Genomic DNA, 62,261 nt, shown 5'->3' with positions numbered 1-62,261 from the left:
GAGAGATACAGGTGACAGAGAGAGAGAGACAGAGGCAAAGATCCTCTAGTCTCTTTGGACAGAGGGAGAGACAGACAGAGAGGGAGAGGGAGCGACAGAGAGACGAGAGGGAGAGGAAAGAGTCGGAGAAAGGGAGAGAAGGGAGGGAGGGGGAGGAAGAGGGAGGAGGAGAGAGGGCGGAGAGAGGGAGGGGAGAGAGGGAGGGGGAGAGAGGGAGGGGGGAGAGAGGAAGAGGAAGGAGGGGAGAGGAAGGGAGAGAGAGGAAGGAGGGGGACAGACATAGGAGAGGGAGGGAGAGAGGGAGAGGGAGAGAGGAAGGGGAGAGAGGAAGGAGGAGAGGGAGAGGGAGGGGGAGAGAGAGGGAGAGGGAGAGGGAGAGAGAGGGAGAGGAACGGGGGAGAGGGAGAGTGAGGATGCGACAACACTGCCCCCCACGGATCGCCACCGCACTTACAGCTGGGCCAAACACTGCAGCTGCTGCAAAACCCGAGACAAAGAAAGAGACCCACAACTGGGTATGGGGAAGGAGGGAGAGGGAGATGCAGAGGGAGACGGAGAGGAAGGGAGGTTAGTAAAATCATCAGAACTGGTTAGGGTATGGAACCCATTTAAATTATTATGGGGAACAAGGAAATGGCAGAAGCGTTGACCAGGTACTTCGGTTCTGTCTTCACTAAGGAAGACACAAACAATCTCTCAGAAGTACTGGAGGACAGAGGATCTAAGGGGGTCGAGGAACTGAAATATTTTTTCATTAGGCGAGAAATAGTATTGGGTAGGCTAATGGGACTGAAGGATCATAAATCCCCTTGGCCTGACGGTCTGCATCCCAGGGTCCTTAGGGAGGTGGCTCTAGAAATAGTGGACGCATTGGTGATTATTTTCCAATGTTCAATGGATTCAAGATCAGTTCCTGTGGATTGGACGATAGCTAATGTTATCCCACTTTTCAAGAAAGGAGCAAGAGAGAAAATGGGAATTACAGACCAGTTAGCCTGACTTTGGTGGTGGGAAAGATGTTGGAGTCAATTATTAAAGAGGTAATAATGGGGCATTTGGATAGCAGTAAAAGGATTAGTCCAAGTCAACATGGATTTATGAAAGGAAAATCATGCTTGATTAATCATCTGAAATTTTTTGAGGATGTGACAAGTAAAATGGATGAAGGGGAGCCAGTGGATGTAGTGTATCTAGACTTTCAGAAAGCCTTTGATAAGGTCCCGCACGGGAGACTGGTGATAAAATTAGAGCACATGGTATTGGGGGTAGGGTGTTGATGTGGATAGAAAATTGGTTGGCAGACAGGAAGCAAAGAGTAGGAGTGAACCGGTCCTTTTTAGGAATGGCAGGCATTGGCGAGTGGAGTGCCGCAAGGCTCAGTGTTGGGGAAACAACTCTTTAGCGTATATATTAATGATTTGGAAGAGGGAATTAGGAGCAACACTGGCAAGTTTGCGGATGATACAAAGTTGGTTGGCAGTGTGAACTGTGAAGAGGATGTTAAGAGGTTGCAGGGTCACCTGGACAGGTTGACTGAGTGGGCAGATGTGTGGCAGATGCAGTATAATATAGATAAATGTGAGGTTATCCACTTTGGTGGCAAGCACAAGAGGGCAGATTATTATCTCAATGGGGTTAGGTTAGGTAAGGGGGAGCTACAGCGAGACCTGGGTGTCCTTGTACACCAGTCACTGACAGTTGGCGTGCAGGTACAGCAGGCAGTGAAGAAAGCTAATGGAATGTTGGCCTTTATAACAAGAGGATTTCAGCATAGTAGAGAGGTTCTTCTGCAGTTGTATAGGGCTCTGGTGAGACCACATCTGGAGTATTACGTACAGTTTTGGTCTCCTAATTTAAGGAAGGATATCCTTGTGATTGAGGCAGTGCAGCCTAGGTTCACGGGATGGATCCTTGGGATGGCGGGACTGTCATATGAGGAAAGATTGAAAAGACTAGGCTTGTATTCACTGGAGTTTAGTAGGATGAGGGGGAGTCTTACAGAAACATATAAAATTATAAAAGGACTGGACAAGCTAGATGCAGGAAAAATGTTCCCAATGTTGGGCGAGTCCAGAACCAGGGCCAGTCTTAGAATAAAGGGGAGGCCATTTAAGACTGAGGTGAGAAAAAACTTTTTCACCCAGAGTTGTGAATTTGTGGAATTCCCTGTCACAGAGCGCAATGGAGGCCAAGTCACTGGATGGATTTAAGAGAGAGTTAGATCTAGCTCTGGGGGCTAGTTGAATCGGGGGATATGGGGAGAAGGCACGCACGGGTTATTGATTGGGGATGATCAGCCATGATTACAGTGAACGGCAGTGCTGTCTCGAATGGCCAAATGGCTTCCTCCTGCACCTATTCTATGTTTCTAACACACAATAGAATTTACCATGAACATCCCCACACAGCGGAATCAACGTTTCCCACCGTGAGGCGATAAAGTTCAGTCATCTTCCTCTTTGTTTACCCGTGGTCGGGGCCTTTGAGCCTCCTAACCTCCAATAGCCGCTACAGGCCCTCTCGCAGGGATGATCGGAACTCCGACGTCGGAACGGAAGAACATTTCTCAGCGGCTTGGAGTTTCCGAATCGGCCACTTCTACCGGAGGACCGCGGCCCCCGAAGTCCACAGGCCGAGCTGGGCGGAGATTCAACACGGGCGGCCCTCGGCAAAAGGATCCCAGGACTTTGCGATGTTCAAATCAGCGCCGCCCGCGGCTAGAAGCTCCACAACCACAGCTCCACGATGTTAATGCAGGATGTGTGTAGGATGGAGCTAGTGTACAGGGTGATCACTGGTCGGCGAGGACTCGGTGGGCAGAAGGGTCTGTTTCCGTGCAGTATCTCTAAAATCTAAACAATACCGGTGACTTGGCCTCCACCTTTTTTTAATTTAAAATATACTTTATTCGAGAAATAATTATATACAAGATCCATATAAACTCCATCCGACATTTTCGGAGGCTTTACATACATTCAATAGTTTCCCCAAACCACAATTTTACCCCACACCCTTGCCACTCATGTGGCCCAATGGCGTGGAATCCCTTCCCTTATTTTGAGCGGCATCTCCACCACACCCTGCCCCCCATGTCCAGCAGCGGAAGGACCCCAGACTGCGGTCCTCCCCCACCGAGCCTTGGCGTTGGCTGCACCAAGTTTCAGTGCGTCCCTCAGCACGTACTCCTGCAGTCTACAGCTGGCCAGTTGGCAACATTCCCTGAAGGACATCTCGCTCCGCTGGGTGGTGAACAACGCTCAGGCAGACCAAAGAGCGTCTTTCACCGAGTTGATGACCTTCCAGCAGCCCTCAATGTCAGTCTCTGAATGTGTCCCTGGGAACAGTCCGTAAATCACAGAGCCCTCTGTGATGGAGCTGTTCGGAATAAACCGTGACAGGGACCCCTGCAGACCTCTCCACACTCTCTTTGCCAATCCACACTCTACAAAGAGGTGGGCAACCGTCTACTCTCCATAGCAGTCGTCCTGAGGGCAGCGTGCGCTGGTAGTGAGGTTCCGACGGTGCAGGAAGGATCTGACTGGGGGGACTCCCCTCACTGCCAGCCAAGCAAGGTCTCGGTGCTTGTTGGTGAGTTGAGGCGATGAGACATTTTGCCAGACAAGCTGGGCAGTCTGCTCTGGGAACCACGCCACAGGATCCAGGGAGTCATTTCCCTGCAGTGCCTGCAGGACGTTCCGTGCTGGCAACTGCCCGATGGACATGTGGTCAAAGGTGTTGGTCCGGAAAAACCTTTCCACAAACGACAGATGGTGCGGCAATGCCCACACAGATGGTGCGGCAACACACTAGCCCCAGATGCACACACTAACGCCACCACACACACTAACCCTCCCACCACACACACTAACCCTCCCACCACACACACTAACTTCCCCCCCACACACACGAACCCCTCCCCCACACACACTAACTCCCCCCCCACACACGAACCCCTCCCCCACACTAATCCCCCACACACACACACTAACCCCTCCCCCACACTAACCACCCCCCACTCAATTATCCCACCCACACACTACCCCCCCCCCACACAATAACCCCCCCACACACACTAACCCCTCCCACAAGCACTAACCCCACAACCCACACGAGCCCCCCCACACCACAAAACCCCCCCCCACACACGAAGCCCCCCACACGAACCCCCGCCCCCACACGAAGCCCCACAACCACGAACGCACACAACACACGAAGACCCCACACACACACGAACCGCCCGCCACACACACGAAACCCCCCACACACACGAACCCGCCACACGAAACCCGCCACACACAAGCCCCACACACACGAACCCGCCCCCCACGAACCACCCCCCCACGCAAGGAGCCCCACCCACGACCCCCACACAACAAAACCCCCCACACACACACGAACCGCCCACACACACAAACCCCCACCCACACACAAAAACCCCCCCAACACACAACCCCCCACACACCACCCCCACACTACCCCCCCCCACACACGAATCCCCCACACACTAACCCCCCACACACACACACACACACACACACACACTAACCCCCTCCACACACACACTACCCCCTCCCCACACACACTCCCCCATGCACACACACTAATCCCCCCACACACACTAAACCCTCCCACACACACTAACCACCCCATACACACTAACCCTTCCCACACACTAGCCCCCCCACACACACACACACACTAACCATCCCACTTGATATTATATTAATATTATTCATGGGCTCCTTTTAACCCATCCCCGCCCTGTCCACTGACACATAGCACCCGCAGGCACGTCTTGAGCGAGGGGGGGTAGAGCGCGGGAAGCGACAGAGAGAGGGGGAAGAGAGAGAGGGAGAGGGGGAAGAGAGAGAGGGAGGGGGAGGAGGGGTAGAGGTGGGGGAGGGGGGAGAGGAAGGGGGTAGAGAAGGGGGGGGAGAGTGTGGGGTAGGGGGAGAGAGGAGGGGCTTTGGAGTGAAGAAGGGGAGAGGAGAGGGGAGAGCAGGAGGGGGATAGGGGAGAGGAAGAGGGGGAAGGGATAGGGGAGAGGAGGAGGGGGAGAGAGGGGGAGATGAGAGGAGGAGAGGAGGAGGACGTCACTTGCAGCGCGTGGAACAGCGCAGGCCGTGCGCAGCAGACCTATTGTGACATCATCAGTGAGACCATCTTGTTTATTTTCAAAGTTTTATCGGATCTGTAAACATCTTCATAAATAACACGAGAAATAAAGCATGAATTTTTCAGATAAGGCGGGTTTCGACTCCAGGAGGAAAATCTCTACTGGAATCTCTACTCGGATAAGGGGGAGAATGAGGGCTAGGGCAGTTTACTGTTCTGGATGTCAGATGTGGGAGGTCATGGAGTCTGAGTGCCCTCCAGACGTCCACATCTGCGCCAGGTGCGTCGAGATGGGGCTCCTAAGGGACCGTGTTAGGAACCTGGAGGAGCAACTCGATGACCTCTGTCTGCTCAGGGAGAGCGAGGAGGTCATAGAAAGGAGTTACAGGGAGGTGGTCACTCCAAGACCACGGGAGACAGAAAACTGGGTCAGTTAGGAAGGGCAACGGGCAGAGGCAGGGACTGGTGAGTACCCTGGTGGCTGTACACCTTGAAAATAAGTACTCATGTTTGAGTAAGGGTGGGGGAGACAGCCTACCTGGGGGGCAGCGACAGCGGCTGGGCCTCTGGCACAAAGACCGGTCCTGTTGCTCAGAAGGGTAAGGAAAAGAAGAAAAGGGCAATTGTAATAGGGGACTATAGTCAGGGGGTCGGATAGGCGATTCTGTGGACGCAGACAGGAGACCCGGATGGTAGTTTGCCTCCCTGGTGCCAGGATCAGGGATGTGTCTGAACGTGTCCAAGAAATCCTGAAATGGGAGGGAGAGGAGCCTGAGGTTGTGGTACATATAGGTACCAACGACATAGGTAAAAAAAGAGAAGAGGTCCTGAAAGAAGAATTTAGGGAGTTAAGGAGAGGGACTGCAAAGGTAACAATCTCAGGATTACTGCCTGTGCCACGCGACAGTGAGAGTAGGAATGGAGCGAGGTGGAGGATAAATGAGTGGATGAGGGACTGGTGCAGTGGGTATGGATTCAAGTTTCTGGATGATTGGGACCTCTTTTGGGGAAGGTGCGACCTGTACAGAAAGGACGGGTTGCACTTGAACTCGAGGGGGACCAATATCCTGGCGGGAAGATTTGCAAAGGCTACTGGGGAGACTTTAAACTAGTATGGTTGGGGGGAGGGACTCAAATTGGGAAAGCTAGCAGTCAGTGTGTGAGGCAGGAGGCAGAGAATGGTAGCACTCTGACCCAAAATGTAGGGGAGAGTTAAGAAAAAGACAATAAACAGAGAATAAGAGAGGGTGGGTTTCTTAAATGTGTATATTTTAATGCTAGGAGCATTGTAAGAAAGGTGGATGAACTTAGAGCCTGGATTGACACCTGGAAGTATGATGTTGTGGCGATCAGTGAAACATGGTTGCAGGAGGGCTGTGATTGGAAACTAAATATTCCAGGATTTTGTTGCTTCAAGTGTGATATAATTGGAGGGGCAAGAGGTGGAGGAGTTGCATTGCTTATCAGGGAAGATATTACAGCAGTGCTTTGGCAGGATAGATTAGAGGGCTCGTCTAGGGAGGCTATTTGGGTGGAACTGAGAAATGGGAAAGGGGTAGCAACACTTATAGGGGTGTATTATAGACCGCCAAATGTGGAGCGAGAATTGGAAGAGCAAATATGTAAGGAGATTGCAGATATTAGTAGTAAGGACAAGGTAGTGATTGTGGGAGATTTCAATTTTCCACACATAGACAGGGAAACACATTCTGTAAATGGGCTGGATGGGTTGGAGTTTGTAAAATGTGTGCAGGATAGTTTTTTGCAGCAATACATAGAAGTACCTACTAGAGAAGGGGCGGTGCTGGACCTCCTGTTAGGAAATGAGACGGGTCAGGTGGCAGAGGTATGCATTGGGGAACAGTTCGGGACCAGTGATCACAATACCATTAGTTTCAATATAATTATGGAGAGGGTCAGAACTGGACCTAGGGTGGAGATTTTTGATTGGGGAATGGCTAACTTTTAGGAGATGCGAAAGGATTTAAAAGGAGTAAATTGGGACAGTTTGTTTTATGGGAAAGATGTGGAAGGGAAATGGAGGACATTTAAATGTGAAATTTTAAGAGTACAGAATCTTTATGTCCCTGTTCGGTTGAAAGGAAATAGTAAAAATTGGAAAGAGCCATGGTTTTCAAGGGAAATTGGACACTTGGTTCGGAAAAAGAGAGAGATCTACAATAATTATAGGCAGCATGGAGTAAATGAGGTGCTTGAGGAATATAAAGAATGTAAAAAGAATCTTAAGAAAGAAATTAGAAAAGTTAAAAGAAGATATGAGGTTGCTTTGGCAAGTAAGGTGAAAGTAAATCCAAAGGGTTTCTACAGCTATATTAATAGCAAAGGGATAACGAGGGATAACATTGGTCTATTAGAGAGTCAGAGTGGACAGCTATCTGCAGAGCCAATAGAGATGGGGGAGATATTGAACAATTTCTTTTCTTCGGTATTCACCAAGGAGAAGGATATTGAATTATGTGAGATAAGGGAAACAAGTAGAGTAGCTATGGAAACTATGAGATTCAAAGAAGAGGAAGTACTGACACTTTTGAAAAATATAAAAGTGGATAAGTCTCCTGGTCCGGACAGGATATTCCCTAGGACATTGAGGGAAGTTAGTGTAGAAATAACAGGGGCTATGACAGAAATATTTCAAATGTCATTAGAAACGGGAATAGTACCGGAGGATTGGCGTACTGCGCATGTTGTTCCATTGTTTAAAAAGGGGTCTAAGAGTAAACCTAGCAATTTTAGACCTGTTAGTTTGACGTCAGTGGTGGGCAAATTAATGGAAAGGATACTTAGAGATAATATATATAAACATCTGGATAAACAGGGTCTGATTTTTTGAAGAGGTTACTCGGGAAATTGATGAGGGTAAAGCAGTGGATGTTGTATATATATATATGGACTTCAGTAAGGCCTTTGACAAGGTTCCTCATGGAAGGTTGGTTAAGAAGGTCCAATTGTTGGGTATTAATGGTGGAGTAGCAAGATGGATTCAACAGTGGCTGAATGGGAGATGCCAGAGAGTAATGGTGGATGGCTGTTTTTCAGGTTGGAGGCCAGTGACTAGTGGGGTGCCGCAGGGATCTGTGTTGGGTCCACTGTTGTTTGTCATGTACATCAATGATCTGGATGATGGTGTGGTAAATTGGATTAGTAAGTATGCAGGTGATACTAAGATAGGTGGTGTTGTGGATAATGAAATAGATATTTAAAGTCTACAGAGAGATTTATGCCATTTGGAAGAGTGGGCTGAAAGATGGCATATGGAGTTTAATGCTGATAAGTGTGAGGTGCTACATCTTGGCAGGACAAATCAAAATAGGACGTACATGGTAAATGGTAGGGGATTGAAAAATGCAAGTGAACAGAGGGATCTGGGAATAACTGCACAGTTAACTGAAAGTGGAATCTATTGTAGATAGGGTGGTAAAGAAAGCTTTTGGTGTGCTGGCCTTTATAAATCAGAGCATTGAGTATAGAAGTTGGGATGTAATGTTAAAATTGTACAGGGCATTGGTGAGGCCAAATCTGGAGTATGGTGTACAATTTTGGTCGCCTAATTATAGGAAGGATGTCGACAAAATAGAGAGAGTACAGAGGCGATTTACTAGAATGTTGCCTGGGTTTCAGCAACTAAGTTACAGAGAAAGGTTGAACAAGTTAGGGCTTTATTCTTTGGAGCGCAGAAGGTTAAGGGGGGACTTGATAGAGGTCTTTAAAATGATGAGAGGGATAGACAGAGTTGACGTGGATAAGCTTTTCCCACTGAGAGTAGGGAAGATTCAAACAAGGGGACATGACTTGAGAATTAAGGGACTGAAGTTTAGGGGTAACATGAGGGGGAACTTCTTTACTCAGAGAGTGGTGGCTGTGTGGAATGAGCTTCCAGTGAAGGTGGTGGAGGCAGGTTCGTTTTTATAATTTAAAAATAAATTGTATAGTTATATGGACGGGAAAGGAATGAGAGTTATGGTCTGAGCGCAGGTAAATGGGACTAGGGGAGAATACGTGTTCGGCACGGACTAGAAGGGTCGAGATGGCTTGTTTCCGTGCTGTAATTGTTATATGGTTATAATATGTAAAAAGTTTACCGTTACCGTGTTGTTTTTTCGAGAAGATGTGATTACACACAAACATCACACACACAAATAAATACCCATCCAAGATTAGTTTTATAATTATAGAGACATGGAGGAAAGCTTATCAAGTTCAAGTTGGAATTTATTGTCACATAGATCAATTAAGGTATAGTGATATTTGAGTTACAATGCAGCCATACTAAGTAAAAAGCAACAGGACACACAGCCGCATAAAATAAAATTTAACATAAACATTCACCACAGCGGAATCCACATTCCTCACTGTGATGGAAGGTAATAAAGTTCAATCATCTTCCCCTTTTGTTCACCCGTGGTCGGGGCTGTTGAACCCTCCGCAGTCGCCGCTCCCTGCCAACACACTACAAAAAAGTCCCTTTAAACTTCCATGATCCAAAGACATCCTCATGAAGGCCTCTGCTTGTAGTTATCCAGCCAGAAGATGCGAAAGCATTGTGGGAGTTTGTGATATTTCTTAGAAATATGAAAGAAATGACTACCCTCTTAGACCACTTGCAAGAAATGAATGTTGTTAGCAATATGAAAATGATCACTCTAAAATTGCCCTATAGACTTAGAGAAAAGATAAAGCTGGTCTGATCGAGGAAAATGAGAATTGAAAGGCCATGATCTGGTGAACTTCATACAAAAGGAAGTACGGTTCAGGTCAAATTTATGCTACAGGAGTATTCAACATCTTAAACCAATCGCAACTGTCAAAGGTTCTAACTTTACTAAAACAAAAAGGAAGATCAGGTCCTAAGGGAAGTAGTTTGATTCCACTGTAATAACTGCTGAAACGAGAGCCAAGATGGTGCTGCTTGTCATTGAGACGAAGACAGAGTAATGACGAAGAGATGACCCACGAGGGGAGGGGGGGGCTGTCGATGACTGGTCAGCTCGGACCTTGCATCCCATCCCAAGAATGGACACCGCATTCTCGACAGGACAAAGGAGGGCTTGTAATAGGAACGCTTCTCCATCCGTTTCCCACCAGGGATGGCTGACCTCCTGAGTTCTACCGGCACTTTGGAGGGGAATGGACAGGCGAAGTGTCGGGTCTGGACTCTTCTTTGGACTTATGGGGTCGGGCCTGACTCCAGGACTTGATTAGGAGGGGGAAGTCTCCTTAATTTGGAGAATTCAATGTTCATGTCATTGGGCTGTAAGCTATGAGGTGCTGTTCCTCCAGTTTGCATGTCAACCCACTCTGGCAATGGAGGAGGCCCGGGACAGAAAGACCAGTGTGGGAGTGCGAAGGGGAATTAAATGGTTGGCAACCGGGAGATCCAGCAGCCCTTGGCGGACCGAGCACAGGTGAATGGTGGAATGCACACCTAATCCTGATACATTAGACAAGAGACAATACGTGCAGGAGTAGGCCATTCGGCCCTTCGAACCAGCACCGCCATTCAATGCGATCATGGCTGATCATCCACAATCAGTACCCCGTTCCTGCCTTCTCCCCATATCCCCTGACTCCGCTATCTTTAAAAGCCCCAACTAGCTCTCTCTTTAAAGTATTCAGAGATATTGTTATATTGTTAACATTGTTATATGGTTATATGTGGAAGGGACTTCAATGTGGTCATGAATCATAATTTGGATACAAGACTTAAAAAAAAAGATGCATCTGACCAAGTTTATTAACACATCAGTGCAGGAAATGGGCCTAATTGATGTTTGGAGAAAACTTCACCCTTTAGAAAGGGACTACACACACTATTCAGTCTACTCCAGGTTTGACTATTTTTTAATGAATCCGGGTGAAAGGATCACAGAGTGTAAAATCGGGTTGGCAGATGTATCTGATCACAGTGCGATCAGCTTGACAGTACACCTGAATAGTAGAAAAATACTGTTTGGAGGCTCAATGTGGGTATTTTGAATAATAAGGCAAATATGGAACAAATAAGGGAAGAGATAAAAGATACATAGAAGAAAATGATAATGGGGATGTGGATCATGTAATACTGTGGGATGCTATGAATGCAGTTATACGTGGAAAGCTGATCGCCCTGACATCATCACAAAAAAAGGCCCGGCTAGCTATGTATGAACATAAAGTAGAAAAATTGAAAGAATTGGAGAAAAAACATAAACACATACAGGACCAGTTGGTACTAAAACAGATTAAGGAAATAAAGGGGGAGATAGATGAGATCCTCAGGGGAGATAGGGGAAAAAAGGACAAATTTGCAAAGCAGACCTATTATGAAGCAGGTCCAAAAGCAACTAGACTCCTGGCCAGACGCCTGCGTAAACAGCAGGCCTCTAATACAATTCATAAAATAAGAGATCCTAAAACCAATCAATTATCACATGAGCCAGATGAGATAGAAAGAATATTTGAAGAGTACTACAGAAACTCTATTCTAAACCATCATCAGCTGACGAAAGGACAATTAGAAGTTTTCTTAACTCACTCGACCTGCCATCCATTGGTGAGACACAAAATAATACCATTATGTCACAATTTACGGTTAAGGAGCTGGAAGCTGCAATCAGGCTAGTAAATCACCAGGCAGCGATGGGTTTCCACCAGAATGGTACAAGGCCTTTAAGAAAGAGCTAACACCTCTGCTCCTGTCTTGCTTTAACTGGACCCTTAAAGAGGGCAGGGCTCCTCCATCATGCAAGGAAGCAATTATTACCATTTTACCCAAGGAAGGCAAAGACAAAGAGCAATGTAAACATTTCAGGCCAATCTCAATTTTAAATGTAGACTACAAACTATTTACCTCAATCATTTGCAAAAGACTCGAGACTTTTGTACCAGATCTGATTAATGAAGACCAAACTGGATTTATCAAGGGGCGTCAATCACAGGACAATATTAGAAGAACCCTCTACATTGTGGATAATGGTAAAAAAAAGGATACAAATATGGTCCTGGTCAGTTTAGATGCAGAAAAAGCCTTTGATAGTGTTAGTTGGATATTTTTATAAGAAGTACTGAGGAGATTTGGTTTCAATAAAGATGCAATTCGGTGTATTAAAACAATATATCAGGAGCCTACAGCTAGGATTAAGGTAAATGGAAACCTATCAAAGAGGATCCAGAGGGGCACAAGACAAGGATGCTGTCTTTCTCCTACTCTCTTCGTTTTGTATATTGAACCCTTAGCACAAGCAATAACCAGAGAGAAGACCTGCAGGGAGTCAAAATAGGGGGGAAAGAACATATCATTGTTTTTTTCACTGATGATGTCATTATTTTTCTTGAACGACCAGATATATGTTTCCCAAATCTAATGAACCTATTTGAAATATATGGATACTACTCAGGGTATAAACTGAATGTAACAAAAACACAAATTATTTAATTCAATTATTCTCTATCCCAACATATCAGACACATATAATCTGATGCAGTATCTTGGTGTAACTATAACCAAAACACTTTCCAACATGTTTGAAACCAATTATAACAAAATTGAAGAAAACATCAAAAAGGATGTTGAAAGGTGGTCGACCCTTCCTCTAGACTTCAGTGCCAGAATACAAACGGTAAAAATGAATATCCTACCTAAACTACTATATTTATTCCAATCTCTGCCAATTAATGTTCCCCGAGACAAATTCATAGCCTCACCACACGGAGGTCGCTCCTCCCTCACCAACGGCTCCTGGGCCTCTGTTGAAACAAGCCCCGCGATGGTTTTTTTAACTCACCACACGGAGGTCGCTCCTCCCTCACCAACAGCTCCTGGGCCTCTGTTGAAACAAGCCCCGCGATGGGTTTTTTTAACTCACCACACGGAGGTCGCTCCTCCCTCTGTAACGGCTCCTGGGCCTTTGTTGAAACAAGCCCCGCGATGGGGTTTTTAACTCACCACACGGAGGTCGCTCCTCCCTCTGTAACGGCTCCTGGGCCTCTGTTGTAACAAGCCCCGCGATGGGTTTTTTAACTCACCACACGGAGGTCGCTCCTCCCTCTGTAACGGCTCCTGGGCCTCTGTTGTAACAAGCCCCGCGATGGGTTTTTTAACTCGCCACACGGAGGTCACTCCTCCCTCTGTAACGACTCCTGGGCCTCTGTTGAAACAAGCCCCGCGATGGTTTTTTTAACTCACCACACGGAGGTCGCTCCTCCCTCTGTAACGGCTCCTGGGCCTCTTTGTTTTGATACTATCCCTGATTTCCCTTGTTACCCACGGATGCACTACCTTCCCTGATTATTTTTTTTTGCCAAACTGGGATGAACAATTGTTGTAGTTCATCCATGCAGTCTTTAAATGCCTTCCATTGCATATCCACCGTCAACCCTTTAAGAATCAATTGCCAGTCTATCTTGGCCAATTCACATCTCATACCCTCAGTCACCTTTCTTTAAGTTCAGGACCCTTGTTTCTGAATTAACAATGTCACTCTCCATCCTAATGAAGAACTCAACCATATTATGGCCACTCTTGCCCAAGGGGCCACGCACAAGACTGCTAACTAATCCTTCCTCATTACTCAATACCCAGTCTAGAATAGCCTGCTCTCTCGTTGGTTCCTCTACATGTTGGTTTAGAAAACTATCCCGCATACATTCCAAGAAATCTTTTCCCTCAGCACCCCTGCCAATTAGATTCACCCAATCTATATGTAGATTGAAGTCACCCATTATAACTGTTTTACCTTGGTTACCAAAGATACTTGGTTTGTTTGGATTCACCAAGGGTGGCACCAAGTATATTGTAAGATGTTTCGCCTGGATTCCTCTTTCTGGTGACACGCATGGTTTCACATTTGGAATAATTGAACTGCATGCCCCATTGTTGTGACCACTCAACCATTGTATCGAGATCCTTTTGGAGAGGGGGAGGGAGGTGGATGTGGAGGGGGGAGGGGTGAGGTGGAGGGAGGGTGGGGGAGAGAGGGGGGAGAGAGGAGGGGGGTAAGAAGGGGGAGTGGGGGAAGGGGGATTCCATAGAAAGGGAGGGGGCAGAGAGGGAGGGTGGGAGAGAGGAAGGGGGGCAGGGAGGGATAGAAACATAGAAAATAGGTGCAGGAGTAGGCCATTCGGCCCTTCGAGCCTGCACCGCCATTCAATATGATCATGGCTGATCATCCAACTCAGTATCCCGTACCTGCCTTCTCTCCATACCCCCTGATCCCTTTAGCCACAAGGGCCACATCTAACTCCCTCTTAAATATAGCCAATGAACTGGCCTCAACTAACCTCTGTGTGAAAATGTTTTTCTCATCTCGGTCCTAAAGGATTTCCACCTTATCCTTAAGCTGTGACCCCTTGTCCTGGACTTCCCCAACATCGGGAACAAGCTTCCTACATCTAGCCTGTCCAACCCCTTAAGAATTTTGTAAGTTTCTATAAGATCCCCCTTGAATCTACTAAATTCTCGCGAGTATAAGCCGAGTCTATCCAGTCTTTCTTCATATGAAAGTCCTGACATCCCAGGAATCAGTCTGGTGAACATTCTCTGCACTCCCTCTATGGCAATAATGTCCTTCCTCAGATTTGGAGACCAAAACTGTACGCAATACTCCAGGTGAGGTCTCACCAAGATCTTGTACAACTGCAGTAGAACCTCCCTGCTCCTATACTCAAATCCTTTTGCTATGAAAGCTAACATACCATTCGCTTTCTTCACTGCCTGCTGCACCTGCATGCCTACTTTCAATGACTGGTGTACCATGACACCCAGGTCTCGTTGCATCTCCCCTTTTCCTAATCGGCCACCATTTAGATAATAGTCTGCTTTCCTTGTTTTTGCCACCAAAGTGGATAACCTCACATTTATCCACATTATACTGCATCTGCCAAACATTTGCCCACTCACCCAGCCTATCCAAGCCACCTTGCAGCCTCCTAGCATCCTCCTCACAGCTAACACTGCCCCCCAGCTTAGTGTCATCCGCAAACTTGGAGATGTTGCCTTCAATTCCCTCATCCAGATCATTAATATATATTGTAAATAGCTGGGGTCCCAGCACTGAGCCTTGCGGTACCTCACTAGTCACTGCCTGCCATTGTGAAAAGGACCCGTTTACTCCTACTCTTTGCTTCCTGTTTGCCAGCGAGTTCTCTATCCACATCAATACTGAACCCCCAATACCGTGTGCTGTAAGTTTGTATACTAATCTCTTATGTGGGACCTTGTTGAAAGCCTTCTGAAAGTCCAGATACAACACATCCACTGGTTCTTCCCTATCCACTCTACTAGTTACATCCTCGAAAAATTCTACAGGATTCGTCAGACATGATTTACCTTTTGTAAATCCATACTGACTTTGTCCAATGATTTCACCACTTTCCAAATGTGCTGCTATCCCATCTTTAATAACTGACTCTAGCAGTTTCCCCACTACCGATGTTAGACTAACTGGTCTGTCATTGCCTGTTTTCTCTCTCCCTCCCTTCTTAAAAGTGGGGTTACGTTAGCTACCCTCCAATCCTCAGGAACTACTCCAGAATCTAAAGAGTTTTGAAAAATTATCACTAATGCATCCACTATTTCTGGAGCTACTTCCTTAAGTACTCTGGGATGCAGCCTATCTGGCCCTGGGGATTTATCGGCCTTTAATCCATTCAATTTACCCAACACCACTTACCGACTAACCTGGATTTCACTCAGTTCCTCCATCCCCTGCTATTTCCGGCAGATTATTTATGTCTTCTTAGTGAAGACAAACCAAAGTAGTTATTCAATTGGTCCGCCATATCTTTGGTCTCCATGATCAATTCACCTGTTTCTGACTGCAAGGGACCTACATTTGTTTTAACTAAACTCTTTCTCTTCACATATCTATAAAAACTTTTGCAGTCAGTTTTTACGTTCCCTGCCAGTTTTCTTTCATAATCTATTTTCCCTTTCCTAATTAAGCCCTTTGTTCTCCTCTGCTGGTCTCTGAATTTCTCCCAGTCCTCTGGTATGCTGCTTTTTCTGGCTAATTTGTACGCTTCATCTTTTGCTTTGATACTATCTCTGATTTCCCTTGTTATCCACGGATGCACTACCTTCCCCGATTTATTATTTTGACAAACTGGGATGAACAATTTTTGTAGTTCATCCATGCAGTCTTTAAATGCCTTCCATTGCATATCCACCGTCAACCCATTAAGAATCAATTGCCAGTCTATCTTGGAGAATTCACGTCTCATACCATCAAAGTTACCTTTCATTAAGTTCAGGACCCTTGTTTCTGAATTAACAATGTCACTCTCCATCCTAATGAAGAACTCAACCATATTATGGTCACTCTTGCCCAAGGGGCCACGCACAACAAGACTGCTAACTCACCCTTCCTCATTACTCAATACCCAATCTAGAATAGCCTGCTCTCTCGTTGGTTCCTCTACATGTTGGTTTAGAAAACTATCCCGCATACATTCCAAGAAATCCTCTCCCTCAGCACCCTTGCCAATTTGATTCACCCAATCTATATGTAGATTGAAGTCACCCATTTTAACTGTTTTACCTTTGTTGCACGCATTTCTAATTCCCTGTTTGATGCCATCCCCAACTCCACTACTACTGTTAGGTGGCCTGTACACAACTCCCACTAGCGTTTTCTGCCCCTTGCAAAGCCTACCTGAAGCGTCGTTGAAAATCTGCCGCTGCGGTGTGCGCGATTTTGGCGCTGTTTAGAGGGGGGCGGGTTTAAAACGCGATTTTCTCTAGGCTGTTCAAATCGAAGATGTTCAGCCTAGTTAATTATTAACGAAAAATCGCTGGAAGACCCCGTCGCAAAAGCTATTATTAGTTTTAAAGGCCTCGTATAATAGTTATAGTAGTTTAAAAATCCATCTCTAAACCCGCGACCGCCAGCAAACGCAAGGTCTCATAAAGCAAATAATTGAAGTTAGACTGTATATTTTTACATTAAAAAGGGCTTCTAAAGTTCCCTTTATACAAAGTTTAATATTGCGAGTAGCTCAATTGGGCCTATTATATCCCGCAGTATTTTTCTGGGCATTTGGGGCACAAATCTACCGCAATGTGAACGTTCTAAACCAGCGCGTTCCACAGGGACCCACTGGAAAGCTGATTTAAATGGGCATTTATTTACAGCAATTGAACACTAAATTCCTTCCATTTGGTCTATAAATTAATGTAAATGAGATTTAAAAATCATGTTTTATTGTGAATTATTGTGAATATTATTTGGACATTTAGGCTATATAAAAATGTTAATCATTTATTAAGAAATGGATAGATGTTTAGATCTAGTAATTGAAGTCTGAAATTAGCTACAATTAGGTAACTAACTAATTATATGCTTTAATTTCAGGTCATCCAAGTAAGATTATTTTAGTTTGTTTCAGAATGGTTCAATCTATGATAACTGAAAATTTCATTCAGTTCTCTTAATTTTTAAGAAAGTTATGGGCTTTTGATGTTCACGATCACAGCTTTTTTGTTATGTCATAGAAAATCAATAGGGAACAAGATGCTCATTCCGAGTATGAAAATGGCCATAACTTTTTAAATACTTGAGATATGAACGTGAATTAGGTGTCAAATTAAACTTATTTTTATGCTTTATCTGATGGGATAAATTACAGATTTGATTTTTAAAATCTCAAATTTTGTAACATTGCTACTAACTTAGTGTTTCGCTGCTCTACCCATATCGATTCCACATCCTCCAAGCTAATGTCCTTCCTTTCTATTGCGTTAATCTGCTCTCTAACAGCAACACTACCCCACCCCCTTTCCCTTTATGTCTATCCCTCCTGAATATTGAATATCCCTGGAGGTTCAGCTCCCAGTCTTGGTCACCCTGGAGCCATGTCTCCGTGATCCCAACTATATCATAGTCATTAATAGCTATCTGCACATTCAACTCATCCACCTTATTACGAATGCTCCTCGCAACGGCTGGAGATGTTGCGTCATTTTCGGGCAGAGGGCCCTGCGGGGCAAAGATTATAGAGGAAAAGATTATCTATAATCTTTGCTGCGGGGGTGGGGACCAGTCCTCCTGCCAGGCCGCGGCCCTCGCACCCGGGAGACAGGGCCTGGGCCTTGGCAACAATACTAGAGGAGCCTAGATTTAGCTCCTCTAGTATTTTTGTTGGCAACCGTTGCTAGGGCGAGATGAGCGGCTCCGATTGGCGGAGGGCGCTGCCTGTCAGAGGGGCGGGGCTAATACCTGACCTATAGGACGCGGTCACCTGCGGCGGGGACGCGTCTCTGATTGGTCGGACGCAAGGAGGGGGAGGGACGTGGTCCTCTGTGACGTTGGGGACGGGAGAAGCGGAACCTGCTCCCATTGGCCGCTGGCGCTGCCCGTCCTGGCGGCGGGAGGCCGCGTTGCAGCGTCTCTGGTCCTCTGGCTGCAGCTCCCCCTGTCGGTTGAAGGCCGCGTTGCAAGGATACAAGAATGGATTTAAAGGGAAAGAGTTAAAGTTAAGAAATACACCAGAATTAACAGGGCAGAAAGTGCAGGAACGGATAGTTGAGCAAGGAAAAGGGAAATAGGAATTTGTGGAGTGCCTCCGAGGTGGATTCTTAGAGCAGCTTGTATTGGAACCTACCAGGGAGAAGGCAAGTCTGGATTTTTAGTGTTGTGCAATGAACCTGATTTGATAAGGGAACTCGAGGTAAAGGAGCCATTCGGAGGTAGTGACCATAATATGATCAGTTTTATTTGAGACGGAGAAGGGAAAATCGGAAGCGTCAGTATTAGCCATGAGATAGGAGCAGGCCAGAGTTGACTGGAAAGATACCCCAGCAGGGATGGCAGTGAACAACAATGGCAGGTATTTCTGGGAATAATACAGAAGGTGCAGGATCCGTTCAATCCAAAGAGGTAGAAAGATTCTAAGAGGAGTAAGAGGTGACCGGGGCTGACAAGGGAAGTCAAGGACAGTATAAAAATAAAAGATAAGTATAACATAGCAAAAATGAGCGGGAAGCCAGAGGATTGGGGAACATTTAAAGAGCAACAGAAAATAACTAAAAAGGCAACACGGGGAGAAAAGATGAGGTACAAAGGTAAGCTGACCAAGAATATAAAGGAGGATAGTAAAAGCTTCTTTAGGTATGTGAAGAGGAACAATTTAGTTAAGACAAATGTAGGTCCCTTGATGACAGAAACATGTGAATTTATTATGGGGAACAAGGAAATGGCAGATGAGTTGAACAGGTACTTTGGATCTGTCTTTACTAAGGAAAACACAACAATCTCCCAGGTGTACTAGTGGCCAGAGGATCTGGGTGACAGAGGAACTAAAGGAAATTCACATTAAGTAGGTAATGGTGTCGGATAGACAGACGGGCTGATAAATCCCCAGGGCCTGATGGTCTAAATCCCAGGGTACTTAAGGAAGTGGCTCTAGGAATCGTGGATGCATTGGTGATAATTTTCCAATGTTCTCTAAATTCAGGATCAGTTCCTGTGGATTGGAGGGTAGCTAATGTTATCCACTGTGGGTCGCTATTGGCACCAGGCAACCGCTAATTTGAGCCCTCGGGAGTCCAGAACTAGGGGCCACATTTTAAGGGGCAACAGGTTCTGGCCCCGTTCCACTTCACCCTGTATACTGCAGTCTTTAATTATAAGTCTGACACATGCTACGAACAGAAATATTCAGATGACACAGCGATTGTGACATGTGTAAGAACGGGAATGAGGAGGAATACAGGAACTTGACCAGTGCCTCTGTGCCTGGAGTAAAGAGAACTGTCTCATCCTGAACACAGCTAAGACTAAAGAGATGGTGGTTAACTTTGGCAGGTCCAAGCTCCCCCTTCAGCTGGTCAACGCTGCAGAGGGCTGACATTGAGGTGGTGCGGACATATAAATACCTTGGAGTGCACCTGGATAACAAACTGGAATGGTCTGTCGTCCTCTGACGTCCTCTACAAAGAAGCCCAAGAGCAGACTCTTTTTCCTCAGAAGGCTCACTTCCTGCAATGTGCGGGGAGAGGGAGAGGGAGTGTGCGGCCCGGGGGAGAGGGAGGAGGGAGTTGTGCGGCCTGGGGAGAGGAGAGGGAGTGTGGGGCCCGGGGAGAGGGAGAGGTGAGTGTGCGGCTGGGGAGAGGGAGAGGGACGTGCGCGGCCGGGGCAGCGGGAGAGGGGGTGCGCGGCTCGGGGAGGGAGAGCGCGGCCGGGGCAGCGGGAGAGGGGGTGCGCGGCCCGGGGAGAGGAGAGGAGTGTGCTGCGGCCCGGGGAGAGGGAGAGGAGTGTGCGGCCCGGAGAGAGGGAGAGGGAGAGGGAGTGTGTGGCCCGGGTCAGCGGGGAGAGGGAGTGCGCGGCCCGGGGAGAGGGAGTGCGCGGCCCGGGGCAGCGGGAGAGGGACTGTGGGGCCCGGGGCAGCGGGGGGAGGGAGGTGCGCGGCCCGGGGAGAAGGAGTGCGCGGCCGGGGCAGCGGGAGAGGGGGTGCGCGGCCCGGGGAGAGGGAGTGCGCGGCCCGGGGCAGCGGGAGAGGGAGTGTGGGGCCGGGGCACAGGAGAGGGAGTGTGGGTCAGTGGGGGAGAGGGGCATAGGAGGGGGAGAGACATTGTAGTGTGGGGGCAGGCGAGGGAGTGGCGGGGGGGGGGGGGGGGGGGGGGGAGTGGTAAGGCGTGTGTGAAGTTGCGGGGAGCTTTACACTGTTTGTTATTTAATTACGTAAGAATGCTGTTCATCGATTACAGCTCAGCATTCAACACCATTATACCATCAAAACTGATCACCAAACTCGGTAACCTGGGCATCGACCCCTCCCTCTGCAACTGGATACTGGACTTTCTAACCAACAGACCCCCAGTCTGTTAGGTTAGACAAGCACACCTCTTCAACCCTCACCCTGAACACCGGCGTTCCACAGGGCTGTGTGCTGAGCCCCCTCCTCTACTCCCTCTTCACCTATGACTGCACACCTGTACATGGTACTAACACCATCATCAAGTATGCAGATGATACAACGGTGATTGGCCTCATCAGCAACAACGATGAGTCGGCCTACAGGGAGGAGGTCCAGCACTTAGCAGCATGGTGCGCTGACAACAACCTGGCCCTTAACTCCAAGAAGACCAAGGAGCTCATTGTAGACTTCAGGAAGTCCAGGGGCGGCATGCACACCCCCACCCACATTAACGGGGCGGAGGTGGAACGTGTTTCTAGCTTCAGGTTCCTGGGAGTCAACATTTCCGATGACCTCTCTTGGACCCACAATACCTCAACTCTGATCAAGAAGGCTCACCAGCGTCTCTTCTTCCTGAGGAGACTGAAGAAGGTCCATCTGTCTCCTCAGATCCTGGTGAACTTCTACCGCTGCACCATCGAGAGCATCATAGAAACATAGAAACATAGAAATTAGGTGCAGGAGTAGGCCATTCGGCCCTTCGAGCCTGCACCGCCTTTCAATATGATCATGGCTGATCATCCAACTCAGTATCCCGTACCTGCCTTCTCTCCATACCCTCTGATCCCCCTAGCCACAAGGGCCACATCTAACTCCCTCTTAAATATAGCCAATGAACTGGCCTCGACTACCCTCTGTGGCAGGGAGTTCCAGAGATTCACCACTCTCTGTGTGAAAAAAGTTCTTCTCATCTCGGTTTTAAAGGATTTCCCCCTTATCCTTAAGCTATGACCCCTTGTCCTGGACTTCCCCAACATCGGGAGCAATCTTCCTGCATCTAGCCTGTCCAACCCCTTAAGAATTTTGTAAGTTTCTATAAGATCCCCTCTCAATCTCCTAAATTCTAGAGAGTATAAACCAAGTCTATCCAGTCTTTCTTCATAAGACAGTCCTGACATCCCAGGAATCAGTCTGGTGAACCTTCTCTGCACTCCCTCTGTGGCAATAATGTCCTTCCTCAGATTTGGAGACCAAATCTGTACGCAATACTCCAGGTGTGGTCTCACCAAGACCCTGTACAACTGCAGTAGAACCTCCCTGCTCCTATACTCAAATCCTTTTGCTATGAAAGCTAACATACCATTCGCTTTCTTCACTGCCTGCTGCACCTGCATGCCCACTTTCAAAGACTGGTGTACCATGACACCCAGGTCTCGCTGCATCTCCCCTTTTCCTAGTCGGCCACCATTTAGATAATAGTCTGCTTTCCTGTTTTTGCCACCAAAATGAATAACCTCACATTTATCCACATTATACTGCATCTGCCAAACATTTGCCCACTCACCCAGCCTATCCAAGTCACCTTGCAGTCTCCTAGCATCCTCCTCACAGCTAACACTGCCCCCCAGCTTAGTGTCATCCGCAAACTTGGAAATATTGCCTTCAATTCCCTCATCCAGATCATTAATATATATTGTAAATAGCTGGGGTCCCAGCACTGAGCCTTGCGGTACCCCACTAGTCACTGCCTGCCATTGTGAAAAGGACCCGTTTACTCCTACTCTTTGCTCCTTACCAACTGCATCACAGTATGGTATGGCAACTGCTCTGTCTCCGACCGGAAGGCATTGCAGAGGGTGGTGAAAATTGCCCAACGCATCACCGGTTCCTCGCTCCCCTCCATTGAGTCTGTCCAAAGCAAGCGTTGTCTGCGGAGGGCGCTCAGCATCGCCAAGGACTGCTCTCACCCCAACCATGGACTGTTTACCCTCCTACCATCCGGGAGGCGCTACAGGTCTCTCCGTTGCCGAACCAGCAGGTCCAGGAACAGTTTCTTCCCGGCGGCTGTCACTCTACTCAACAACGTACCTCGGTGACTGCCAATCACCCCCCCCCCCACCCCCCGGACACTTATTATCACTTATTATTATTTATTCAAATCATTTGCTATGTCGCTCTTCCAGGGAGATGCTAAATGCATTTCGTTGTCTCTGTACTGTACACTGACAATGACAATTAAAATTAAAATTGAATCTGAATCTGAATCTGAATTAATGTCCCTTGTCTAGTCTGAAATAAAGTTCATTATTGGATCAGAAGAAATATAATTGTGTGTGTTATATGATTATATACATTTATATCACATTCATGTATGTGTGTTTATAAACATTTTATTCTTTAACAAGAATTAACAGAATTATGAACTAACAGAATTATGAATCTAACCCTATATCACACACAAAAACTTCCCCCGCAATGTTAATTACCCTGCGAGTCGGGTCGGTTCCGGTTACTACAAAATCAACTCAAACACTGCTTGTGAGCCATTTAAAAAGAAATTATATAAAAAACATTAAAAAAGACAATTACCAGAGTCAAATTTTATTCTTGACAAGAAGTATGAACTGACAGAATTATGAATCTAACCCTATAATCACACACACAAACTGTTGCCCCGCAACATTGATTACACTGCGAGTCGGGTCGGGTCATGTAGGCTCCGGTTACTAAAATGGGCGGCGAAAAATGCCCAGGATCCCCTCCTTAGCGTACTACACGTCAGCCCATTGTATTTCGCAGGAGTAGCCCATCTTGCTCCGCTATATGACTTTGATGATCACATTGAATGGCGGTGCTGGATCGGAGGGACAAATGGCCTATTGTCTATGGTGTTTTGGGGCCAAAACCCAGCAATAAGACGATGAAATGCAATAATAAAAGCAAAATGACGTATGATTCCCCCACTCTCTCTCTCTCCCCCCTCGTGGGGCGGCCGCGGGGCCGACCGTCGCAAAGGGCGACTACGATTGGCGGAGGACGCTGTCCGTCAGGCGCGGGGCTACCGCTCGACCTATAGGACGCGACCACCTGCGGCGGGGACGCGGCTGTGATTGGTCGGACGCAAGGAGGAGGTGGTACCTGGTCTTTTGTGACGTCGGGGCCGGGGGGGGGGGGGGGGGGGGGGGCGGAAAAACCGATTGGCCCCCGGTCACGTGGGGTGGGTCCGACTGCAGCCCAGCTGCGGGGCCGCGGCCGACGGGACGAGGACGGTCAGCGACAGGAGTTCAGGTGGGAACAGCCTCCGCCACCGCTCGGCCCCGCGGACCCCCACTCCTCCCCTGCCCTCCTTCCCCCCTCATCCCCTCTCTTCTTCCCCTCCCCTCGCTTCCACCGTCCTCCTTTCCCACTTCCCCTCCTCACCATCTCTCCCCTCTTTCCAGCCAAACGTCTCCCCCTCCCTGACACCTCATCTCCCCCGCTCACTCCCCCCGCTCCCCTCACACACCGCCCGCCCTTCTTCACCCCCCCTTCAAGCACTAGTAATGTTCACGCATTAGTAATGTCCTGTTTGCCAGTTTGTTGACGCTCTGTGTTCCCCTCCTGCAGGGTTTAGGATCCGTTGCTGTGGACGGAGAGACGAGGACGTGAATGGCCATTGAGGGCGGCCAGGGTGCCGGTGAGCCCCCCCCCCCCCCCCCACTCTGCTCGGTGTGCGGGCTGAGCTCCGAAGGGCTGTGGACCACATGACAGGGCACAACAAGGTGAAGCGTTATGAGTGCGATGTGTGTGGCAAGGCCTGGCAGCACCCGAGACAGATGGAGATCCACCGGCGGGTTCACACGCGAGAACGCCCCTTCGACTGCACGGAGTGCGACAAGAGCTTCAAGACAGCGAATGTCCTGAAGAGCTACCGACGGGTGCACACGGGCGAGAAGCACTGTGGCTGCTCCACCTGTGGCAAGAGCTTTGCCCAGTTGTCGGGGATGCGGGAGCACCAGCGGGTGCACAGCAGAGAGCGGCCCTTCACCTGCTCCGACTGTGGCAAAGGCTTCAAGTCGTCGCCGGAACTGAAGGTGCAGAGACGGCTGCACCCAGGGGAGCGGCCCTACACCTGCAGAGACTGCGGCAAGGGCTTCACCCAATCCTGCAAGCTGCTGGAGCACCAACGCACCCACACCGGCGAGCGACCCTTCACCTGCACCCAGTGCGGCAAGGGCTTCACCTGCTCCACGGGGCTGCTGTCCCACCAGCTGCTGCACACCGGCGACCATTCCTTCGGCTGCTCCGACTGCGGCAAGGACTTCAAGAGGGCACAGGACCTGAAGATCCACCGGCAATTTCACACGGGCAAGTGGCTCTTCAGCTGCTCCACCTGTGGCAAGCGCTTTGCCCAATCGTCGGGGCTACTGCGTCACCGGCGGGTGCACACGGGCGAGAGGCCTTATGGCTGCCCCACCTGTGGCAATAGCTTTACCCAGTTGTCGGGGCTGCAGGTGCACCAGCTAGTGCACAGTACTGAGCGACCCTTCACCTGCTCCGTCTGCGGCAAAGGCTTCAAGTCGTCATCGGAACTGAAGGTGCACAGGCGCCTACACACCCGGGTGCGGCCCTACACCTGCAGCGACTGCGGCAAGGGCTTCACCCAGTCCTCCAACCTGCTGTCCCATCAGCGGGTGCACTCCGGTGACCATCCCGTCCCCAGCACAGTGTGTGGAGAACGCTTTGCCATGGCCTCCCACGCCCTGTCTCACCAGCGCGTGCACACCAGTGGCCAGCCCTACGACTGCCCGTACTGCGGTGAGGCGTTTGACAGCTCACCGCGGTATGCAGCGAGCCACTGTGGCAAACGGGGGCTGCGGGAGCACCAGCGGATACACAGACCCGTGATGGAGAAGGTGAGGACAGACTCTACGATGGCAGTATAAAATAAAATAAGATTGGCGGTGACGTCAGGGCGGCGGGCGTACGTGCTGCCAATGCGTGCAGCTGACATGGCGCAGAGGCGGGCAGATGTGCGGGCGGCTCGACGTGGTTCCCGGATGCTCGGCGCCCCCCTCACACCCTGCCTAACTTCGCCCCTTACACCCTCACCACCACCCGCCCCACTCCCTCACCGCTCCGTCACCTCTTCCTCCCCCGACCTCCCTTGACCCCCATACCCACTTCCTCCCCCCTTCAAGCACTAGTAATGTTCACATGTTAGTAAGGTCCTGTTTGCGAGCTTGTTTCCCATTTGTGTTCACGTCCTGCAGGATTTAAGACGGAGACACGGGGACGTGAGCGGCCATTGAGGACGGCCAGAGTGCCGGTGAGCAACACCCGCTCCCCCCACGCAATCCACACGAGCTGTCAAGTGCCTCACCACGGTACGGGCAGTCGTAGGGCTGGCCATTGGTATGCACCTGCTGGTGAAACAGAGCGTGGGAGGCCATGGCAAAGCGCTATCCACACACCGGGCTGGGGACGGAACGGTCGCCGGCGTGCACCCGCTGGTGGGACAGCAGACTGGTGGACCGAGTGAAGCCCTTGCCGCACTGGGCACAGGTATAAGGCCGCTCTCCGGTGTGGGTGTGCTGGTGTTCCAGCAGCCTAGTGGGGCGGATGAAGCCCTTGCCGCACTGGGCACAGGTGTAGGACCGACCCCGGTGTGGGTGTGCTCGTGCTCCAGAAGCCTAGTGGAGCGGATGAAGCCCTTGCCGCACTGGGCACAGGTGTAGGGACGCTCGCCAGTGTGGGTGCGCTGGTGCTCCACCAGGCTGCCGGAGTTGGTGAAGCCCTTGCCGCACTTGGTGCAGGTGTAGGGGCGCTCGATGGTGTGGGTGCGCTGCAAGCTTTCGGAGCGGGATAAGCCCTTGCCGCAATCACTGCAGGTGTATGGCCGCTACGCGTGGTGCAGGCGCCCATGCACCTTCAGTTCTGTCGACGACTTGAAGCCTTTGCCGTAGTCAGAGCAGGCGAAGCGCAGCTCACTGCTGCGCACCCACTGGTGCTCCCGCAGCCCCCACAGCCCCCACAACTGGGTAAAGGTCTTGCCACAAGTGGAACATACATAGGGCTTCTCGCCCATGTGAATCCACCGGTGGATCTTCAGGACATTCGCCGTCTTGAAGCTCTTGCCGCACTCCGAGCAGTTGAAGGGGCGTTCTCCCATGTGAACCCGCCGGTGGGTCTCTAGCTCGCTCGGGCTCCGGCAGGCCTTGCTACACATGTTGCACTCATAACCCTTCTCCTTGTTGTGCCCCGTCATGAGGTCCACCGAAGCTCAGTCCGTCGCAGCTCAGCCCGCACACCGAGGAGATGGGGAGAGGGGGGGGGGGGGGGGGGGGGGGCTCACCGGCACCCTCGCCGCCCTCAATGGCCGCTCAAGTCTCCGCCTCTCCGTCCGCAGCCACAGCTCCTAAACTCTGCAGGAGGGGAACACAGAGGGTCAACAAGCCGGCAAACAGGACATTACTAACGTGTGAACATTACTAGTGCTTGAATGTGTGGGGGGGGGGGGGGGGGGGGAGGTCAGGGGAGGGTGAGAGGGAAATGGGGGGAGTGAGGGGAGCGGGAGGAGATGACGGCGTGAGGGTAAGGACGGGGGGAGAAGGGTGGGGGGAAGAAGGGGAGAGATGGTGAGGAGGCAAGTGGGGAAGGGGGATGAGGACGGTGGAAGTGAGGGGAGGGGGAGAATAATAATAATAATAATAGATGGGATTTATATACCGCCTTTCTAATACTCAAGGCGCTTTACATCGCATTATTCATTCACTCCTCAGTCACACTCGGTGGTGGTAAGCTACTTCTGTAGCCACAGCTGCCCTGGGGCAGACTAACGGAAGCGTGGCTGCCAATCTGCGCCTACGGCCCCTCCGACCACCACCAATCACTCACACACATTCACACACATTCACACACAGGCAAAGTTGGGTGAAGTGTCTTGCCCAAGGACACAACGACAGTATGCACTCCAAGCAGGATTCGAACCGGCTACCTTCCGGTTGCCAGCCGAACACTTAGCCCATTGCGCCATCTGTCGTCCCTATAAGAGGGACGACAGATGGAGAAGAGGGGGTGGAAGTGAGGGGAGGAGGAGAAGTGGCGGCTCCACATCCACCTGGGGGTGCCGAGCATCCGGGCACCACGTTGAGCCCCCGTCCACCAACCAGCACAACCGGGGCCCTGACGTCACCCCCAATCCGAGGGGGACCGCCGGTGATTGGAGCTGAGTTACCTGGGGGGGGGGGCGACATGCATCATGGGAAGAAGGTCACAGAGTGCTGCAGTAACTCAGCGGGTGGGGCAGCGTCTGTGGGGAACGTGGAATGGTGCATAGTGGCCTCCCGCGGCCAGGCGGCGTTGCAGGTGTAGGACCAAACAAGCTGCGCCGCGGCCTCCCGCCAACAGGGGACGTTGCACCGCGGCCTCCCACCGACAGGGGGCTCTGCCGTCGGAGGACCAGAAATGCTGCGCCGCGGCCTTCAATAATCAAGGGGCGCTGCAGTCGGAGGACCAGAGGGCGCCAATACCTCCTTCTTTTCATCAGTCACTGACATCCCCGGCCGCCTCGGGCTCCGGTTCCCCTGGTGACCAGCCGCAGGGACCGGGAGTGGAGAATAACTCTGGAAGCAGACTGTGGAAGAGGGGTCGGTGCAGCTCCCGTGTGGAAGGGAGAGATGGACTAGGAGTTGGCGGTTGGCATAAACTGGTTTGTGACTGGATCAAATGGCAACTCAGGTAGGATTAGAGGATGACGAAGATCAAGATGATAGCGTTTTTGGTGACTGGACGTCAGTGTCTAGTCAGAGCTCAGGGAGGAATCAAGGAGAAGGAGGAGTCAGGCAAAACGTGCTCAGCCAAAGCAGCAAAAGGAGTTTTGAAGGGAACAGTTCAGAAGAGGATAGGAGAACGGTTCGGAAAAAAGGTTGAAAGGAAGGTTAAAATAATACTGAAATTTAGAAAGGAAGATGAGCATGTCAATTTAAGTCCGATAGCTTTATCCAGGGAGCTAAAGAAGGAGGTAGGAGAGGTGGAAACAGCTAAGATTTTGAGAGACGGGAACTTGTTAATAATATGTAAGACGGAGGTTCAGAAAAATAAGGCTCTGAAGATTGAAAGTGTTTGCAAGAAGATGGTCAGTGAAAGAAAGACTCTGGGTGAGAGTAGAGTGACAAGGGGAGTAATAACAGGTATTCCTGTAGATGAAGACGTGGAGAAACTCAAACGGAGTATTTTTGGTGGCCAGGTGAGTGTAGCTAAGAGATTGTTAAGGACAGTGGAGGGTAAGAGGGTAGAGAGCTTGTCTGTGCTTCTGGAGTTTCAGCAGTCTGAACTACCAGAAAAAATGAGAATCGGATGCATGAGCTTTCCAGTGAGGCCTTATATCCCTCCACCGCTCCGATGTTATAAATGGCCAGAGGTATGGACATATAGCAGCGGTGTGTAAGGGGAAGCAGAGGTGTCCCAAGTGTGGAGGAGAGCATAGATTTGAAGAGTGCAGAGAAAATATGCAGGATAAATGCTGCAATAGCGGAGGACCGCACAGGGTAACGTATGGGGGATGTGAAGTCAGGAAGAGGGCTGTGGAGATTCAGCAAGTGAAAACAGTAAGTAACATAAGCTACTCAGAGGCAGTGAATAAGGTGCAAGGACAAAGGTGAAGAGTGGATATTAATGGGAGAGAGAATCATCCGTTTTTGAGATCAGAGGAAAGTCAAGCAGTCAAAACTCACACAGAACTGACAGCTGATAAGCTTATTGTTTTCATTGCATATGTAATCAACTGTACTGATCAGGTTAAACACAAAACAGAAAAAATAAAAATCATTGTTAAGGGAGCAGAGAAGTTTTTGGGTTTAAAAGAAGTATCATGGGAGAGTATCAATAAAAAGCTTGAAGCAGATGGAACGCAGGGAGGTTCTGGTGATAGGTCAAATTGATTATATTACAATGGAACGCAAGGAGCATAATAGCAAATGGACAAGAGTTTAAATGATTCATTAAAGAGTTAAAGAAGAAACCAGAAGACATATGTATTCAAGAAACCTGGCTTAAGCCTTCATTAGACTTTGTCATCAAAGGTTATGATAGTATCCGTAGAGATAAGGGGAGGGGAGTGGAGGGGGGTGTATAATATTTATAAAGCAAGGAATACAGTATAGATTGTTGGTGAAAGGAACAGAATTAGAATATTTAGTGGTTGAAATTTGGACAAGAGAAGGTAAGGTTAAAATTGTTAATTTTTATAATCCGTGTAAAAGGCTTTCAATGGAGTTGATGGATGAACCTGCTGGGCATTTAGGGGGGAAAGTTATATGTTGTGGAGATTTTAATGCTCATAGCACCTTGTGGGATGATTCTAATGATGAAAATGGGATGGTGATTGAGGATTTAATGGAGAATACAAACCTGTGTGTCTTAATGATGGAAGTGGGACACGAATCACCATCATAACAGGGTCAGAATCAGCCATAGACCTCACACTAGTGTCAGACTCATTGGCAGGTGTTTGTTCATGGGAAGTAATTCGAAGAATAACGGTAGGAAGTGACCACTACCCGATAGAAATTGTAGTAGGAGTGAGTTTAGAGGAGTATAATACAGAGATAATACAGAAGTGGTCTTTTAGTTGTGCTGATTGGGAGAAGTTTAAGATTATTAGTGATCAAGAAATGGAGAAAATTGATATTTATGAAGATGTGGATAATTTAAATATTTCTGTTTGTGAAGCCATTTTAGAGTCAGCAACGAAGTCCATTAAGAAGAAAGGAGGTAAGCACAACAAGAAGAGTGTACCATGGTGGACTAAGGAGAGTGACAAAGCAATTAAGTGTCGAAATAAAGCTTTTAAAATTTTGAAAAGAAATCACAATTTTCAGAATCTTATTGAATACAAAAGGTTGCAAGCAAGTGTAAGAAGAGTAATATAAAATGCAAAGAGGGAATTTTGGATGACATTTTGTAACTCAGTGGGAAGAGAGACAAAAGTAGGTCAAGTTTGGGGAATGATAAGGAGAATGAAAGGAATTAAAAGAGAATACAAATATCCAATCCAAACTGACGGTGAAATTACAGCAGTGAAAGATGAAGAGAAAGCAGAGATGATGGCAAAATCTTTTGCTAAAATTCACAGTTCAGACAATGTTAGTGAAGAAGGAAGAAAAGGAAAAGAAAATACCATGGCAGAGAATATACAGTTAATACGACACGAGGAAGATGTTCTTAACAAACCATTCACAAAGACAGAATTCAACCGAGCTCTTAGAAAAACCAAGATGTCAGCACCAGGTAAAGATCAGATTTGTTACACCATGTTAAACCATCTCAGTGAAACATCCAAGGATTTTTTGATAGCATTTTATAATAAAGTGTGGGAGGGTGGGAAATTACCGCAAAGCTGGAAGGAAACAGTATTAATCCCAATAGGAAAGCCAGGTAAAGATCTGACAAACCCAGGGAATTATAGGCCTATTGCATTAACATCCAACATATGTAAAGTAATGGAAAAAATGGTAAATGAAAGGTTAACATATTATGTAGAAAATAAAGGATATTTATCCAATTACCAGAGTGGTTTTAGGAAGGGGAGAAACTCCATGGATCCAGCTATATGTTTAGAACATGAAATTAGGAGAGCACAAATTAACAGAGAAAGTGTAGTAGCTGTATTTTTTTATATTGAGAAAGCATATGATATGATATGATGTGGAGAGAAGGGTTATTAGTGAAACTAGGTAAATTGGGGATTAAAGGTCGTATATTTAAATGGATTAAGGATTTTTTATTTGGGAGGTCAATACAAGTACGAGTTGGAAATCAATACTCAGGAACATTAGATATTGAAAATTGAACACCTCAAGGGAGCATAATAAGTCCTTTACTATTTTTAGTAATGATAAATGATGTATTTGAAGAAATTGTAAATGAAATGGGAGTTTCACTGTTTGCGGATGATGGGGCAATCTGGATAAGGGGGAGAAATGTGAAGTTTATTGTGCAGAAACTAGAGAGGGCTATAATAAAGGTACAAGAGTGGTCATATAAATGGGGATTCAAATTTTCTGTGGAAAGACAAAGATAATGTTTTTTACTAGGAAGAAAATTGGTAGTGAGGTTAAACTAAAATTATATAACCAGGAATTGGAGAGAGTAAAATACTATACATTTTTAGGTTTATAGTTTGATGAGAGGATTACATGGATGGTTCATATTCAGAAAGTAGTGGACAAATGTAAGAAGATACTTAATGTAATGAGATGTTTAGTTGGATGTGGAGGGAGGGAGGGAGGACGAGGGAGGAAGGACGGAGCCGCGACTCGAGAGGCTAACAGAGGCTAAGAGGTTTGCCACGCACTGCAAGGGAGCAGTGGACCAGACAGGAAGAGCGGACGGAATTACCACTAGACAGCCAAACCAGTAGGTAATTTACGGCTGGGGTGAGTACTTTCCCATTTATAGGAGGTCGAAATATATAAATAAGGGGTGTATCAATACAGTAATCCGGGTAGGGGATTCTTAAATAGGACCAGTTAATTACTTATATAAGATGGGCGGCCAGGAGATGTGCCAATACTGTGAGATGTGGGAATTTGTCGACACCATTGATGTAGATGATCCCTACAGCTGCAGTAAGTGTTTGAGGCTAGCGGAACTCGAGCTCCGCATTGATGAGCTGGAGACCCAACTTCATACGCTGCGGTACATCAGGGAGGGGGAGTGTTACCTGGATGTTTTGTGCCAGGGGATGGTCACACCGACTAGTTTAATTAATTCAGTAGTTAGTGAGCAAGGAAAGGAAGGTGTGGCCATAAGCGAGGCAGGTAGGGGGAACCAGGAGGAGTTGCGGCAGGAGCCACAGCCCTTGTCCCTGACAAGCATGACCGAGGCTCTTACTCGATGTGAGGACGGGATCAGGGGCTGTGGGAGGGATGAGCAACCTGGCTGCAGCACCGTGGATCAGGGGGCCATTCAAGAGGGGGAGTTAGAAATGCCGTTGTAATAGGGGATAGTATTATTCGGGGGGTAGATAAGGTTCTCTGCGGCCAGCAGAACATGTCCCGAAGGCTGTGTTGCCTACCCGGTGCTAGGGTTAAGGATATCTCTGCGATGCTGGAGAGAAATTTGCAGAGGGAGGGGGAGGATCCAGTGGTCGTGGTCCATGTGGGGACCAATGACATAGGAAGGACGAGGAAGGAGGATCTGCTAAAGGAGTTTGAGCAGTTAGGGAATAAATTAAAAAGCAGAACCTCGAGGGTACTGATCTCCGGATTGCTACCTGAGCCACGGGCCAAATCGGCGAGGGTACGTAAAATTAAAAAGCTAAATGCGTGGCTCAAAGACTGGTGTGGGAAAAATGGGTTTGGTTTCTTGGGCCACTGGCACCAGTACTGGGACAGGGGGGATCTGTTCTGTAAGGACGGACTTCACCTGAACGGTGCTGGGACTGGGGTCCTGGCAAATCATATAACTAGGGCAGTAGAGAGGTCTTTAAACTAAGTAGCGGGGGGGGAGGTATCAAGGGGGGTAATAACGGCAGGGGTAGAGGAAATAGAGCAGGGTATCAGTGGGGAAACGGAAAATCAAAATATGACAGGAGGATCCAGAATGTGTGAAGATAAAGCTCTAGATGTAAAAGGGGCAAAAACAGAAAGGAAGGGTAGTAAAAATCATCTGAAAGTGCTTTATCTAAATGTACGGAGTATTCGAAATAAGATAAATGAATTAACGGTGCAATTAAATATATATAGTTATGATATCGTGGCCATTACGGAGACATGGCTGCAAGGGGATCAGGACTGGGAGTTAAATATAGAGGGGTACTCGACAATTAGAAAAGATAGACAGGAAAGAAAGGGAGGAGGGTGGCCCTTTTAATAAGGGAGGGAATAACGGCAATAGAGAGGAAGGATATTGCGTTGAAGGATCAGGATAGTGAAACAGCTTGGGTACAGATAGAGAATAACAAGGGGAAAAAACACTAGTGGGTGTAATTTATAGACCTCCAAATAGTTGTGACGCTGTTAGTCAGAACATAAATCTGCAAATAGTTGACGCATGTAAAAAGGGAACTGCTGTAATCATGGGGGACTTCAATTTTCATATTAATTGGGCAAACCAAACTGGGCAGGGTAGACTAGAGGAAGAGTTTATAGAATGTATTAGAGACGGGTTCCTAGAACAGTATGTCACAGAACCGACAAGGGGGGAGGCAATCTTGGATCTGGTCCTGTGTAATGAAGTAGGATTAATTAAAAATGTCATAGTTAGGGACTCGTTGGGAACAAGTGACCACAATATGGTCGAATTCCATATTCAAATAGAAGGGGAGCAGGTTGAAACTCAGGCTGGGGTACTTAGTCTAAATAAGGGGGATTATGAAGGTATGAGGACTGAGCTGATCAAAGTTGACTGGGATAGCAGACTCAAGAATAAGACGGTACATGAGCAGTGGTGTACGTTTAAGGATCTACTGTATAACCTTCAAGAAAAATTTATTCCTATGAAGAAAAAAAGGGGTAAGGGTAAGAACAGTCAGCCATGGCTCAGTAAAACTATAAAGGATAGTATTCGGCTGAAGGCAAGGGCATATAAGGTAGCCAGAGATAGTGGGAGGGTAGAGGATTGGGAAGCATTTAAAGGTCAGCAAAAAATAACTAAGAGATTAATTAAGACGGGGAAAATAGACTATGAAAGGAATTTAGCGAACAACATAAAAACTAATAGTAAGAGTTTTTATAGCTATATAAAAAGAAAAAGGGTGGCTAAGGTGAACGTTGGTCCATTGGAGGGTGAGACTGGAGAGTTGTTGGTGGGGAACATGGAAATGGCAAAGGCATTAAATGAGTATTTTGTATCAGTCTTCACCATAGAAGGCACAAAAAATATTCCAACGCTGGATAAACAGGGGGCGGTAGGAATGGAGGAGCTAAATACTATTAAGATCACCAAGGAGGTGGTATTAGGGAAATTAATGAGACTGAAGGAGGATAAATCCCCTGGGCCTGATGGATTACATCCAAGGGTCTTGAGGGAGATAGCGGTGGGGATTGTGGATGCATTGGTGATAATTTTCCAAAACTCCCTGGAGACAGGTACGGTCCCAGTGGATTGGAAAATGGCCAATGTAACACCTATATTTAAAAAAGGAAGTAAACAGAAGGCGGGTAACTATAGACCGGTTAGTCTAACATCGGTGGTGGGTAAAATGTTAGAGACAATTATTAAAGAAACACTAACGGGGCACTTGGATAAACATGACTTCATCGGACAGAACCAGCATGGTTTTGTGAAGGGGAAGTCCTGTTTAACGAATCTGCTCGAATTCTTTGAGGAAGTAACAACCCGGGTGGATAAAGGGGAACCGGTGGATGTGGTATACTTGGACTTCCAAAAGGCTTTTGACAAGGTGCCACATAAGAGACTATTGCTAAAAATAAAAAAGTATGGGATTGGGGGTAATATATTAGCATGGGTAGAGGATTGGCTAACAAATAGGAAGCAGAGAGTGGGGATAAATGGTTCATACTCGGGATGGCAACCGGTAACTAGCGGGGTTCCGCAAGGGTCGGTGCTCGGACCCCAGTTGTTCACAATTTATATAAATGATTTGGAGGAGGGAACCAAGTGTAATATATCAAAATTTGCGGACGATACAAAAATGGGAGGAAAAGTAGGGGATGAGGAGGATAGGAAGAGTCTGCAAAAGGATATAGATAAGTTAGGTGAGTGGGCAACAACTTGGCAGATGAAATTTAATACTAATAAATGTGAAGTCATTCACTTTGGGGAAAAAAATGATAGGGCAAGTTATTTTCTAAATGAGGAGGAGCTGCGTTGTAATGCAACGCAAAGGGATCTAGGGGTAGTAGTACATGAATCACTAAAAGTTAGTATGCAGGTGCAGCAAGCAATCAGGAAGGCCAATGGAGTTTTGGCCTTTATTGCTAGGGGGATTGAGTATAAAAACACGGAGGTCTTGCTGCAGCTGTACACAGTATTAGTGAGACCACATTTGGAATACTGTGTACAGTTCTGGGGTCCATACTTAAGAAAGGATGTACTAGCCCTGGAGGCAGTGCAGCGAAGGTTTACAAGATTAATTCCTGCAATGAGGGGATTGACATATGAGGAAAGGTTAAGTAGGCTGGAACTCTACTCTTTGGAGTTTAGAAGAATGAGAGGCGATCTCATTGAAACGTATAAGATCGTGAGGGGCCTTGATCGGGTGGATGCAACGAGGATGTTCCCAATGATCGGGGAAACTAGAAATAGGGGACATAGTTGCAGAATAAGGGGGGGCTCTTTTAAAACTGAGATGAGGAAGAACTTCTTCACCCAGAGGGTGGTTAATTTATGGAATTCACTGCCCCAGGGAGCAGTGGAAGCAGAAACATTAAATATATTTAAATCTAAAATAGATGGTTTTTTAGCTGCCAAGGGGATAAGGGGCTACGGGGAGAGGGCAGGGATATGGACCTAGGTATGGTTAGTATAGTAAGACCTGAGTGATCTCCTGGACAAGTGTCGATCGCCTGGATTGGGGTCGGAGAGGAATTTCCCGGATTTTTTTCCCGAATTGGACCTGGGTTTTTATCCGGTTTTTTGCCTCCCCCAGGAGATCACGCGGTTCTTGGGGTGGAGAGGGGAGATAGCGGTATAAAGGGGAGGGTAGTGTCTTGTGTTCTGTGTCTTGTGTCTACTGTTTGTGGGTAAGGGTGTCTGTTTAGTGTTCAGCCATGAGCGAATGGCGGTGCGGGCTCGACGGACCTGGTGGTCTACTCTCGCACCTACTTTCTATGATTCTATGATTCTATGTGATTGGGGGGGCAGATAGAACAGCTTTGAAGGCTATATACACTGGGTTAATTAGATCGGTGTTAGATTATGGTTGTGTGGTGTATGGGTCCGCATCAAGTACTTCTCTTATGAAAATAGACAACATTCAATATCGGGCATTGAGAATATGTACAGGTGCAATAAAAATAAACTCCAACAGCAGCATTACAGGTTGAAATGGGGGAGATGCCTCTAGAGATGAGAAGGATACAGCTTTCATTGAATTACTGGATTAACCTACAGGGCCACAGTCAAGAACACCCAGCACAAGTTACTGTCAAACCATGCTGGGAAAAGGAGAGAAGGGAAACACAAAGTTTTGGATGGACAGTGACCCAGAGAGCATTACAAATCAGCATAGCACAATTAAATGTGGTTCCAACGGTTCCATTACCTTCAATTCCACCTTGGATACTTCCAGATGCAACAGTAGACTTTACAATATTAGAACAGAATAACAAACAACGTATGTATAATTCAGTCATCATACGGGAATACATTGACAGATACTACAGTTTTGTCCAAATTTATACAGATGCATCAAAAGATTCAGTAGATAAAGTAGGAGTAGCATTTATTGTACCATAATTTCACATCAAAGTAGGGAAGAGGATCAATAATGAGGTCTCAGTATACGCAGGTGAAATGATTGCAATATTGTTAGCGGTACAGTGGGTCGAGGATACTAGGCCTTTAAGGACAGTTATTTGTTCAGATTCAAGTTTAGCAATAAAGAGTTTACAGCACAGCCATTCAGACAGTAGACCAGACATTTTGATTGAAATACAACAAACACTATTCAGAATTCAAATGATGGGGCTTACAGTCATATTTTTATGGGTACCAGCACACATTGGCATTAGAGGAAACGAAATGGCAGATAAGGTAGCAAAAGTGGTAACAGAAAGAAGTAAGATTGATTTAAGTATTAACATAGGTAAAACTGAAATCAAAGACATTATTAAGCAAAGACTGAAGGAAAGATGGCAAAAGCAATGGGAGGAAGAGCGGAAAGGACGGCGGTTCTACAGAGTCCAGAGGAAAGTGGGAGAAATGAGATGTGCAGGAAAAAACAGAAAAGAGGTGACAGTAATTTCAAGAATCAGATTTGGACACACTGGTCTGAAATTTTTATAATAGGCAAGCATAATACAGGCAGATGTGAATTCTGTGGGCAAAAAGAGACAATAGAGCATTTCATTATACATTGTGAGAGGTATGAGGAAGAAAGAAGACAGATGAGTGAACAATTCAGAAAAGAAAAAGTACAATTTGATTTAATAGATATTTTACAACATAATTCATATAAGTGCTATCAAATCCTATTGCTTTTTCTCAGGGTAACCAATTTGTTCGGAAAGATATAGGCTATTAGTATATGTAATACAGTTATTTGATCCAAACTCCATACCAGTTGGTGGCGGTAATGCACTAAAAAGTTGTTTGCCAACCGCCAAAAAACACTACATAGAAGAAGACCGGCCGCAGGAAGGGAGGGGTTGGACGGGGTGGGGAGAGGACGCTGGGCCGAGCGACGGCGGCGGCAGTTCCCACCTGAGCTCCTGTCGCTGAGCGTCCTCGTCCCGTCGGCCGCGGCTCCGCACCAGGGCTGCAGTCGGACCCAAAGATCCTATCGCGGAGCAAGATAGGCTACTCCTGCGAAATGCAATGGGCTGACGTGCAGTGCGCTACGGAGGGGATCCTGGGCATTTCCCCCCGCCCATTTTAGTAACCGGAACCTACCCGACCCGACCCGACTCGCAGTGTAATCCAAAGAATTTATAGCAGAGCTAAGGATCTTTGGTGTAAGTCTGTTAGTTCACACTTCTGTTAATTCTTGTCAAGAATAAAATTTGACTCTGGTAATTGTCTTTTTTAATGTTTTTCAAATCATTTCTTTTTAAATGGTTCATAGGCTGTATTTGAGTTGATTTTGTATTAACCGGAACCTACCCGACCCGACTCGCAGGGTAATCAACGTTGCGGGGGAACAGCTTTTGTGTGTGATATAGGGTTAGATTCATAATTCTGTTCATTCTTGTTAATGAATAAAATGTTTATAAATTTTGCTTCTGGTAATTTTCTTTTTTAATGTTTTTAAAATCATTTCTTTTTAAATGGCTCACATGCTGTGTTTGAGTTGATTTTGTATTACACTTGCACTCTGTAATTCATTCATCTAATCACATTAATGTAATCACACTGTTCACATCTGCAGTATTTGGGAAAATAATAGCAATATGAAGATTCCAGCTGCTCTAGCCCTGGAATGTTACTTAATGTTTTTGTGCTTATTTTCTATTTTCTATGGATTTGTTTCTCCACAAATAAAAAGGGGTCTGGTATTCCCAATAGACAGAGAGTGGAATGAGATCTGCCTGTGGGGTTATCTAATTCAAGAATTTCTCAAAATTAACTTTGTTTTGAGCAAGATTTACAAAAGATGTATAACTTAAGGATGGTTTTATTCCATGAGCATACAACTGACTAGATTGTGCTGGAAAGTTCTGCTGTAGGATCTTTGGTCGGACCCACCTCACGCGACCAGCAGGTTCCGCTCCCCCCGGCCCTGACGTCACAAAAGGACCAGGTACCGCCCCCTCCTTGCGTCCGACCAGTCAGAGCCGCGTCCCCAGTGCAGGTGACCGAGTCTTATCGGTCGAGTCGTAGCCCCGCCCCCCTGACGGACAGCGCCCATCCACAAATCCGTCGCCCATTGCGACCAAAGATCCTATAGCAAGCAAGATAGACCACGCCTTCTAAATGCAATGGGCTGACGTGTAATACGCAACTGAGCGGAATTTGCGCTTTTTTTTCACCAATTTCAGTAATCGGACCCAACCCGACTCGCAGTGTAATCAGCGTTACGGGGGAACAGTTTGTGTTAAACTATCTATATACTTTTATACTGTGTGTGTGTATGTGGGTGTATGTCATTTTGCCTTTGAAACGTATTTCCTCGAAAACCAGACGCAAAAACGCGGAGATTTTTACAATTTCGGCAGGGATTTAATTTATGATTTCATAAATGTACTCATCTCTAAATTCGGTCAATTATTTCCGCGAATTTTGAATAAAGTTGTTCACAAAACTCACCTTTTCAAAGATAATGTCTTTGAAAATGGCAACAGCATCAGCGCTTGCCAGCTGCTGTTGTCACTATGCCCTCATGCCCACCAATCCAGGCCCACCTGCCTCATGGTCCCACCCACCCGCCGCTGTGGATTAATGTAGCTGGTGTTCTTCAAAAGGCGCAGAAAGATCGGGAATGTTCTGCAGCAAAGACCCTACAGCTCAGCTCTAGGATCTTTTTTCTCTGCACATCGCGGTGTACACGCGCTGAAGACCAACGATCTTATAGCGGATCAAGATAGGCTACTCCTGCGAAATGCAATGGGCTGACGTGTAGTACGCTATGGAGGAGATCATGGGCATTTTCCCTGCCCATTTTAGTAACCTGAGCCTGCCTGACCCGACCCGACTCGCGATGTAATCAATGTTGCGGGGCAACAGTTTGTGTGTGTGATATAGGGTTAGATTCCTAAATCTGTCAGTTCATACTTCTTGTCAAGAATAAAAATTGACTCTGGTAATTGTCTTTTTTTATGTTTTTTAAATCATTTCTTTTTAAATGGCTCACAAGCAGTGTTTGAGTTGATTTTGCAGTAACCAGAACCGACCCGACTCGCAGGGTAATTGACATTGCGGAGGAACTTTTTGTGTGTGATATAGGGTTAGATTCATAATTCTGTTAGTTCATAATTCTGTTAATTCTTGTTAAAGAATAAAATGTTTATAAACACACATACATGAAAATGTTATAAATGTATATAATCATATAACACACACAATTATATTTCTTCTGATCCAATAATGAACTTTATTTCAGACTAGACAAGGGACATTAAATAAGAAACATTGTAAATAAGAAACATTGTAAACCTCCCCGCAACTTCACACACACTAGGCCTTATCCCCCCCCCCCCCCCCCCCGGCACTCCCTCGCCTGTCCCCTCACTACAATGTCTCCCCCCCCTCCTATGCCCCTCTCCCCTGGCCCCACACTCCCTCTCCCCGCTGCCCCGGGTCGCGCACCCCCTCTCCTCGCTGCCTCGGTACGCACACTCTCCCTCCTCGCTGCCCCGGGCCCCACACTTCCACTCCCTCTCCCCGGGCCGCGCACTCCTTCTCCCCGCTGCGGAAACAAAGATCCGATCTTTGGCCGGAAGCAAGATGGCGGAACAAGATGGTGGGGGCTGGTTGCTAAAATGGGTCATATAATCACCCAAGAATCTGCCCATGAGCGGACTACACGTTTGCGTGAGTGTAACCCATCTTGCTCCGCTATAAGATCTTTGCTGAAGACGTTTCCTCCTAACTGCCCGCGCAGCTCGTGGAGAACCGCCCTCCCATCCCCTGCGTGCTCATTCAGTTGCCAGTTCTCAGAGACTCAGAAGCCGCTTCTGTCTTTCCGCATTTCGGAGACCACTCATCCCCCCCCCCCCCCTCCTCTTCTTACCTCCTCTCCTCCCTCCCTCTCTCTCCTCTATACCCATCTCTGGGGAGGCCCGATTGTCTGTCCCCACCCCCCCCCCCCGCCCGGCTATGTCACGCTGGCGGAAGCCACGATCGGCTGGACCCCCCGCTGCCTTTCACCGTCCCCAGATCGCTCGGTCTGCCGCCCCGCCCCCTCCTCTCTCTCCCCCTCTCTCTTTCTCTCTCCCCCCTCTCTCTCTCCCCTCCTCTCTCTCTCTACTCCCCTCTCTCACTTTCCCCTCTCTCTCTCCCTCCTTGCCCTCTCCCTCTCTTCCTCCACTCTCTCTCCCCCCCTCTCTCCCCCCCTCTCTCTCTTCCCCCTCTCTCTCTTCCACCACTCTCTCTCCCCCTCCCCCTCTCTCCCCCCTCTCTGTCTCTCTCACTTCGCCCCTCTCCTTTCTCTCTCTCTCTCCCCCTCTCCTCCCCCCTCTCTCTCCCCCTCTCCCTCCCCGCTCTCTCTCCCTCCCTCTCCCCCCTCTCTCAATCAAGAGGGTTTTGATAATCTTAATTACTGTTTCTAATGTATGGAGTTTTTCTTTGATATGAGAATAATTTAAGTTTATTTTATTCATTGTGATGTCTTATATATATAAGTTTGAAATGTTCTCTCCAGATATCACCGTCTTGAATTAGTAATGTTTGTAGTTTTGTTGTGCTCAGGTTATTGCACATATCCCAAAATTGGTTTTGATTTATGGAATTTTCAATTTCTTCAAGTCAAGTCGTCACTTATATTTCTATCGCACATTTAAAAAACAACTCTCATTGGCCAAAGTGCTTTACATTGGTGGAGGCACAAACGTTATAGAACATTGGTTCATAGATTAAGTACATACATAAATACATACATATAGCCCGGGCCGGATTTACGTATAAACTTGACAAGCTTAAGCTTAGGGCCTCGGAATCTAAGCGGCCTCCGGCCAAGGCAGGACAGGTGCCGTTCAACTAACCAACTAACTAACTAACTCACTCACTCACTCACTCACTCACTCACTCACTCACTCACTCACTCACTCACTCACTCACTCACTCTCTCTCCTCTCTCTCCCCTCTCTCTCCTTCTCTCTCTCCCCGTCATCGCTCTCTCTCTCTCTCTCCTCTCCTCATCATCTCATCTCTCTCCTCTCCTCCTCTCTCTCAGTCCCTCTCTCTCTGGTCTCTGTCTCTGTCTCTCCTATCTCTTCATCCTCCTCTCTCTCATCCTCTCTCTCTCTCTGTCTCTCTCTTCCGTATCCGTGTCCAGGCCGCCTTGCACATGCCCACTGCTATGGCCAGCACATCCTCCCCCTTCACATGCGCACTGCTACGGCCAGCAAATCCTCCCCCCCTGCACAAGCGCACCACCACGACCAGCACTTGGTGTTCAAAAGAGAACTGCAGATGCTGGAATATCGAAGGTACACAAAATTGTTGGGGAAACTCAGCGGGTGCAGCAGCATCTATGGAGCGAAGGAAATAGGCGACGTTTCGGGCCGAAACCCTTCTTCAGACTGATGGGGGGTGGGGGGGGGGGGGGGTGGAGAAATAAGGAAGAGTAGCCATCCGCAATAACCTACCTGAACTCCCGGTGGCTCAGCACTTCAACTCCCCCTCCCATTCCCAATCCGACCTCTCTGTCCTGGGTCTCCTCCATTGCCAGAGTGAGCAACAGCGGAAATTGGAGGAACAGCATCTCATATTCCGTCTGGGGACCTTGCGTCCGTATGGCATTAACATTGAATTCTCCCAATTTTGCTAGCCCTTGCTGTCTCCTCCCCTTCCTTAACCCTCTAGCTGTCTCCTCCTCCCCTCCCATCCGCCCGCCCTCGGGCTCCTCCTCCTCCTCCCCTTTTTCCTTCTTTCTCCCCCCCCCCCACCCCCCATCAGTCTGAAGAAGGGTTTCGGCCCGAAACGTCGCCTATTTCCTTCGCTCCATAGATGCTGCTGCACCCGCTGAATTTCTCCAGCAATTTTGTGTACCCACGACCAGCACTTCATCGGCCGCCCTGCACATGCGCACTGTCACGGCAACTGGTCGGTGCTGGGCACTTTCTCCCTCGCTTGGAATTGTGGGAGATCTGCCGCCATTGCTGTCCCGTCGCCGCCTCGCCGCGACTGCTGAAAACCAACGCAGAATCACTCCTTGACCCTGAAGCTGGAGTAACTCCCTGGAGTAATTCTTGCTTCTGGTTTCCTGGTCCTCCATAAATATTCTAAATGGAATTTAAACTGGAGGTGGTAGAGGGCTGAACAATAACAGCCTGCATTTTTGCTGCATGTTATCTGTTTATTTATTGTGTATATATATGGTTTATGGTATATAAACACACTGAACTTTTATCTCCTGTTCTGTATTATGTTTACATATTCTGTTGTGCTGCAGCAAGGAAGAATTTCATTGTCCTATCTGGGACACATGACAATAAAACTCTCTTGACTTGGACTTAAGCAAAAAAGGGTTCTTGGGGAAAAAAGAGTTTCCTTTTTATCAGGTTGTTTATTGTGAACTAAGTGGAGGTGTGCGAAGCGATCGCCAAGCCTGCACTTGGTCTCACCGAGATTGAACATAGGCTGAATAATCTAACCACATTTTTGGTTGGAAATGGAAATAAATAATAGAAATTGCATTCATTGCAATGTGTAAAAAGAGTTGAGATACTGTATTATAATTTTGCTGCATGTCATTGTGTTATATATCATGTCTTGATTGGTGAATATGTTCAGTTTGTGACTTTATCTGAAGCAGAAATAATATGTGAATGCTTCATTGAGCATAATTCCGATTGGTAACTACGCACTTCGTCCGAGCATATTATCGCACGCGTAATGCAACCGATCTTAAATGACCACCTAAACTGTCATTTGGCAACTTAATAAGCTGCCAAGGTTGCCCGGCTGACAACAGAGAAAAACAATTAAGTGAGAGCCCTGCAAGGTGTATAATATTTTTGATACTGTCATAGGCCTTTCTTATATATGCTGTCACAATGTTTCTATGTTTCTATGTTTCTATGTTCTACAATGCATTGTAGTCTCTAAACAACACTTCAGTAATTTTCATTGCCCTCAATTTCAGAATAATAGTGTTTTAAGCCAATAACTCGACACTAGCATGGGCAATAAATAAATAAATAAATAGCGCGGCTTTCCAGCCCCTTATCTCATTGGCCACGCTCGGCTGCAAATCGGTGTCGATCTGGTGGACCATCTTCCTCTAGTAGTGGGAGTGGGGGATTGGGAGGGACCTCACAAGTGGAACAGTTTAGGGCCCCTCATCATCTAAATCCGGCCCTGACGACAGAGTACCATTCCCAATCAAATGGGTTGGTGAAACGGTTTCACCGCTGTCTGAAGGTAACCCTGAAAGCTCGTCTCACAGGCCCAGGGTGGATGGATGAGTTGCTGTGGGTCCTGGTGGGGATTCGGATGGCCCCTAAGGAGGATCTGTCAACGTCCTCCATGGAGTTGGTATATGGTGCGCCGCTCACCGTCCCCAGGGAGTTTGGCCCTGCTGCTGATAGGTCCCAGGAACCCCCGTCACCGGGGCTGATCTGCCTGTGGGAGAGGGTCGGCGTCCTATCTCCCATCCCAAAGTCACGTCATAGAGTGGCCCCTTCCCATGTGCCACTGCCACTGATGGGCTGCCCGTACGTTTTTCTTCACCGTGACTCCCACAAGTCACCCTTGCAGTGCCCTTATGAAGGTTCCTTTCGCGTGCTGCGATTTGGACATGGGAGGCCGGAGTGAAACGGTGTCTGTGGCTCGTTTGAAACCGGCCCACTTAGACCTGAGTGAGCCAGTCCATGTGGCTCAACCTCCCCGTCGCGGGCGTCTGCCGTCCCGGGCTCCCGGAGGTTCTTCCGAACCGAACAAGCCCTCGGATTGTATCTACGCGTTCGGGCCGCCTCGTGTGACGTCCTGTGCGGTTCGGTGCCTCTGGTTCTGGGGGGGGGGGGGGGGCGCATGTGGCGGCACCTGATAGCAACCAAAGGTCACGACGAACCATCGGCTCTAGAGTGCGGCGTCTTAGTGGGGGAGGCGCGAGTCACGGGGTCGGTATCTAAGTTGTTATTTAAGGCCGGGCAACGCCCTTGTCAGCGGAGGAGTAGGGAGCTGTATGTAAAAGAATAAACATGTCTAGAGCACAGAGCTTGTGTCCGAATAGTTTTTGGCTGGAATCCTGCCAGTCCCCGCCACAGGCTCACATTTCCAGTTAATTTGGACCCGGCTGCAATTTCAGAGAGTAAGTCAGTCGCTTGCTTTTGAAGTCCTGTATATCACCAGTGTTGCTGCTGCTGCTGCTGTCTACAAACTTACTGAGAGAGGGGGGGGGGGGGGGGGAGTGATAACACACAGAGAGACAGATAGACAGGGTGATGAAAAAGCAGCAGTAGGGCATTATTTGACAGGCTCTGAGGACCATAACTTAGATCAAAGCCCAGAGGTTAGGCCCGGACCTATAGCATTGCCACGAGGCCTACAAAACACAGTCTCTGCAGTTCGGAACATAGGCCAAAGCCCATAACACTGGCCCAAGGCCTAAAATACAGGCCCGGACTCTATAACATAGAAACATAGAAACATAGAAAATAGGTGCAGGAGTAGGCCATTCGGCCCTTCGAGTCTGCACCGCCATTGAATATGATCATGGCTGATCATCCAACTCAGGATCCTGTATCTGCCTTCTCTCCATAACCCCTGATCCCTTTAGCCACAAGGGCCCCATCTAACTCCCTCTTAAATATAGCCAATGAACTGGCCTCAACTACCTTCTGCGGGAGAGAATTCCAGAGATTCACCACTCTCTGTGTGAAAACATTTTCCTCATCTCAGTCCTAAAAGATTTCCCCCTTATCCTTAAACTGTGATCCCTTGTTCTGGACTTCCCCAACATCGGGAACACAGATCTCGGGCCCATAACACAGGCTAGGACGCCCAGAACTTAGGCCTGGAGCCTATATCACAGGCTCGGAGAATACAACACAACCACAACACAACCGTGAGGCCTACAAAACAGGCTTGGAGGCCCAGAAGGTAGACCAAAGCCCACAGGTTAGGCCAAGGCATAAAACACAGGCCTAGAGCCTATAATACTGCAATGGGGCTATGAAACAGAGGCTTGGAATTTCCAGAACTTAGGCCAAAGCACACAACACAGGCCTGGGGCCTAAAATACATGACGTGAGCCAACAAAACAGGCCCGGAGTCCATAAAACAACCTTGAGGCCTACGAAACACAGGCCTGGAGGCCCAGAACTTCGTGCAGAGCCCGGAACACAGGCCTGGGACATAAAACACTGGGCCGACACCTACGTACCAAACCTCTGAACCAAAGAGCATTATTGTGAGATATATTTGTGGCTGCTTAGCGACAGATATAATATAATTGGGTATTTAAGCTTGGATCTAAATGTTTTAGTGAATTTATTTAATGCCAAAAACCAGCAACTAGACGCAGATATGCATTAATAAAACCAAATTAAAGCATGATTGAGTTAAATGTCCCCTTCTCTCTCTCCCCCTCTCTTTCTCTCTGTCTGTCCCTTTTTCTCACACTCTTCCCCTCTCTCAGTCCCCCCTCGCTCCCCCTTTCTCTTCACCCTTCTCTCCACACTGTGCTGCATGCTCTAATTCTACACTCTACAAGATAATGCTGCTCTCTCTCCTCCCCGTCTCTCTCCCATTCATTTCTCTCATCCCTTTCTCCCTCCCTCTCCATGTATCTCTCCCCTCCTGTTTTCCTACTCCCCCCCTCTCTCTTTCTCTCCTTCTATCTCTCCCCACTTTCTCTCTCTCTCTCTTACCCTCTCTGTCCCCCTCTCTCTCCCCCTCTCTCCCTCCCCTCCCTCCCTCTCTCCCCTCTCTCTCCCCCTCTCTCTTCTCTCTCTTTCCCCTCTCTCTCTCTCCCACTCTCCCTCAGTCCCCCTCTCTCTCTCTCTCTCTCTCTCTCGCTCTTTCTCCCCTCCCTCTATTCCTCCTCTCTCTACCTCTCTCTCTCCCCTTTATCTCTCCCTCTCTCTCTCTTCCCCCTCCCCCCTCTTCCCCACTTTCTCCCCCCCCCCCTCTCTCCCCTCAGGCTCTCCAGCAATTGTAAGTTTTCCTGAATTATCGCCAGTATTCGAGTTACGCTTAAAGAATTTGACTCATGGCTATTCATTGAAATTCCATCTCAAGCAGGGTGCAAGGCCACCAAATTCAAATCCATTTTCCTACCATGTCAATCAGGGTGCATGGTCACCAAATTCAGGTGCAGTTTCCAACCACTTCAAGTATGGTGCAAGGCCACCGAATTCAAGTGCAGTTTCCGACCACTTCAAGCAGGGTAGTCACCCAGAGAGTCGTGAATTTATGGAATTCCTGTAACAAATGGCAGTGGAGGCCAAATCACTGGATGGATTTAAGAGAGAGTTAAGTAGAGCTCTAGGGGCTAGCGGAATCAAGGAATATGGGGAGAAGGCAGGCACGGGCTTTGATTGGGGATGATCAGCCATGATCACAATGAATGGCGGTGCTGGCTCAAGGGGCCGAATGGCCTCCTCCTGCACCTATTTTCTATGTTTCAATATTTTTCTATCTCGTTTGAGGAAGGACATACATGCAATTGAAGGAGTGCAGCCTAGGGTCAACAGATTAATTCTCGGGATGACGGGACTGAAAGAATGGATCGACTGGGTTTGTATTCACTGGAATTTAGAAGAATGAGAGGGAATCTTATAGAAACATATAAAATTATTAAGGGATTGTACAAACAAGATGCAGAAAACATGTTCCCCATGTTGGGGGAGTCCAGAGCCAGTGGTCACAGTTTAAGAATAAGGTGGTCGGCCATTTAGGACTGAGAGGAGGAGAAACATTTTCGCCCAGAGAGTTGTGAATCTGTGAAATTCTCTGCCACAGAAGGCAGTAAAAGCCAATTCATTGGATGGTGTCAAGAGAGAGGAAGATTTAGCTCTTCGGGCTAACGGAATCTATCATGATGAATTTATTATGGGAAACAAGGAAATGGCAGATGAGTTGAACAGATACTTCGGATCGGTCTTCACTAAGGAGGACACAAACAATCTTCCTGCTGTACTAGTGACCAGAGGCTCTGCGGTGACGGAAGAACTGAAGGAAATCCACATTAGGCAGGAAAATGTGTTGGGTAGACTGATGGGACTGAAGGCTAATACATCCCCAGGGCCTGATGGTATGCATCCCACAGTACTTAAGGAAGTGGCTCTAGAAATTGTGGATGCATTTTCCACTGTTCTATAAATTAAGGATCAGTTCCTGTGGATTGGAGGGTAGCTAATGTTATCCCACTTTTTAACAATGCAGGAGAGAGAAACAGGGAATTACAGACCAGTTAACCTGACATCGGTGGTGGGGAAGTTGTTTGAGTCAATCATAAAAGATGAAATCGCGGCACATTTGGATAGCAGTAACACGATCGGTCCAAGTCAGCATGGATTTACGAAGGGGAAATCATGCTTGACTAATTTTCTGGAAATCTTTGAGGATGTAACTCGGAAAATAGGCAATGGAAAGCCAGTGGATGTAGTGTACCTGGACTTTCAGAAAGCATTTGATAAGGTCCCACATAGGAGATTAGTGGGCAAAATTAGGGCACATGGTATTGGGTGTAGAGTGCTGACGTGGATAGAAAATTGGTTGGCAGACAGGAAACAAAGAGTAGGGATTAATGGGCCCCTTTCATAATGGCAAGCAGTGACTAGTGGGGTACGGCAAGGCTCGGTGCTGGGACCGCCACTATTTACAATATACATCAATGATTGAGATGAAGCGATTCAAAGTAAAATGAGCAAATTTGCGGGTGACACAAAGCTGGGTGGCACTGTGAACTGTGAGGAGGATGCTATTAGAATGCAGGGTGACTTTGACAGGTTGGGTGAGTGGGCAGATGCAGTTTAATGTGGATAAATGTGAGGTTATCCACTTTGGTAGCAGAAACAGGAAGGCAGATTATTATTTAAACTAGACTAAGTGGGACCCGTTGGGTCCCATGTTCACACGGGAGGGCTGGTCCCCCGACGCAATATTGCACCTCTCCACCAATTCCAATATTGGTGGGGTGGCCAGTGGGGGGGGGGGGGGGGGGGCTTTCTGGAGCGCTGGCATGGGTGTTGTTGGCTGCAGGGACTACTGGTCTTCAGAGGGCTAGTATGGACGTTGTGGACCAAATGGATTCTAGGGGTGGCAGCTCAGTCCCTCAAGACTGATGTGCTGGCAGCTCACTCACGGCTGGTGGGCTGGCAGTTGACTCACGGCTATTCCTTGAAATTCTATTTCAAGCAGAGTGCTAGGCCGCCAAATTCAAATGAATTTTCCTACCATTTCACGCAGGGTGCAAGGCACCAAATCAAGTGCAGTTTCCTACCTCTTCGAGCAGGGTGCTAGGCCACACAATTCAAGTGCAGTTCCATACCACTTCAAGCAGGGTGCAAGGCCACCAAATTCAGGTTCAGTTTCCAACCACTTCAAGCAGCGTGCAAGCCACCAAATTCAAGTGCAGTTTCATACCACTTCAAGCAGGGTGCAAGGCCACCAAATTCAAATGCAGTTTCATACCATTTCAAGGAGGGTGCAAGGCCACCAAATGCAAATGCAGTTTCATACCATTTCATGCAGGGTGCAACGACACCACATTCAAATGCAGTTTCATACCATTTCGTGCAAGGCCACCACATTCAAATGCATTCATACTATTTCAAGCAGGGTGAAACCACCATAAAACCACACAAAACACCACACTCACAGTTCAGTAGACATTCAGTGTGTTCAGTTGATTCACAGCTCAGACAGAGTCGTGACCTCTCCCTCATGCAGAGACTGAGCCACACCCACACTTCCGGGTTTTATTATCCCTCCCCCTCCCACCGGAAAAGGTGTGGCCTTCATGGCGTGATTGACAGGAGGGAGATTCTCAACATTTCTTAAACACTAATAACACGTTTGTTTTTCATTGATGGGAAGAATCCTCGGCATCTGATGAGCGGAGGGGAACTGAGTAAGGTGCCCAAAAATCACAGCCGTTAGTGGTAGCGTTTTATCTAAAATCAATATAGTGCAAACAGGAAGTTGTCAAGTTTAGACAAACAACCATTTACAGGAGTGCCTTTTCACTTCAACCCAAACCCCCCAAACAACCATTTGCAGGCAGTGCCTTTTTACTTCAACCCAAACCCCCCAAACAACCATTTGCAGGCAGTGCCTTTTTAGTTCAACCCAAACCCCCCAAACAACGATTTGCAGGCAGTGCCTTTTTACTTCAACCCAAACACCCCAAACAACCATTTGCATGCAGTGCCTTTTAACTTCAACCCAAACAACCATTTGCAGGCAGTGCCTTTTTACTTCAACCCAAATCCCCCAAACAACCATTTGCAAGCAGTGCCTTTTTACTTCAAACCAACCATATTTTAATTTTCAAACCACATTAAGCGCAGTCACAGTTGAGTAGACAGTCATTTTTGTTCAGAATTATTCAGACTGTTCAGTGTTATTCAGAGCTCAGAGAGACATGACCCTCTGGCTTCCTCCATCTTACAGAGACTGAGTGAGGCACACCACTTCCTGGTTTTATTGTCCCCCCCCCTCCCTCCAGCAGGGGCAGCAGATAGAATGGCAATCTTTTTTCAAACATTAATATCTCTCTGATTTTTTAACGATGGGGAAAATCCTCCGGTCATGGAAGGCGGAGGGGGGCTCTGAGCGAGGTGGCCAAAAATGACGGCCGTAAATCTCTCGGAAATCGCAGCACAGTGGGCCAAAAGCGGTCAAGGTCAGACTTTTAGTGATATAGATAGATGTTGTCAAGTTGGGAAAAGGTGAGGTACAATGGGATCTGGGGGTCCTTGTTCATCAGTCAATGAAATTAAGCATACAGGTAGCAGCAGGCAGTGGAGATAGTGAATGGCATGTTGGCTTTCATAACAAGAGCAGTTGAGTATAGGAGCAAAGAGGTCCTTCTGCACTTGTACAGGTCCCAAGTGAGACCACACCTGAATTGTGTGCAGATTTGGTCTCCAAATTTGAGGAAGAACTTTCTTGCTATTGAGGGAGTGCAGCGTAGCTTTACAAGGTTAATTCCAGGGATGGCGGGATTGTCATATGATGAAAGAATGGAGTGACTGTGCTTGTATACTCTGGAATTTAGAAGGATGAGAGGGTACCTTATTGAAACATATAAGATTATTAAAGGTTTGGGCAGGCTAGAGGCAGGAAACATGTTCCCGATTTTGAGGGAGATCAGAACCAGGGCCCAGAGTTTAAGAATAAGGGGTAAGCCATTTAGAATGTCGATAAGGAAACACTTTTTCACACAGAGTTGTGAGTCTGTAGAATTCTCTGCCTCGGTGGAGGCCGGTTCTCTGGATACTTTCAAGAGACATCATGATAGGGCTCTTAAAGATAGCGGAGTCAGGGGATATGGGGAGAAGGTAGGAACGGGGTACTGTTTGTTGGTGTTCAGCGGTGATCACATTGAATGGTGGTGCTGGCTAGAAGGGCTGAATGGCCTACCTCTACATTTATTGTCTATGTTTCTATGTTAAAGGATTTCACTCAACATCACCGTCTACATCTCTCATGCGACTCTCAGTCTGAGGAAGGGACTCGACCTCGAAACGTCGCCCATTCCTTCACTCCAGATATGCTGCCCGGCCCGCTAAGTTACTGCAGCATTTTGTTGTCTGGACCTCCGTTGAGGTTTTATCTCAGGTTTGCAGCTTCTGCAGCTGCTGTGAACTTTTCACCTCTCCCTCCCCCCCACCACGTGGTGTAGGAGCCGCGGAAGCGGGGCCGGCCGTGCCGTGGCAACCGTTGCTGGGCGGGATGGGCGGCTCCGATTGGCGGAGGGAGCTGTCTGTCCGAGGGGCGAGTCACGGCTCTGATTGGCCGGACGCAAGAAGGGGGCGGGATCTAGTCCTCTGTGACGTAATAAGAAGAGGCGGGGCCTCGCTCAGCGCCGGGATCTCAGGTGGGAACAGCCGCCGCCGCTCGGCGCCGCATCCTTACCCCACCCCCTCCTCCCTCCCCGAGGGCGACCCTGCAGCTGGCGACCCGAGGGGCCGGAGCCCGAGGCGTGCGGGTGGAGGGGGATGTCAGTGAGTGAGTCTGGACGCCCTCTGGTCCACCGACTGCAGGGCCCCCTGGCGCCGGGAGGCCACCGTGCACCTGTCCACGTTCCCCACAGACGCAGCCCCACCGCTGAGTTACTGCAGCACTCCGTGACCTTCTTCCCATCATGCATGTCGCCCCCATGTGACTCAGCGCTAATCACCGGCAGACCCCCTTCGGATTGGAGGTGACGTCACATTTGACTTTGCTACTCGTTTCCCCTAAACATATGAAAATAAGCTTTTACTGTCCTTCTTTATATTACTGGCCAGCTTCCCTTCGTACGTCATCTTTTCAGCCCATATTGTTTCCTTCTGTTTGTCCTATGAAAGTTTCCCAATCCTCTGGCTTCCGGCTACTCTTTGCTGTGTTATACATCTTTTCATTTACTTTTATCACTTTATCTCTCTCCATCTCGATCTCTCTCTATCTCTCTGAGAGATAAAGACTTTGCCTTCCATCACAGTGAGGAGGTGTTGGAGATTCATTGTGATGGATGTGTATGTAAACTGTTAAGTGTGGGTCTTGGGTTTTATTGTAATGTAAAAAACTGTAGAAATGAAATTTCGTTCAAACCTAGGTTTGAATGACAATAAATAGCATTCCATCCATCCATCCATCCATTCCATTCCATGTCTCTCTCTATCTCTCGCTGCCCCCCCCCCCCCTCTCTCTCTCTCTCTGCCCCTCGCTACCGTTGCTAGGGCGGGATGGGCGGTTCCGATTGGCCGAGGGCGGTGTCTGCCCGATGGCCACGGACGCGGCTCTGATTGGTCGGATGCAAGGAGGGGGTGGGACCTAGTCCTTTGTGACGTTGAGGAGGCGGGATTCTGCTCCCATTGGCGGCTGGCGCTGCCCGTCAGTCGCCTAGTCGACGACAAAGATCTTATAGCGGGGCAAGATGGTCTACTCCTACGCAAAACAGGGGAAGATTCATGGGTGATTAGAGGACCCATTTTAGCAACCAGCCTCCGCCATCTTACTTAGCCATCTTGCTTCCGGCCAAAGATCGGATCTTTGCTTCCGCTGTTGCTCCCGTATCTTCGCAAGTCTTTGACTTGGGCGGGGAGAAGGGATGCGCGGCCCGGGGAGAGGGAGGTGCGCGGCCCGGGGCAGCGGGGAGAGAGGAGGGGAGTAGTGCAAGTGGGGTAGCGGTGGCGCAGGAGGGTTGGGAAGGGCCGGGGGAGGGAGAGAGCAAAGATCTTATAGCGGAGCTCCGCTATACGATCTTTCGGAGAGAGAGGTGGGTTAGGGGTAGGGGCCGGGGTGCAGAGAGCATGGGGAGATATGTGGGGTTGGGGGCTGGTGGGTTAAGGGACTACAGCATAGGGAGGGGGAGGGGAGACATTGTTGTGTGGGGGAGGCGAGGGAGTGCCGCGGAGGGGGGAGGGAAGAGAGTTGAGGGGTGGGATAGGGCCTAGTGTGTGTGAAGTTGCGGGGAGGTTTACAATGTTTATTATTTAATTCCCTTGTCTAGTCTGAAATAAAGTTCATCATTGGATATAAAAATCAGAAGAAATATAATTGTGTGTGTTATATGATTATATACATTTATATCACATTCATGTATGTGTGTTTATAAACATTTTATTCTTTAACAAGAATTAACAGAAGTATGAACTAACAGAATTATGAATCTAACCCTATATCACGCACACAAACTGTTCCCTCTGCAACTGGATACTGGACTTTCTAACCAACAGACCCCAGTCTGTTAGGTTAGACAAGCACACCTCTTCAACCCTCACCTTGAACACCGGCGTTCCACAGGGCTGTGTGCTGAGCACCCTCCTCTACTCCCTCTTCACCTACGACTGCACACCTGTACATGGTAATAACACCATCATCAAGTATGCAGATGATACAACGGTGATTGGCCTCATCAGCAACAACGATGCGTCGGCCTATAGGGAGGAGGTCCAGTTCCTAGCAGCATGCTGCGCTGACAACAACCTGGCCCTTAACTCCAAGAAGACGAAGGAGCTCATTGTAGACATCAGGAAGTCTAGGGGCGGCACGCACACCCCCATCCTCATCAACGGGACGGAGGTGGAACGTGTTTCCAGCTTCAGGTTCCCGGTGGGTCAACATCTCCGATGACCTCTCTTGGACCCACAACACCTCAACTCTGGTCAAGAAGGCTCACCAGCGTCTCTTCTTCCTGAGGAGACTGAAGAAGGTCCATCTGTCTCCTGAGATCCTGGTGAACTTCTACCGCTGCACCATCGAGAGCATCCTTACCAACTGTATGGCAACTGCTCTGTCTCCGACCGGAAAGCACTGCAGAGGGCGGTGAAAATTGCCCAACGCATCACCTGTTCCTCGCTCCCCTCCATTGAGTCTGTCCAAAGCAAACGTTGTCTGCGGAGGGCGCTTAGCATCGCCAAGGACTGCTCTCACCCCAACCATGGACTGTTTACCCTCCTACCATTCGGGAGGCGCTACAGGTCTCTCCGTTGCCGGATCAGCACGTCCAGGAAGAGCTTCTTCCCTGCGGCTGTCACACTACTCAACAATGTACCTCGGTGACTGCCAATCACCCCCCGCCCCGCGTCACTACTCCCACAGGAAAAATGAAGTCTATGACTGTATGCATGTAAACAGATTTATTTATTGAAATCATATTCTCTGTCGCTCTTCCAGGGAGATGCTAACTGCATTTCGTTGTCTCTGTATTGTACACTGACAATGACAATTAAAGTTGAATCTGAATCTGAATCTGAATCTGAATCTGATTACACTGTGAGTCGGGTCGGGTAGGTTTCGGTTACTGAAATGGGCGGGAAAAATGCTCAGGATCCCCTCCGTAGCGTACTACACGTCCGCCCATTGCATTTCGCAGGAGTAGCCTATCTTGGTCCGCTATAGGATCTTTGGTCGACGAGGCCTCCACTCAGCGCCGGGAGCTCAGGTGAGAACAGTGGCCACTCGGCCCCGCGTTCTTTCCCACCGGGATCGCCCTCCGCCTTCCCGAGGGCGATCCTGCGGCCGGCGACCCGAGGAGCTGGAGCCCGAGACGTGCGGTCGAGAAGGGGGGGGGGGGGGGGGTGAGTGAATCTGGTCTGGGCTCCCTCTAGTCCTCCGAGTGTGGCGCCCACCTGGCTATAGGCGACAGAGGTTCACCTGTATCTCCTCCAACCTCATCTACTGCATCCGCTGCTCTAGATGTCAGCTGATTTACATCGGTGAGACCAAGCGTAGGTTGGGCGACCGTTTCGCCGAACACCTCCGCTCAGTCCGCAATAACCTACCTGACCTCCCGGTGGCTCAGCACTTCAACTCCCCCTCCCATTCCCAATCCGACCTCTCTGTCCTGGGTCTCCTCCATTGCCAGAGTGAGCAACAGCGGAAATTGGAGGAACGGCACCTCATATTCCGTCTGGGGTCCTTGCGTCCTTATGGCATCAACATTGAATTCCCCCAATTTGGCTAGCCTGTGCTGTCTCCTCCCCTTCCTTCACCCTCTAGCTGTCTCCTCCCACCCTCCCATCCGCCCGCCCTCGGGCTCCTCCTCCTCCTCCCTTTTTCCTTCCTTCTTTCTTTCCCCACCCCCCATCAGTCTGAAGAAGGGTTTCGGCCCGAAACGTCGCCTATTTCCTTCGCTCCATAGATGCTGCTGCACCCGCTGAGTTTCCCCAGCAATTTTGCGTACCTTTGGCTATAGGCAGGGCCGGCTTTAGGAGGTGCGAGGCCCAATTGGGAAAATTGTTCGTAGAAATATAAATAAATAATCATCAATGAGTCACGTGGCGTGTGTAACATGATAATTCGGGGGAGAGTCAATTTTGAGATTTTAAAAATCATGTCTGCAATTTATCCCATCAGATATAGCATATCAATAAGTTTAATTTGACACCTAATTCACTATCATATCTTTAGTATTAAAAAAGTTATGGCCATTTTTATACTCGAAAATTAGCACCTTGTTCCCTATTGCTTTTCCATTGACTTAACACAAAAGCTGTGATCAAGGACAGTCAAAAGCCCATAATTTTCTTAAAAATTTAAATAACTGAATGAAATGTTCAGTTATTATAGATTGATGCATTCTGAAACAAATATAAAACATCTTGCTTGGATTACCTGAAATTAAAGCATATAATTGGTTAATTACCTAATTGTAGCTAATTATAATATTGACCGTTGTGACGGAAATAGTAATATACACCCAGACTGCCTTCAAGATCAGAACTTTAATATTATTGTATTATATGCTGTAAGTCCGTAAAGATAGGTAAATAAATTGCAGTTTCTAGCAATGGAGAAGATCATTGTGGAGAAGATTATTTATGGAGAAGATCAGTTGCTAGCTGGTACATTGGCATATCGTAATCAGTACCATCATCATACTCCTCAGATTGTAAGCAATAAGCAACTCTGTACACCTTGTTTTTCCTCAACTTTTCAATTTTGGCATTGTAAACTGCAAGTTTTTGCTCTTCAAACATAGAAACATAGAAATTAGGTGCAGGAGTAGGCCATTCGGCCCTTCGAGCCTGCACCGCCATTCAATATGATCATGGCTGATCATCCAACTCAGTGTCCCGTACCTGCCTTCTCTCCATACCCTCTGATCCCCTTAGCCACAAGGGCCACATCTAACTCCCTCTTAAATATAGCCAATGAACTGGCCTCGACTACCCTCTGTGGCAGAGAGTTCCAGAGATTCACCACTCTCTGTGTGAAAAAAGTCCTTCTCATCTCGGTTTTAAAGGATTTCCCCCTTATCCTTAAGCTGCGACCCCTTGTCCTGGACTTCCCCAACATCGGGAGCAATCTTCCTGCATCTAGCCTGTCCAACCCCTTAAGAATTTTGTAAGTTTCTATAAGATCCCCTCTCAATCTCCTAAATTCTAGAGAGTATAAACCAAGTCTATCCAGTCTTTCTTCATAAGACAGTCCTGACATCCCAGGAATCAGTCTGGTGAACCTTCTCTGCACTCCCTCTATGGCAATAATGTCCTTCCTCAGATTTGGAGACCAAAACTGTACGCAATACTCCAGGTGTAGTCTCACCACGTGGGGTTACGTACAACTGCAGTAGAACCTCCCTGCTCCTATACTCAAATCCTTTTGCTATGAAAGCTAACATACCATTCGCTTTCTTCACTGCCTGCTGCACCTGCATGCCTACTTTCAATGACTGGTGTACCATGACACACATGTCTCGCTGCATCTCCCCTTTTCCTAGTCGGCCACCATTTAGATAATAGTCTACTTTCCTGTTTTTGCCACCAAAATGGATAACCTCACATTTATCCACATTATACTGCATCAGCCAAACATTTGCCCACTCACCCAGCCTATCCAAGTCACCTTGCAGTCTCCTAGCATCCTCCTCACAGCTAACCCTGCCCCCCAGCTTAGTGTCATCCGCAAACTTGGAGATATTGCCTTCAATTCCCTCATCCAGATCATTAATATATATTGTAAATAGCTGGGGTCCCAGCACTGAGCCTTGCGGTACCCCACTAGTCACTGCCTGCCATTGTGAAAAGGACCCGTTTACTCCTACTCTTTGCTTCCTCTTTGCCAGCCAGTTCTCTATCCACATCAATACTGAACCGCAATGCCGTGTGCTTTAAGTTTGTATACTAATCTCTTATGTGGGACCTTGTCGAAAGCCTTCTGGAAGTCCAGATACACCACATCCACTGGTTCTCCCCTATCCACGCTACTAGTTACATCCTCGAATAATTCTATAAGATTCGTCAGACATGATTTACCTTTGTAAATCCATGCTGACTTTGTCCAATGATTTCACCACTTTCCGAAAGTGCTGCTATCCCATCTTTAATAACTGACTCTAGCAGTTTCCCCACTACCGATGTTAGACTAACTGGTCTGTAATTCCCAGTTTTCTCTCTCCCTCCCTTCTTAAAAAGTGGGGTTACGTTTGCTATCCGCCAATCCTCAGGAACTACTCCAGAATCTAAAGAGTTTTGAAAGATTATTACTAATGCATCTACTATTTCTGGAGCTACTTCCTTAAGTACTCTGGGATGCAGCCTATCTGGCCCTGGGGATTTATCGGCCTTTAATCCATTCAATTTACCCAATACCACTTCCCGGCTAACCTGGATTTCACTCAATTCCTCCAACTCCTTTGACCCACGGTCCCCTGCTATTTCCGGCAGATTATTTATGTCTTCCTTAGTGAAGACGGAACCAAAGTAGTTATTCAATTGGTCCGCCATATCCTTGTTCCCCATGATCAACTCACCTGTTTCAGACTGCAAGGGACCTACATTGTTTTAACTAATCTCTTTCTTTTCACATATCTATAAAAACTTTGCAGCCAGTTTTTATGTTCCCTGCCAGTTTTCTTTCATAATCTATTTTTCCTTTCCTAATTAAGCCATTTGTCCTCCTCTGCTGGTCTCTGAATTTCCCCCAGTCCTCCGGTATGCTGCTTTTTCTGGCTAATTTGTACGCATCATCCTTCGCTTTGATACTATCCCTGATTTCCCTTGTTATGCACGGATGCACTACCTTCCCTGATTTATTCTTTTGCCAAACTGGGATGAACAATTTTTGTAGTTCATCCATGCAGTCTTGAAATGTCTTCCATTGCATATACACCATCAACCCTTTTAGAATTAATTGCCAGTCAATCTTGGCCAATTCACGTCTCATACCCTCAAAGTTACCTTTCTTTAAGTTCAGAACCATTGTTTCTGAATTAACAATGTCACTCTCCATCCTAATGAAGAACTCAACCATATTATGGTCACTCTTGCCCAAGGGGGCACGTACAACAAGACTGCTAACTAACCCTTCCTCATTACTCAATACCCAGTCTAAAATAGCCTGCTCTCTCGTTGGTTCCTCTACATGTTGATTTAGATAACTATCCCGCACACATTCCAAGAAATCCTCTTCCTCAGCACCCCTGCCAATTTGATTCACCCAATCTATATGTAGATTGAACAACCCATTATAACTGTTTTGCCTTTGTCGCACGCATTTCTAATTTCCTGTTTGATACCATCTCCAACTTCACTACTACTGTTAGGTGGCCTGTACACAACACCCAACAGCGTTTTCTGCCCCTTAGTGTTTCGCAGCTCTACCCATACCGATTCCACATCCTCCAAACTAATGTCCTTCCTTTCCATTGCGTTAATCTCCTCTCTAATCAGCAACGCTACCCCACCTCCTTTTCCTTTCTCTCTATCCTTCCTGAATATTGAATATCCCTGGATGTTCAGCTCCCAGCCTTGGTCACCCTGGAGCCATGACTCCGTGATCCCAACTATATCATAGTCATTAATAGCTATCTGCACATTCAACTCATCCACCTTATTACGAATGCTCCTTGCATTGAGACACAAAGCCTTCAGGCTTGTTTTTACAACACTCTTACCCCTTATACAATTATGTTGAAAAGTGTCCCTTTCTAATTTTTGCCCTGGTTTTGTCTGCCTGCCACTTTTCACCTTGCTACCTATTGCTTCTACCCTCATTTTACACCCCTCTGTCTCTACGCTCACACATTTAAGAAACCCTTTCCCTTTAACTCCATCCTCCACTATCCCATTCGACACCCCACCCCCCCTTATTCAGTTTAAAACCACCCGTGTAGCAGTGGCAAACCTGCCTGCCAGAATGCTGGTCCCCCACCTGTTAAGATGCAATCCGTCCCTTTTGTATAGTTCCCCCTTACCCCAAAACAGATCCCAGTGATCTAAGAATCTAAATCCCTGCCCCGTGCACCAGTTCCTCAGCCACACGTTCAGGTCCCGTATCTCCCGGTTCCTGCTCTCGCCAGCACGAGGAACTGGAAGCAAACCGGAGATAACAACCCTGCAGGTCCTGCTTTTCAGCATTTTTCCGAGCTCTCTAAAGTCACGCTGCAGAATATTCATCCCCTTCTTTCCGACATCGTTTGTGCCGACATGCACTACCACTTCCGGATGATCACCTTCGCCCTTGAGGATTTTCTGCACTCTGTCCGTGACATCCTGGATCCTGGCACCAGGAAGGCAGCACACCATCCTCACATCCCGTCTGTTGCCGCAGAAACCCCTGTCCGTACCTCTCACAATGGAGTCTCCCACTACAATGGCGTTGCCTGCCTTAGGCCTTTTTGGTTCTGGCTCAACAGCCCTATTCGCATCACAAGCCAGTCCGTCGCCCAGTGTAAACACCTCTTCTGTCCCGACAGCTTCTAAGTGCCGTTCTGCCCACTACTTTACCATTAAGAATGTCCTGTAGATTCCATTTCTTAAGAAAAATTATGTTTTATTTAAATAGCCTAAGTATCCAAGTAACATACTAATCCAATTCACACAAGAATTCACGATATAACATGATTTTTAAATCTCACTGTCATGACTTTATATGCCAGATGGAAGGAATTTAATTTCCCATGAATTAATCTAGAAACATCCACTCAAGATAATCACAATTATTTTTTGCACAATACATGTGTATATTTAGTATAAAAATATTGAATATGGATAGACAACACCACAACATATAGTCGATTTAGATGCTCTTATGACATGAATGTCCAACAAAAACGAGCATTTAAATCATCTTGCGAGTGGGTGTTTCTGGAATGCGATCGATTGGAACGTTGCCATTGCAGTGAGTTTTAACCCCATATCGGCAGGAAAGACACTGGTATGGGGCCCAAATAACATTTTCGCATCGTAAAATTAGATTAAAGCCATCCCAAGAAGCAACATTATATGTAAAATAACCGACACCCTTTGTTTTGTCCTGATATTACAATCCGTCACGTTGAAGGCGTTGAGGGCGTTCAAAGTCGCATTTTATTTTAATCCAATTATTAAATTGTCTAGCGATTATTTTAAAATAAAGGCCAGGAACGGAGTCCGTTCGATTTTTCTTCATCAGCTAACAGATACAAGCGAAACAAAGCTGCATTTTAATCCCCCCCCCCTCAAAGGCATCAAAGTCGCGCTCACGGCTAGTGGCAGAACTGCAACGCCGCTGAATGTAGGTTTTGTAACATCGCTCCATTTTCCTGTTTTATTTTGGGGTAAAAAATATCGTCTTCATTGCTGGGAAATACGGTATTTAAAACATTTAGCTCAAAGAAATCTACTTACCACATTAACTCCATTCTTCTCTCTTGTTTCCTAAGATACTCATAAGATAATGACAATCCGTGTTTGAAAATCCCGCCAAGAAACTTGCGCTGCGCATGCACAGTACACAGTCCACGCTGCAAAGGCAGAATTCAGCTGCCTTCAGCTCCCCTTGTCATTGACGGCTTGAAGCAACGCCGACGGCACGTCAGCTGCACATACATTCCCGTATTACATGAAAGGCACAGAGAATTATGCCTACCTAAGAAATCGATCTCTTAGGTAGGCATAATTCTCCCGTGCCTTATTATTATATTTAATAATTATCATTATATAATTTTAGTCAGGGTAGGCAGTGCCCTTCCTTGCCTTCCTGACGGCACGTGACGGATCATATTATTATTGCCTTTTATGGGAAAGTTATCTTTCTTGCTTTTTTCTCTGCAAAGTCTTTTAGAATGTTGTCAAGTTTAAACTCCTGCTAATTTCAGATTCATTGCACATAAGTGCCAAACTGTTCAAACGTTCGTGATGAATTGATGACCTCAAGTAAGTTTTGATCAGTTTCAACTTTGTAAAAACTCCTTTCTCCAGATACCACAGTCACTGGGATTGGCAAGAAAATCCGAAGAGCAATAAATCAATTTGGAAATGCGGTAGACCTATTGTTGCATGCAAGGAATTCAAGCATTTTCATGGGTTTTGAATCTCTGGTGGCAGAATTACTTTAGTGCCTCCATCTCCTCACAAAGCATGTATCCATCTACATCAGCCAGTTTTGTGGTTTTAACTTGATCTTTTTCCTGTCCCAGCTTGACCTCTGTCAATGCCATTTCCAGATCTGCCACATTTTCTTATGGTGTCCTTGGACAGGTCGTGAAAATTGCACAATAATCCAAATAAATGTTGATACTTTTCAGTTGTTCAAAACCGTGGCTCAAGTGTTTGCGGTGTTTTATCTACCACTTGATTAAAACATTGCACTCTGCAGACGGTTTTTGG

At 47.6% G+C, this 62,261-nt stretch overlaps 1 protein-coding gene and 1 long non-coding RNA gene across 2 annotated transcripts; both read left to right on the top strand.

The window, feature by feature from the left end:
* Positions 1 to 24,792: 24,792 nt before the first annotated feature.
* On the top strand, positions 24,793 to 26,593 carry LOC116970312 (gastrula zinc finger protein XlCGF49.1-like; the record flags this gene model as incomplete). Its single annotated transcript, XM_033016981.1, has 3 exons — positions 24,793 to 25,257; positions 25,998 to 26,111; positions 26,541 to 26,593. Coding segments are annotated over 3 exons (632 nt in total), but the record flags the coding sequence as incomplete, so codon positions are not given.
* A 22,082-nt stretch (positions 26,594 to 48,675) lies between these two features.
* LOC116970313 lies at positions 48,676 to 55,954 on the top strand. The gene is made up of 3 exons (XR_004411101.1): positions 48,676 to 48,716; positions 50,889 to 50,890; positions 55,865 to 55,954. It is a non-coding gene; the product is annotated as an uncharacterized LOC116970313 (long non-coding RNA).
* Positions 55,955 to 62,261: the final 6,307 nt, after the last annotated feature.

This window comes from Amblyraja radiata, unplaced genomic scaffold, assembly GCF_010909765.2.
Source record: "Amblyraja radiata isolate CabotCenter1 unplaced genomic scaffold, sAmbRad1.1.pri scaffold_719_ctg1, whole genome shotgun sequence".
In the NCBI taxonomy this organism is placed as follows: domain Eukaryota; kingdom Metazoa; phylum Chordata; class Chondrichthyes; order Rajiformes; family Rajidae; genus Amblyraja; species Amblyraja radiata.
This window is presented reverse-complemented; position numbering and strand designations above follow the sequence as displayed.